The 71871-nt window shown below is 45.1% G+C and overlaps 1 protein-coding gene across 1 annotated transcript; it reads left to right on the top strand.

The window, feature by feature from the left end:
• Window positions 1-17579: 17579 nt before the first annotated feature.
• LIPG (lipase G, endothelial type) lies at window positions 17580-49668 on the top strand. Its single transcript, XM_029580217.1, has 10 exons — window positions 17580-17925; window positions 24203-24399; window positions 25733-25912; window positions 30755-30866; window positions 32310-32534; window positions 34498-34740; window positions 37418-37538; window positions 39871-40092; window positions 46799-46906; window positions 47704-49668. Exons 1-10 carry the CDS (start codon window positions 17832-17834, stop codon window positions 47714-47716), a joined length of 1515 nt encoding a protein of 504 aa, XP_029436077.1. The 5' UTR covers window positions 17580-17831; the 3' UTR covers window positions 47717-49668.
• The last annotated feature ends 22203 nt before the right edge of the window (window positions 49669-71871 follow it).

Genomic DNA, 71871 nt, shown 5'->3' with positions numbered 1-71871 from the left:
CCTTTACATGCTGCAGGAATGCTCTCACCATCCCCATGGAAATATCATAATACTGTGCACACAGTGCTGACGTCCCCACCTTCATGGAAGAAGGTGACACTCTGGGTCCTCTGGGTTGGAGGACAGATGGCCTACTCTATAAGACTCAACTCCATGACAGAAACCTGGATGAGGTTTCTCAGGATCCTCCTCTGACTAGCTGACACTGTCACTAAATATCCAGGGCTTACTGGTAACCCGAGAAGTGCCCGGGTTACAAGTGTATGAGAAGAATATCAATCGTCAATATTGTATGAATCTCACTATATTTTCCATTTTCTTTATAGCAACCACTAACACACTCTCTCAACCCATCCACACACACATTCATCTTACACCTCCATACATTTGGGGGGTAATTTTCAAAGGAGTTACGCATGTAAATGTGACATACTATCGTAGCAATTTTCAAAAGCTATTTACTCGAGTAAAGTGCACTTACTTGAGTAAATCCTATGGACAATTCAATGGCATATATTGTAGCAATTTTGAAAAGCCCACTTACTTGAGTAAAGTGTATTTACTCGAGCAAAAACCAGTTTTGCTCGAGTAAATGCTTTTGAAAATCTGGCCCTAGAGGTATAGATCTCAGGATGTCCACAGTTTCCATTTAGATCAAACTCTGCATACATTTACTTAATTGAAAATATCGACTTTGTTTCAATAAAGACTTATGACCAAAAGGATCTTGTTGTTTCAATTTTTCCATCTTAGCATATTTTTGCATTTCTAATCTCCATGTATTAAAATTTGGTAATTCATCATTATGCCAACAAGCAAGGATGACCTTCTTAGCTATTGCCAACAATATGCTGAGCAATTTCACACTACCAGCTGACAGTGTGAAATACAAACATGAGATTTTACCATTCCAAGCTACTGCCCTAACAAGCAGTCAAATGCCTATAATTTGTGGCACTCTGTAAACATATGACAGATTTCCTCTACAGCAATTACATTTTAAGAAAAGATCTGAATCCCACAAGTGCATTTTCACCCCCCTGTGAACCAGTAACAAATTCAATGAAGGACCTTAAACTGTATTTCTCTCAAATTTGTCTGCTGGAGAAATCTATAAAGAGCAGAAAAATCTGCAAGAATATCCTTTTCATCAAGTTGTAAACCCAGATCTGCTCCCCATAAATTGGCCAATTTACCTACATCTATATTCAGCAATGCTTGCTTAATATGCATTGTGCATATACCAATTTTACTAAATTTGGGTACAGTTTCTTAAAACGTATCTTCATCTTCTATGAAAGTAATTGTCTTCAGATCTTCTTTTCTGATACATGAGCAATAATGCCTAGACTGAGTAAAATTACCAATTTCACTACAGAACATCTTTCCACCAACGTAAGAAGAAAACTTTTACTTACTATCAATAGCAAGGCAATATTACGTAAATACGTATCTTCCTCAGTGTGTGCTAACCAAATACTTTAGTACAGAAAGGTTCCAGCTTAATGGAAAAGATAATCCCCATCTATCTCTAAGTGATGCTGATAGAGGCAAAGCTTCAGATTTACTATCATTTATTTTAAGGCCTGGAAAGGATCCAAAAACTTTTATAGCCTGAAATACTATTTCTAGACAGGATATAGGGTTGCCAATAAACAATAACATACCGATGGCAAAAAGACTGATTTTTATCATTTTTTCCTATGATGCTTCCCTGAAAGGCCTCCGTACTATGAAGTTTGACTGCCAAAGATTCTAAAAGTCAGCACATATAGTAGTGGGGACAAGGGACAGCCTTGCTGAGTCCCTCTTGACATTTTAAATTTATTGGACAATGTCCCATTAACTTGGATCTGTGCCCAAGGATCTGCATAAAGTAACTGTACCCAGCTCAAAAAATGATCTTTGAAGCCAAACCTTCTTAGCACCCATCACATATAAGCCCATTGTACCAACATGAGGCGCCGCAAGTTATAAAACTGGAGGTTGGTGCACGCAAGGGGGTGCACAATTGTGCACCTTGCGTGCCGAGCCAGCTCCGAGCCGCACTGCCTTCCCCCATTCCCTACCCCCCACCCCACCTTCCCTTCCCTTTCCTTTTCTTTCCTCCCCCGTCCTTTCTCCCCTACCTTTTTCTTTTTTTGAAAACCTACTTTAGCCCTGGGGCTGAAGTAAGTTGCGAGCGCCAGCCAACTGCCGGCGCGCGATCCCCCACACAGCAACAAATGGCCGCTCTGCCGGGAGCCTCTGACCCAGCCCCCGCCCGTTTAGTATAGTCCCGGGACTTAACGCGCGTCGCCGGGCCTTTTGAAAATAGGGCCTGGCGCACGTAAGCCCAGCTATGTGCGCAACCCTTTGAAAATCCGGCCCTAAGAGAGTAAAAGAATCCTGAAATTTTTAAGAAAATGTTAACTAGGTGACATTAATAGAAGGGTAATATACCACTTTTCAGGTGGAAAGTGTTTTTATAAAATGTGGTTTTCTGAAAGACATTAACAAAGGAAAGAATTTAAGAAAACACAGAATTCTTTAGGGGTTTCAATTGTTCAGATTTTCTGAAAAGTGGAAACCTGTAGAAAGAAAAGAAAGAAAAGTTAGATACTAATAATGTGTCATTAGAGGTGAAAAGGAAACATTCTCACCTGTTAAAAATCTTTTACATATTCCAGTAAAGAGAGATATTCATTTAAAAATTAAATGTTTTCTTATGATTAGTATAAAAAACAGTATAATCAATTATGCTTACTATTTAATAAGCTATTTCAATTTTAAATAAATTGTATTTATTTATTGTGATTATTTTACTTACCTTCAAATTTATTTTAAAGTTTTATTTTAATCAAAAACATGTGCTAGCCTTTCTCCCCTATCTCTGGAGAAACCATTATTGATTAATTGCTACATCATGAAGTGGTGACCCCACACCTTTAGATAAAATATTTGTTTTAGGGAAGTAAACTGTTTAAAAGGAAAAACTTGGCACCATGAGAGGAGAAACTAAACAATACCTGATTCTGTCATTAGAGCTGGGTAACAGTAACTCTTACTGCTAGGGTTAGACTCATGTGGTAGATTTTATAAACTTGCACGCGCTATCCGACGCACTACTCGGCGCGCATACATGGACGCCCAATTTTATAACATGCGCGTGCAGGTGTGCACGTTATAAAATCGTGGGTCGGCGCACGCAGGGGGTGCACCGACGCCTGCGGCCTTGCCCAGTTCCCTCCCAGTCCACTCCAATTTCGGAGCGGACTGGGAGGGAACTTCCCACCCCCTACACTAATCTCCCTTCCCCTTCCCCAACCTACCCCCCTAGCCCTAAGCTAGCCCCCCCCCCAAAAAAATTTTATTTTATCTGTTGCACCTGCCTCGGGGTAGGCGCAGGTTGCGAGCGCCGGCACGCGATTCCCCAGCACAATGGCAAATGGCCGCTGTGCCGGGGGCCTCTAGCCCCGCCCAGCCCCAGGACTTACACGCATCCTGGGGCTTTACGCGCGTAGCCGGGCCTTTGAAAATAGGCCCGGTGCTCGTAAGGCCACCTATGTGCGTAAATCCCCAGGCATTTGAAAATCCGGCCCATAGTGAAGAAGATCGTGCTTGTTGCCTAATTTTCGTGCTTACTGCAAGTGTTCTAGGAACCAGGAGCACTCCGCTGTGCCTTTTGGAGGAAGATGGTTCTGTTAATTATTCCAATTAGCGTATTGGTCCTGGCTTGGCAACTAAAGCTAAATGAAGAGGAAGGAGATTGTGCCCAGCTGATACATAATATTACTACTACTTAACATTTCTATAGCGCTACATGACATATGCAGCGCTGTACAAACATACACTAAGAGCTTACAGTCTAATAAGACAAACATTCAGGACAAGAGACTTGGGGTATTTCAAAAAGCAAGACAATGTTTAAAGAAAGAAAAGAACGTTAGTTAATGAGGCTAAAAGCAGACTATCAGTCCTAAGATTGAAAAGATGGGTCTTTAAATGGGATTTAAACTTGGCGAGAGAGGAAGCATGATGCACCAGTTCGGGAAGACTATTCCAAGCACGCGGCACAGCCAAGAGGAAAACATGGAATCAGGAATTAGCGGTAGAGGAGAAGAGGGACTTGTCCAATGAGCGGAGTGCACGAGGAGGGGTGTAGAGAGAGATAAGAGAAGAGAGGTAGTGAGGTGCCGCAGAGTGAAGGATTCTAGGTACAAGGGTTATTGCTGAAAGATATGAAACCCTTGCACAACAGCTACAAAACACCAAAATATATCATCCCCAAGTCTTGTGCTTTGCTCATCAGCAGTCTGGAGGAACTTGTATTGCACTGTCCATGCAGAAATAATTTCTGTTTCCCTTTGCTATCAAATAGCAACTTTCAAATGCACTAATTCCCTCAAAAGCATGAAACAAAAGGTGCATGCAAACCTTACATGACAGAGGGACTGTCAGTACACATCACAGAATAGGAAGGTTTCATTTGGAGGGTGAGCTCAGAATAAGCACTTGGTATACATGTCCACAGTTTTGAATTTACTGATGTCTGCTTCCACACTGTTTGTTAGGGATGTGAATCGTTTTAGGACGATTAAAATTATCGTCCGATAATTTTAATATCGTCTTAAACCGTTATGGAACACAATACAATAGAGATTCTAACGATTTATCGTTATAAATCGTTAGAATCGTGAGCCGGCACACTAAAACCCCCTAAAACCCACCCCCGACCCTTTAAATTAAATCCCCCACCCTCCCGAACCCCCCCCAAATGACTTAAATAACCTGCGGGTCCAGCGGCGGTCCGGAACGGCAGCGGTCCGGAACGGGCTCCTGCTCCTGAATCTTGTTGTCTTCAGCCGGCGCCATTTTCCAAAATGGCGCCGAAAAATGGCGGCGGCCATAGACGAACACGATTGGGCGGCAGGAGGTCCTTCCGGACCCCCGCTGGACTTTTGGCAAGTCTCGTGGGGGTCAGGAGGCCCCCCATAAGCTGGCCAAAAGTTCCTGGAGGTCCAGCGGGGGTCAGGGAGCGATTTCCCGCCGCGAATCGTTTTCGTACGGAAAATGGCGCCGGCAGGAGATCGACTGCAGGAGGTTGTTCAGCGAGGCGCCGGAACCCTCGCTGAACGACCTCCTGCAGTCGATCTCCTGCCGGCGCCATTTTCCGTACGAAAACGATTCGCGGCGGGAAATCGCTCCCTGACCCCCGCTGGACCTCCAGGAACTTTTGGCCAGCTTGTGGGGGGCCTCCTGACCCCCACGAGACTTGCCAAAAGTCCAGCGGGGGTCCGGAAGGACCTCCTGCCGTCCAATCGTGTTCGTCTATGGCCGCCGCCATTTTTCGGCGCCATTTTGGAAAATGGCGCCGGCTGACGACAACAAGATTCAGGAGCAGGAGCCCGTTCCGGACCGCTGCCGTTCCGGACCGCCGCTGGACCCGCAGGTTATTTAAGTCATTTGGGGGGGGTTCGGGAGGGTGGGGGATTTAATTTAAAGGGTCGGGGGTGGGTTTTAGGGGGTTTTAATGTGCCGGTTTTGCGATTTTTAGATTTTTAGATTTTTCACGATTTTTCACGATTTTTCACGATATTTTACCCCCCCAAACGGCAACAATACGATTCCCTCCCCCTCCCAGCCGAAATCGATCGTTAAGACGATCGAGGACACGATTCACATCCCTACTGTTTGTTTTAAGATACAGATGTATTACCCAGACTAGTGCATCAGTCACAGAAAATTAGGTAAGCATTTTAAGCAGTTTAACTAACTGTTGGGAAGGGCTAGGAGAGCGGTTCCACTTCCTAGGAGAATGCGTTCCTGTGGAGTCGGGCCACGGCTCGACCCCAGAGGAACTCCGAAGAGGTGCCGAGGCAGGCGAGGCACGCCCGAGCATGGGCAGGACAGGAGCAATGCTGCACTGAAGACAAGCGAGGGAATCCGGAACAGGAACCACGCTGGACCTGCACGCATAAGTGTGACCCAGCAACGCAATGCTGGTCATGAGAGTAGCCCTCCGGCCACTCGAAAGCCCTTTCGGACCCACCGCTTGAGGCCAGATGGAGGCTGAGGGCAGGAACATGAAGACTCAGACATAGACTCAGATACTCAGATGAAGACTCAGGAGAAGACATGAATTCTCAGATGAAGACTCAGGCGAGGATTCAGGTTAACCAGGAGTTCAAGCAAGGATTCGGGTTACTCAGGAGTTTCAAGCAAGGATTCAGAAGTCAGGTGAAAGCACTGAGTGAGAACTGTACCACAGCATGCCCTACACAGCTGCCCATGGCTGGTCGCGGACCACGCTGTACACGAAGCAGACTTCAGACGCAATAATGGAGATTGAGACTGGAACATGGCAAAGATTCAGTAGAGGCCTGCACCAGGGCACGCCCTACACAGCCACCTGTGGCTGGTCGCGGACCACGCTGAAGCGGAGCAGGTTCTGGCAGAGTCTTGGGCATGGATGGAAGCAGGCACAAGGGAACTCCATAGACTGGGAACAAGATATACAGGAACAAGGCTTTAAGACGGAAGTCTCCCAGAGGTTTGCACTGCAGATGAGAGGAAGGCCTTGTTCCACGAAGCGCCCTACACAGCCAACCCATGGGCTGGTCACGGACCATGACATGGCATACCAGGAAAGGTGGGCATAAGGAACCTTGGAGCTGGTCGCAGAAGAGAAGGCAAGGGCGTCAGGATGAAGTCGTCAGGAACACGGATCGTCTGGAACATCAGGACGTGGACCAACAGGACTACAGGAACGGAACCACAAAACAACGGGACATCTGGAACATCAAGGCTTTCAGGAACAAACTCGCAGGACAATGGGACATCTGGACATGGAACATCAGGATTTCCAGGAATGAAGGCTCAGACGAAGACAAATGAGCTCCAACGAGAAACACAGGACCTTGAAGAAGCGATGGACCTCAGAAGACTCCTGGACCGATGGAGTGGAGCATCCAGGAGCGACCTCACTCCTTGCGAAGGCAATGAGGGACTGGCAAAGGGCCCTTTTTATAGAGCTGAAGAAAAGCAGGTTGATGATGTCATCTCCAAGGGCCGTGGGGCTTTTTCCCGACGCTGGCTCTTTAAGAGCAGGAGAGAGGCGCACAAAGGAGAAGCTGGAGAGAGCAGGCACGTCGGCAGTGTCCCTGCCACATGGGAGGCCCGAAGAAAAGCGGCAACCTGCCGGGAAGATGAAGGGAAGAAGAAGGCGCTAGCAGGGACAGCTTCCCTGCCGCCTGAGGACCCCGGCAGCGACTCCAGCAGCAAAGATGGAGCAGGAGCGGCAGCGGTGGCCTCAGCAGCGAAGAAAGGCTCCCGACGGCTCAACCCTGCCGCGCAGGGCAGGAGACGAATGCAGCCTCCGGGCTGCAGAGGGCGGCGTCGGCCGCAGATTGCTGCGCTGAGCTGCAGCTGGGAGTGAGGTAGGGGACCGGCCTGCACCTGTCGCGGGCAGGTTCACACACTAACTGAGGAAAGGACTTTTTTTTTAAATTATTTGAGACCTGCTAAGAAATTATGTCACTGCCTGAATTTTCTGATTTGCTGACCAGGTGCATCTTTGCAGACTAACATGCTTTCCTCCCTCTCCAATTCTGATATTATAGCTCTGATCTGAAGGAGTTCAATGGATTGTAGCAGCATATGATATTATCTGTAAACCTGCTATGCAAATCAGTAGCTTAGTAACACCTTCCTCCTCTGAGGTCCTTAAAACACAAGTGCAATTCCTAAGATTGGATATTTTGATAGACAATACAAAGGGAAAGCATGTTCCTAACTCATGGAGTTTCAGCATTCTGTCATGATTGACCTACTAATTTTCATTGTATCAAAAAAAACCTCAAAACAACCCACAAGGAAGAAAGCTAAAATACAAAGGCTGAATAAGACTGGCTTTGCCTCCTGCAAGAAAGGGAAAAATAACCCATGCTGTAGTTACACAATGTTGGGTTCCATATTAGGAGCCACCACTCAGGCAAAAGATCTAGGCATCATAGTGGATAACACATTGAAATTGTCAGTACAGTGTGCTGCAGCAGTCAAAAAAGCAAACAGAATGTTGGGAATTATTAGGAAGGGAATGGTTAATAAAACAGAAAATGTCATAATGCCTCTATATCGCTCCATGGTGAGACCGCACCTGGAATACTGTGTACAATTCTGGTCGCCACATCTCAAAAAAGATATAATTGCGATGGAGAAGGTACAGAGAAGGGCGACCAAAATGATAAAGGGGATGGAACAACTGTCCTATGAGGAAAAGCTGAAGAGGTTAGGGCTGTTCAGTTTGGAGAAGAAACGGCTGAGGGGGGATATGATAGAGGTCTTTAACATCATGAGAGGTCTTGAATGAGTAGATGTGAATTGGTTATTTACACTTTCGGAAAATAGAAGGACTATGGGGCATTCCATGAAGTTAGCAAGTAGCACATTTAAGACTAATCGGAGAAAGTTCTTTTTCACTCAACGCACAATTAAGCTCTGGAATTTGTTGCCAGAGGATGTGGTTAGTGCAGTTAGTGTAGTTGGGTCTAAAAAAGGTTTGGATAAGTTCTTGGAGGAGAAGTCCATTAACTGCTATTTATCAAGTTGACTTAGGGAATAGCCACTGCTATTAATTGCATCAGTAGCTTGGGATCTACTTAGTGTTTGGGTAATTGCCAGGTTCTTGTGGCCTGGTTTGGCCACTGTTGGAAATAGGATGCTGGGCTTGATGGACCCTTGGTCTGACCCAGTATGGCAATTTCTTAGGTTCTTATGTAAGAGCCCCATTCATGTCCATCCTGGGAAGGATCCTGATTCCTCTCTGCTTTACATGCTTCATTTCTATTTTCTCTCTTCCCTCAAAACACCATACCGTTACACAGAAATGTACAATATCACAGAAGATCAAGATAGTAATATGTTCTCCCCCTTGTGGTACCAAAGAGGTCACTCTACCTCCATGTTTACCCTAACTTCCTCACAGCTAAGGATTCTCTGTGCTCAGCCGAGACCTTTCTTTGAATTCCAAAATAGTTTTTGCTCTTCCCAGGAAGACTGTTCAATTTATTCACTATCTGTGATGGGTAGTGGGACTGTGAGCCCTTTGTGCTATGGCGTAGTCGGCGCAGTCTTGTAAGCAAACCTATGAGGCCTATGCTGGCAGCTGGTGAACGCGCTGTTATTGTTTGGACCCTTGGACATTGTGGCAACTGACCACGCCCACGGGGGGAAGTCCCGTGAGGGGCCACAGGTCAGGCTCAGCTTTAGGACACACAACACAGAGTTATATCTTTTATTAGACAGAGTTGAGAAGCCACCAGAGGTGGCAGTAGTGAGTAGAGATGAAGCCCGGCTGGGCCAGGGTTCCTCAGGACACTGGAACAGCGATTCCCTCTATGGCTGTGCTGTAGTGGAGAAAACTGAGATAGTGAGTACAGTGGAGCATACACAGAGTTCTGGTATAGAGCCTCGTTGGTAAAGTTACTCACACAGCGGTTTCTCCTGGAAGGTGACACAGAAGATGGAATAGAGGCAGGCCCTCGAGGAGCGAGTACCTGGTTCCAGGGAACAGCTCTGAGGAAATAAAGTTGGTAACTCACTGATGATGTAGGCAGCGGTTTCTTCCAAGCAGAAGCGATAGGTTCAGTCAGCAAGTCAGGGAACATGGGTCCTCGAGGAGCGAGTACCGGTTCCTGATAGCGACCTGCAAGAAACGAGAGAGGCCCCCGAGGAGCGGCTACCCCGTTAGGATAAAGTCCAAAAATTGGAGAGGCAGAGTAGCTAGGTACGGAGAGCGAATCCCATCTGTAAGGAATTCCCGACTTTGCTAACTCGATTAGCTAGCAAAAAGTGTAGGTTTTTGTATCCAAAATGCGTGACGTCATCACAGGGAGACGCCCCTGAGGTTAGCACCAAAGAGAGAATAAGAAGCAGGGCCGCGCGGCGCACACGCGCCCTATGGTACCTGGACAACATGGCGGGGTGCAGCGCCCAAGCCGGACCGGGGAACCGGAGAGGACGGCAGGCAGACGCCGCGGCAGCCAGACGTCCATCAACCGTGGGAGGAGTCGCAAAAAAGGTAAGGTGGGCAGAGTGGAGACGTCGGGCAGTGACAGTCGTAACACCCGCCCTGTATCAGGACAGTCTGGAGCTTCACCTATACCAGCCGACTCCCCCGCAGGTTGAGCTCTTGGATTCTGGTGGCTGGCAAGGACTTAGGTGGATCCTTAGGGCGTTGAAGAGAGTCAGAGTCCAAAGGCACACTCGGGTCCGGACAGGCAGCAGACTAATGGAGTTGGAGACAGGCCAAGGTCAGGGCAGGTGACTAACACAGATGGTCAGATCCAGGCAAGAGGTCAGATCCAGGCTGCAGTCAATCGTGGTCAGGTCCAGGCAAGAGGCCAGATCTGCAAAGTCAGGCCAACGGTGGACAAAAGCACACAGAAGACACTGGACAAGAAGGACATGGCAAGGCTGGACATGGAAGGCCGGAGGGGCAAGGCCAGGAATCAGGAACACTGGAATACTGGGGCAGCACGTGCTGCTGCTAGGCAGGAGACTCGTTGCTGAGGCAACGAGAGGGGGGCGCAGGACACGCTTAAGCAGGGAAGTCCTGCTGACATCATCATCGGGTCCTGCGGTGCCTTCCCCGCCAAAGGACCTATCAACATAGGTGCGCACTGTGCGCATGCACCTGAGGGAAGGGCCCGGAGGAGCTGGAAGACGGTGGCGTCCAGCCACAGCATCGATGCGTGAGCTGCGCAAAGCGGCACAGGAGGCAGCGTCCCGGCCATGGAGGAGCTGGAAGACGGTGGCGTCCAGCCACAGCATCGATGCGTGAGCTGCGCAAAGCGGCACAGGAGGCAGCGTCCCAGCCATGGAGGAGCTGGAAGACGGTGGCGTCCAGCCACAGCATCGATGCGTGAGCTGCGCAAAGCGGCCCCAGGTCACGGGAGGCAGCGTCCCGGCCATGGAGGAGCTGGCGCTGCATCGGGAGTGAATGAAGTGGCTCACGGGGCCATCCCGTGAACCGCTGACTGTGACACCATCCTTTCTGTGAACAAATACTTCTCTCTGTTGATCCATCAACATGACCTCTTTGAGCTTCATACCGCATCGTTTTGTTCTAGATCTTCCTTCCTGCTGTAAAAGGCTTGCTTCTTGAGTATTAGTAAACCTTTAAGATTTTGTTTAAAGTTTTTATTTATCAGTTACAATATTGACAAAGCACAAGAACTTTGCACAGAAACACAGAGGGGTCGATTTAAAGACCCACGCGCCGATTATATAACATGCGCCCGTCGGTGGTGCTATTCCATGCACCTCTGCCACCTCGTACCCGCAAGCTACTGCTATTACCACTTCCTCAGAGCCCGCACTGCCATCACTGCTTTCCCCCAGAGCCCCCACTGCAGCCCCCTATTTAGAGGCTGCCCCCCCCCCATCCCTACTACAGCCTGACTACCTGGGACTGGGGATCCCCATCACTGCAGACTGCCTGGGAGCCATCGCGAGCCATCACCTCTCCTGCTGCTCCTGAAAACCAGGGAGTTTCCTCACCATCACTGCAGCTGGGGCCAGCCTGACTGGGAGCTGCTGCCTAACACTGCCACAGCTGCTGAAATTGAGGTCTCCTGTCTGCCTGCCTGGGAGCAACCCCTAACCACTGCTGAAGTCACTGCCCCCTCCTCCCCCCCCCCCCCGTCCCCCCATGCTTGGGAACTTCTGCCCCTGAGGGAGACAGCCACAGGTAAACATTTTTCTGTGTGCTGGGAGGTGTTGTACTGGGGCCTCCCGCCCTCCAGAAAGACACCATCACCGTTGATGGTGGTGATGGTGGGGGAGGTATTGTGTTGAGATGTTTGACTCCCCCCACCTTTCCTCCAAAACATCACCATTACTATTACTGGTGGCAAATTATAGAGGGCCGGGAGCTGTTGTGTTGGGGTCTCCTAAGCAGGGCCGGCGCAACCCACTGTCCAAGCCGTGCACTTGCACAGGGTGGTGGCCTGGTTGGGGCTGTGGCCTCGGGGCCGCAACCAAGCTGAGTCAGCGGCAGGCGCCGCTGCCCCGCAAAGAAAAGAAGGAGCCACAGGTCGCAGCGGTGAAGAGGAGGAACTTGCAAGGCCCTGTGGCGGTTCGCAATCCGCCACGCAGCAAAGATGAGAGATTTGCAGGGCTGCGCTGTGAAGCAGAGAAGGAGCTGTAGCGCCGCGTGGCGAAGAAGAGGAGTCCTAGGGCTGCTCAGTGGTTCCTCGATCTGCTGCGCGGCAAAGAAAAGAAGGAACCCTAGGGCCGCACGGTGATTCCCAACCTGCTGTGCGGCGAAGAAGAGCAGGGAGCCATAGAGCCGCGCGAAGGTTCCCAACCAGCCATGCGGCGAATAGTTACAGGGCTGTAAGGTCAGGATGAGCTGCAGGACCATGTGCTAAGCCACCAGGCAGCCCCCATCCTGCCCGCAAAAGAAGTGGAAGGCCAGGGCTGCTGGGAGAGGCCTTGCTTCTACATTGTATGTATGAGCAGGAGGAAACCTGTGTGTGGGTATCTGAGCATTAGTGGAGTGTGTGTGGGTATCTGAGCATGTATGTGTGTGTCTGAGCATTAGTGAAGTGTGTGTGGGTGTTGATATCTGAACATAAGTGGAGTGTGTGTGGTTGTGTCTGAGCATAAGTGGAGTGTGTGGGTATTTGAGCATGTATGTGTGTGTGTGTGTGTGTGTGTGTGTGTGTGTGTGTGTGTGTGTGTGTGTGTGAATGTCTGAGCATGTATGTGTGTGTATGTCTGAGCATTAGTGGCGTGTGTGTTGGTATCTGAGCATGTATGTGTGTGTGTATGTCTCAGCATTAGTGGAGTGTGTGTGAGTGTCTGAGCATGTATGTGTGTGTGTGTGTGTGAATGTCTGAGCATAAGTGGAGTGTGTGTGTGGGTATCTGAGCATGTATGTGTGTGTGTATGTCTCAGCATTAGTGGAGTGTGTGTGAGTGTCTGAGCATGTATGTGTGTGTGTGTGTGAATGTCTGTGCATAAGTGGAGTGTGTGTGGGTATCTGAGCATGTATGTGTGTGTGTATGTCTCAGCATTAGTGGAGTGTGTGTGTGTGTATGTCTCAGCATTAGTGGAGTGTGTGTGAGTGTCTGAGCATGAGTGTGTGTGTGTGAATGTCTGAGCATACGTGGAGTGTGTGTGGGTATCTGAGCATGTATGTGTGTGTGGATATCTGAGCATAAGTGGAATGTGTGTGGGTATCTGAGCATGTATGAGCATGTATGTGTGGGTTTATGTCTGAACATAAGTGGATTGTGTGTGGATACCTGAACATGTATGTATGTGTGTGTGTATATCTGAACATATGTAGAGTGTGTGTATATCTGAGCATAAGTGGGGTGTGTGTCGGTATCTGAGCATGTATGTGTGTGTGTGTGGATATCTGAACGTACATGGAGTGTATGTGGGTATCTGAGCATGTATGTGTGTGTGTTTGTGTCTGAGCATAAGTGGGGTGTGTGTGGATATCTAAGCATATGTGGCGTGTGTGTGGGTATCTGAGCATGTATGTGTGTGTGTTTGTGTCTGAGCATAAGTGGAGTGTGTGTGGGTATCTGAGCATGTATGTGTGTGTGTTTGTGTCTGAGCATAAGTGGAGTGTGTGTGGGTATCTGAGCATAAGTGGGGTGTGTGTGGGTATCTGAGCATGTATGTGTGTGTGTGTGTGTGTGTGTGTGTATCTGAACATAAGTGGAGTGTGTGTGGGTATCTGAGCATGTATGTGTGTGTGTGGATATCTGAGCATAAGTGGAGTGTGTGTGGGGTTCTGAGCATGCATGTGTGTGTGTGTTGATATCTGAACATAAGTGGAGTTTGTGTGGGTATCTGAGCATATATGTATGGTTGTGTCTGAGCATAAGTGGAGTGTGTTTGGGTGTCTGAGCATGTATGTGTGTGTCAGCATAAGTGGAGTGTGTGTGGGTATCTGAGCATGTATGTGTGTGTCAGCATAAGTGGAGTGTGTGTGGGTATCTGAGCATGTATGTGTGTGTGTTTGTGTCTGAGCATAAGTGGAGTGTGTGTGGGTATCTGAGCATGTATCTGTGTGTGTTTGTGTCTGAGCATAAGTGGAGTGTGTGTGGGTATCTGAGCTTGTATGGGTGTGTGTGTCTGAGCATAAGTGGGGTGTGTGTCAGCATAAGTGGAGTATGTGTGGGTATCTGAGCATATATGTGTGTGTGTGTTTGTGTCTGAGCATAAGTGGGGTGTGTGTGGGTATCTGAGCATGTATGTGTGTGTCAGCATAAGTGGAGTATGTGTGGGTATCTGAGCATATATGTGTGTGTGTTTGTGTCTGAGCATAAGTGGAGTGTGTGTGGGTATCTGAGCATGTATGTGTGTGTGGTTGTGTCTGAGCATAAGTGGAGTGTGTGTGGGAGTCTGAGCGTGTATGTGTGTGTGTCAGCATAAGTGGAGTATGTGTGGGTATCTGAGCACGTATGTGTGTGTGGTTGTGTCTGAGCATAAGTGGAGTGTGTGTGGGAGTCTGAGCATGTATGTGTGTGTGTGTGTGTCTGAGCATAAGTGGAGTATGTGTGGGTATCTGAGCACGTATGTGTGTGTGGTTGTGTCTGAGCATAAGTGGAGTGTGTGTGGGAGTCTGAGCATATATGTGTGTGTGTATGTGTCAGCATAAGTGGAGTGTGTGTGGGTATCTGAGCATGTATGTGTGTGTGTGTGTGTCTGAGCATAAGTGGAGTGTGTGTGGGTATCTAAGCATGTGTATATGTGAGAGAGAGAGACAGAGAGAGAGAGCACTGAGACAGATGCAAGCTCTAAGGATGATGGAATAAAAGGACTAAATAGTAGTAAGTTCTTTTTGAGCAGTAAATTCTTCAGTTTATATCAGGAAAGGTTGAGGTATTGAAGCATAGAGTGTTCTCTTCGTGTGTGTCTGTGCATATGGTCATTTGTGAGCATGTGTGTGTTTCTGAGCATGTATATGTGAGAAAGAGAGGGATCTTGTGGGTGTATATGTAAATGTAAGAGGGAACATGTGTGTGTGTGTGAACATGTATATGTAGGAAGGAGCATATGTGAGCATGTGTGTGAAAGGAAGCATGTGCATGTGAGCGTGTGTATGTAAGGGGGAACATGTGCGTGTATGAGGAAGAGAGCATATGTATGTATGTGTATGTACAGATGTATATCTATGAGAGAGAGGAGAAAGTTTATTCATCTCTCTCATTAATCCACAACAATCTGAGAGACTAGTAAACAAAAGTTTCCAGGTATGGAGAGTGTGAATTATTTTATCCTTATTAGTTATGTGTTTTGAAATATTTTATTGGTGTTTGAGAAATTTAAAACAAATTGTCTGAGTTTTTAATTATTGGATCTTCACCAACTGTTTTGAAAAATTATTTTTATTAATATGTTTTTATTAATATGATTAACATATTTATTATATTTCTTGATTTTACTGATTAATAGCTGAGGATTGAGTTTTACTTGTTATGGTTTTCCTATTCAGTTTTTGCCTGCATGTTTCTTTTTATATTTTATGGTTTCTTTTTCCTATATTAGGTGAGGGTCTGCCTGTGTTCTGCAAGTGTGATGTGGAGGAGTATTCTGCTAGCAGGTAGGGATCTATAGCAGCTTGGTTTCTTCTGTTTTCCTAATCGGAGGTGTATTGGTGTTTTAGGGCCTCCTGTAGAGTTGTTACTTTTTAAAGTGCTGGCATTTAGTGCTGTTTTAGTGTGGGAGGTTTATTATATTGTAATTATAATTTACTCAAGGCTTTCTGAGGTTCAAACCCATACCTAACATGTATTACAGTAGCCCTAATGACATATGGTTCCAAGAGTTGGTTGTTTTTTTTTTTTGGTAGGATTTTCTGGTTGGCACCAAAGAACTGCATGCAAATACTTACTTTTTTTTTTTTTTTTTTTAAATCTCAGAAGACTGTCCTTTGAATATTCTTTTTCATGCAAAATCTATTATAAATAGGCAGGGGTGCAAGGATATAAGATTTGCTAAGAGCACCTAATACTCTTGCACAAGCAGTGGGTTCCAGGGGAAGGGGGTGAAGACCCGGAGGGTAGAGGGTGACAGTTTTTAAAGTTTAGGTTTGCTGGAAGGAGCTGGGCTGTGTGTCGGGGGGTTGCAGCACAATAATTGTTCGCACAGGACAGCCAAAAAGCTAGCACCGGCCCTGCTCCTACGCTAACTGCAGTGCATTATGCAAGGGACGTGCACAATGAAAATGGGTCCCTATATTCTTGTTTTGAATGGGTTAGATGGGTGGGGGAGGCTCATAGTCACTAAAACCGCCCCTTGCACCGGACACTGTTTTATGCCCTCCTGAAACCAGTATTTGATTCTCTCTTCTAGGCTTTGAAGGTGGCCTGATTCGCAGCACAACTCACACTTCGCCACGACTTCAGTCCTGGGAGGCGTCCCCCGCCCGGGGCGAGGTTACTCGGGGGTTACAATCCCCTCCCCCTTCCTCTAAGCTGTCCTCGATGAAGCCCAAGCCGCATGGCAGCCCTGCTGGAAATGCTCGCTTTCTATTTCTGTCAGATCGCATTATAAAACGCGCTTCTGACCCGAGGGAAACCCGCCAGCCAGAACTAAAATAAGATTATCCATTCCTGGGGAGGCAGGGGGGGGCTTATAGAAAAATAGTGCCTCGGTTCTTTCATCGCACAATTAAAAAAAAAAAAAAGCGAACAGGCCCACAATTCCAGGACAAATCGAACCCCGAAATCGGGAATTTGGTCACAACCTGCAGCCCTTCGCTCGGTCAGAGAATGGGCACAAACGCTTTCAGCTTTTTTTTTGTTGTTGTTGCATTAAGTCAAAACCGGGCCGTGAGAGAAAGTGGGGGAGGAAGAGAAATCAACCCGGAGAGCGCCTCCTCCTCCTCGGCGCGAGGCTGCCCAAATAAGCTCGCGCCTCGGCCCGCGTGGGCAAAGAGCGGGAGGAAACCGCCGTGCTCGGTCCGCTCCGTGCTCCGGAGAGCGCTTGCACGATCGGCAGCTCCTTCTCCGGACTAACACGCAGACTGCTTATTTAGGTTAAATGTAAGAGGTTGTACATTCTTATGTAGATTAAATGCAAGAGCTTGTATATTTTGTTTTTCGATATTTTAATTCTAATTTTAGAGGATTTATCTTTTGGCGACCATCGCTTGGCGCTGATTTAGAAATGTCAAAAAAAAAAAAAAAGTCATGTATAAATGTAATGAAAGGAAACGCGGGCTGGGAAACGGGCGATCGGGCTGTTGAGGCGCGGGGGGCGTTTTACAGCCCCAGCAGCGATACCTGAGCCCAGGAATAAAATGAATCCGATTCTCTCTGTTAACCCCCCCCCCCAACAATTTAGCACAAAAGCCCGAAAACTGCTCTCTCCCCCGCCCGTCTTTGAGAGGGCGAGCGGGGTTAAGCTCTCCATTCAAACATTCTGGCGTGCCCCCCGAGTACGTCAGCGGGAGGTGTGACCAATGGCAGCCCGCGAGACGGAATAAATTAGTCAAATAGTGATCTGCCGATGGATCACGTGACGGCTAAGTAGCACTACTATTTAAACTACAACTTTCTGCTATTCTGCGCTTTGCTGTCCCCCTCCCGAGGAGTGCCCTTTAAGAATCACTGACTACTGGCAATTTTTCTTCCCCCTCTCAACTTTCTTCACTTTTGATTTTTTTTTTTTTTTTTTTTTTTTTTTTTGGTGGGCTTGGGTGTTTTTGACATTTCTACAGGAATTAAAATTAAAAAAACAACAACAACAACAACAACAACAAAAAACCCTCAAAAGAAATAAAATAAAAGCAAAGTTGGTGATCCTTGTTAAGCATCTGAGAAATGCAAATCTTTGTCCTGCTGCTGTGGCTTGGCTTTGTCTACTGCCTCCCGGGAGGGGATTCCTCTCAACTTGACAAAGAAGGACTTCTCAAAGGTGAGGGTCGGTGTGCACCTGCTCCCGTCGCTTTTTTTTTTAGGGAGGTGCTGGCACCAGTCGCTTGGATTCTGCCGAGCAAGAAAAACTATTGGCAAGGCGTGTGAATGACTTTCTTACTAATACAGTACAGCTAACATGCGCTTTCTGCGCAAGCAGCCGGGGTAAAGGGGCTTGCGCTTCCTTTCATCTGTCGGAGTCTTACGCTTATTTCTATTCAGGTATTTCTCTGCTGCCTTTATGTTCCTGATGTTTTAAGGATTTCGATTGTGTTTAAGCGTTGCTTCTGTCACTCTATGTGCTCGGTTATTCCTTACGACGCTGGTTGGGTTATTCCAGGCAAGGCAGCTTATTTTAGAGCTGGGGGTGCATTTTGGGGGTCGAGTGCTGGCGCCCGGAAATGGGGTGGGGGCGTCTTTTAAAACTAAGTATTCCGTGGCACCAAGGCTCCGTCCTTGATAAGGTGGTGGTGGTAGTATTGAGCGCCTCCTGATAAGACACTGCTAGCACATTGCCACGCCAGGGTTCTTCTGCACAATACAAGTATTAGGAGGAGTCCTGGCAGTACACTTGAGAGATTAAGGGGAACCCTAACCTGAGCGAGAGATTTCGGGTGGCTGCGCCACCTTCCAGCAGAGTATAGTATAGGGATAGGACTATTTTCCAACCCTCTCTTGACAGCACACCCGTATCCAGTCAAGTTTTCATGATTGCCACAGTGACTAGACATGAGAGCGTAGCATATACTGGGTCTCCAATGTATGCAAATCTGTTTCATGCATATTCATTACGGACATCCTGAAAACCGGACCGGTTAGGTGTGCCTCCCAGTGAGTGTTGGGAATTACTGGTATGGGACCACTTTAGGATTACAGGCTGTGTCTCATTTCACAGCCTGGTCCGAAGAAGCTGCTGTTGGGGTTTGGACTGCTCAAAGCAGAATAGTTCTGGCCAAGGTTTATTGTCGAGTGGTTAGAGTAAACCTGGGTTCTAATCCCGGCTTCTCCCTCGGTTACTCTGTGACCTTGAGCAAGTCCTTTTATTTCAGGGAGCCGCATATTTTGTAAGCTCTTTAGGGAAGGGGCTTATGGCAGTGTGGGGGAAAAAAAGTTCTAAATCACATTAACTTTCGACTAGAAATAAGTTTCGAAATATAAAAAAAACAACAAAAAAAACCGTACATTTTTGTATTACTTATCAAGAGTTTGGAGGTCGTTAGGTTTTTTTTTCCCAAACTTAGCTAAAGTGGCCGCCCGCCCTTGCGATCTGGGGAGTTGGCCGTTTAGAAAATGTGCAGCTTGTGAAACTTTGTGGCTGCAGATGCCAGGCCCCCGGCGGCCTGTAGAAGGCGTCTAATTACACCGCCAGCCTCCAGACGGCCGGGGCTTGCCTTTGATTTGTGCTGACTTAGCAGGCCGAGCACGTTTTCATGTGTACTCGCCGCTGGTTTGCACATCATCCCGAGCTCCTGGGCTCTGCTTTGATTTTGAAAGGGGCAACTTGCTTAAAGGTGACCGCTCCCGAGGCAATTCATGAAGTACACTTTTTTATGAAAATGGGAGTGACGCTGTGATAATTTGCTACATCTTGCACGGGATCTGCTTCTCAGCGTTGAAAGCTTTCGTCCCTTTTTTTTTTTTTTTAATCCGAGGGTTAGCGAAATAGGCAGCGCTAGCACGGGACGCCTTCTAGCAGGGTTCCCCACCGTCTCGTGCGGTTTTGCTGTTTACCCAGATCGGAGCTTCCTGTGAAGGTTTACAATATGAGATGTTAAGAAGAACTCCTCCCGGCTGAAGAAGCGTGCAGGAACCGAACCTGGTGGCTGTTGGTGCCAGAAAACGCCGATCCGACCCCTCTTCAGGCTTTCTTTTAAAGGTTGAGCTGCAATAGATTGATTAGGGGAGGAAGGGCAGGAGGTTCTCCGGAATGTAAAAACGGTTTTGGCATTTGAGACGATCTTCGCAGACTGATCAACTAGTGCTATGCTTAAACTCTTCTGTGTCAATCTGGTCTGCAGCATCTGCGTGTCTGTTTTGCATTAAAAACAATCCTATAATAGTACTGGGCATTAAACATCATCCAAACATCTTCAAAATGAGTTTAACGCTTTAGAAAGCCTGCTTAGAGTATCCTAGTCAGTAGCCACTTTTTTTTTTCTTTAATCTTAATCTCTTGGAAGCTTATTTGCAAGAAGTCCACAGTTTTCCAGCAGGTTTTAGCAGGCTCTTCTGAGTCTTGTGGTGCCATACAATCGGCAGGATTACAGTGCATTCAGAAAGTATTCAGATCCTTCACTTTTTCCACATTTTGTAAAGTTAACAACCTTATTCTAAAATGGATAAAATGCATTTTTCCCCTCCTCAATCTACATACAATACCCCATTAATAACAAAGTGAAATCAGGTTTGTAGAAATTTTGTGCAAATCAAAAAACAAACAAGCAAACCTGAAATATCACATTTATATAAGTATTCCGACTCTTTACTCAGTAGCTTGAAGCAAGTCTTCTTGGGTATGATGCTACAGACTTGGTACACCTGGATTTGGGGATGTTCTCCTATTCTCTGCAGACCCCCTCAAGCTCTCAGGTTGGATGGGAGTGTCAATGCATAGCTATTTTCAGGTCTCTTCAGAGATGTTTGGGTTCAAGTCAGGGCTGTGGCTGGGCTACTCAAGGATATTCACAGACTTGTCTGAGACAATCCTGCATCGTCTTGGCTGTGCGTTTAGAGCTGCCCTTTTGGAATATGAGTCGTCACCCCAGTCTGAGGTCCAGAGTGCTCTGGAGCAGATTTTCATCCAGGATCTCTCTGTACTTTGCTCCATTCATCTTTTCCTCTATCCTGACTAGTCTTCAGTTCTTGCAGCTGAAAAATATTCCCATAGCATAAGGCTGTCACTACCATGTTTCACAGTAGAGATGGTATTTATTAGGTGATGAGTGGTGCCTGGTTTCCTCCAGACATGACTCTTTGCATAAAGGCCAAAGAGTTCAATCTTGGTTTCATCAGATCAGAGAAGCTTGTTTCTCATGTTTTATTGGTTTATTGTATTTGTTTTTATTTTGTTGTTATTTTGATATATATCATGTCCACTTTATTTCAATTTGTCTGTAAAGCCTGTTGCTGAATTATTGTTTATTGTAAACCGAGGTGATGTTTTTAACGTGCCACGGTATATAAAAAATCACTAAATAAATAAATGAATGAATGAATGTTTTGAGAGTCCTTTAAGTGCCTTTTGGTAAACTCCAAGCGGAATGTCATGTGCCTTTTACTGAGGCATGGCTTCCCTCTGGCCACTGTACCATAAAGGTTTGATTGGAGTACAGCAGAAATGGTTGACCTTCTGGAAGTTTCTCCCATCTCCACAGCAGAATTCTGGAGTTCTGACAGAGTGACCATTGGAGTCTGTCACCTCCCTTCTCCACCAATTGCTCAGTTTGGCCAGGCAGCCAGCTCTAGAAAGAAATTTGGTGGCTTTGAACGTCTTACAGTTAATGATGGACACCATTATGTTCTTCATGACCTTCAATGCTGCAGCAGTTTTTTTTTTGTACCCTTCCCAGAACTGTCTCAAAACAATCCTGTCCTGGAGGTCTACAGACAATTCCTTCAACTTCATGGCTTTGATTTTGCTCTGACATGGACTGTCAACTGTGAGACCTTTTGTATAGAGAGGTGTGTGCCTTTCCAAATCATGTCCAATCAATTGACTTTTCCCACAGGTGGACTCCAAGTTGGAGAAGCATCTCAAGGATTATCAATGGAAACAGGATGCACCTAAGCTCAGCTTTGAGTGTCATAGTGAAGGGTCTGAATACTTATGTAAAATATGTGATATTTCAGCTTTTTCAGAAACTTCTTAAGGGGACGGGTCATGCGGCACAGATAGTACATGTGGATGGGCGCGTTCTTTCTCCTCAGGATATAGAACTTGGATTTGGAATGACCATGGGGCAGTGCCTTGCTTATAATCAGCTGCGACATTACTGGTGGTCCCTCTCCAGGGATGATCTCAAAGACGAGTTTAGGGTACAAGTTGAGGACGTCTTTCAAATTGGCGAATGTCAAAAAAATGGGTATATCTAGTTTCTACATGGCATTATCGAAACTTTGCAATTTGTCTTCACTTGGACCTCTGGATAAATGGAAAGTTGAGCTCCCGCTTCAAGTAGAGGAGAAGCAGTGGCGTTCAGTTTGGTAGGGTTCCTGGATTGATAGGGAATGCGAACTTAAGGGAATTGCCCTATAGCTTTTTAATGAGAGCGGACTGTTTAAAGCGGGGCTGTTAGTCTGACTTCTGCCCTAAATGCTCTCATGATAAAGGACCCTTGGGGGACTACTTTTGGTCCTGTCCGTTTGTTCAGGATTTCTGGGATAAAACGAAACTCTTATCTCCAAAGGATTTTTCAGTGCGCTCTCTCCTGCTCTCCGGAAGAAGTATTTGGCTGTATGGTGGTAAAGACGGGGGTGGGGAAAGGAGATCGCCTTTTGGAGAAAGACGTGGTTATTTGGGGGGGGGGGGGGGAGCTGTGTTTTGGGGTAGCTCGGATGCCTTCTATGTGTTAATGAAAATGGAAAACTTGGATACTACCAGATCTTTTAAAAGTAAATTACATTTTGTTCCTATCTGGGACAAGTATTTTCAATCTCTGTCTCCAAAGACTAGAAGTATGGTGCTTATTATCCCTGACGGGTATTAACAAACAAGGAATTGATTTTTGATGTACATTTTCTTTGTTTCTGTTTTGCTTTGTCGCTCAGTTGCTCTTTTGTACAGTGAAGGGTGGGGAGGATGTAAGTAACATTTGTAAGCTGTAATTCTTATATCCTAGTGTGCATAAGTGTCAGATGTGTGCCAGTTTTTGTTTGATGCACCTTGCTTACAATAACATGTTTTCAAACTAACACACAGTTCTACAAACCTCATTTTGCTTTGTCGTGGGGTATTGTGTGTAGATTGAGGAGGGGGGGGAAATGCATATTTTAGAATAAAGCTGTTAACTTTACAAAATGTGGAAAAAGTGAAGGTCTGAATGCATTGTATCTGCTGTTCATGAAATCAAGTTAAATATGTGCACTTTTCCAATTACAATTTTCGTATAACACGTTCTCGTGTTAAATTTAAATCTGGTGTCGTTCCTAGACTGTTCGTAGACGTGTTCGTCTGCACGGCTTCAGAGCCTTAAGCAGCAGGAAATCCTGATGGTACGTCACCAGAAAACTCAGGAGAAAGCCACAGGTGGTGCTGACCAGCCCCCTTTTTTTTTTTTTTTTTTTTACAAAAAAGAAAGCTAAAATTGTAGAATTTAAACAATTTCCCAGTCATTGTATACCAGTGCCATTTAATAGTCAGGATGCACATGTCCTGTGCTGCAAAGGAAGCATGGTCTCTGGCACCCAAGGCTGGCTGTAGGTTAACTTTCACTCTCTATGAAAACAAATTGGCATACCCCTTCCCCCTCTAAAATAGAAGCTCTGGTGGCTTCAGCATAGCGCTCCCTCCGTTTAGCAGCAGCAGCAGCTTTTCCCGCCCAGCAGGGAAAAGCCTCCCTTCTACCTGTGCTGGTTCTGACCCTGTGCTGTGCTGGTTCTGACTCCGGTCACTCTGGAGTGGGCGGTCCAGCTGGCCTTCCATGTGGTGCTTCTGCAGTAGGTGCTACGGTAGTTGGGGGTCAGCAGCACTTCGGTACATGTTCTTGGGTGAAACGGATGCATCCGGCCATCACTGGCCACCTCGACGGCCATCCTACACGATACATCTGCTCCAGAGTCTCGTTTGCGAGCCTGAAAATCTGGCCCTGGTGCCACCTGGACTAAGGATTTACTGTAACAGCTGAGTTAGGTGGAAGAGGGGAGTGTTGCGTGGGGGTTTGTTTTTTTTTGTTTATTTTTTTAAAATAAAGTCCTAGGTCTTTGCAGCCCTAGCAGGGCCTGGTTTTGATGGATTCTGGTCCAGAGGCATTTGGGAACAGTGGGTTTCCAACAGAGTGCACTTGAGCTGGTCTAGGTCACACTGACCCAGCCCCAGCCTTGCTTCTGATGTACTGTACTTCAGTGAGCTATTAAATGGGAACATCGGATTGATGTACCATTTCCCTCCTCTGCTGATACTTAAAGATAATGAAATGCCTTTTCAAAAATAAAAACCAGTCCTGGCTAGTGTAAATAAGGATTGCTTCCAAACGGCACTTTTTTTTTTTTTTTTTTTAAACTACTTTTCATCAGTAAAAACAATATGAAGAGTGACAAAATATGTATTCTCTTGTGAACAGATGATACCATTACTGAGCTGCTGAAGGAGGAAAACGAACCCGTAGTCACCAGAAAGCATCCCGTGAAATTTAATGCTCGCTTCTCTCTGGACCTGGATGCCGAGGGCTGCTTCCTCTCTGCAGGCCAGGATAAAAGCATAGAGGACTGCAAATTCAACTTGACAGCTAAAACCTTTTTTATAATCCATGGATGGACAGTAAGTATGGCCACCCCAGCTGGCTAGGGACTCTTCTCTTTTTGCTAATGAGAAGATCTTTCTTTTGTCCTTTCACAGTGCCATTTGCATAATGCTGCTTTTCTATTTACTTAGAATGGAGTAACAATAGCTCATTAAGTATGACTGAAATCAGTTTTAATAGTGGGGAAAAACCTTTTAATTCCAGCCATCTGCGACTTCTCAGCATCCATAAGTGCTCTAGGCCCCCGATGTAAAAAGATGTGCATATGGTAACACTTGGTTGCGAGGAACATTTTTGTGATAAAACTATCCTCTATTCTAACAAGGAGTTTAGTGCACAAAAACTGTGGATGCAAATGAGCACGCTCATATAAATCAAGGTATTAGCTAGTTTCCAATGCAGAGCGACATGTAGACTTTAGTTCTGTTTCATAATGCTGGTAATTTTAACTTTGTCAGTAGTGGAATAAAGTTTCTGGGGTCAGTATTAGTCTGTGAGGCTGAACCTGGAGTTTGTAGTGCGCTCTTAAATCATTTTATACGCAGAGAGCAAGTATTGAGTGCAATTTTGCTGTGCACAAAAACATCTTAAGGAGCACAAATCCTAGGTTTTCTGCACACAGCAATGTACCTGACACGTGTTTTGTGAGTACCAAGAATATATTTGGATTAGTATGCTGAAGGGCATGTGAGTTAAGAAAATCCATGCTGAAGTTAGCACACTTTAACATCTTATTACATCAGGGCCACAGTAGGTATCTGCAGATATGGACTATTTAGCCTGCTCAGCTTTATCTGCCTACATTCATCTCTAGTCAGTGCCATTCCTATGCTGAATATTTGTGAGATGCATTTTCCTGTACCACTTCCATTGCATGGAAATGCAGCTCATGCATATTCTTTGTGGATAGCCTTAAGACCTGCTCTGGGCACTCTAGGACTGGCGTTGCCTCACCTTGTCTATAGAATGCTTTCGTTTGAGATACCAGAAATTTTATCAAACTGTACGGTGTGATGCATGCTCTTCTGAACAGTGAAGCTTGGCTATAAGGGAGTTTGTTCTCTACTCCTGGTTTGATATCCAGGACCAGTCAGAATACTGTAAATGGCCAAACACCGTTCTTCACTGAAGAGAGTCTGGAAGCTTTAATTCATACACGGCTGACTCTTCACCAGTTTTGAGAAAATGTTTCAGCTCAGAGGATGGCTGTGTTTTTAGCCCTTTGTGAAATGGTACCTAGTCCAATATTTCATTAGAGAAGAAATATGCTGCTTGCTTGAGTATTTAAAACAAAAAAAGCCCCCTTGGAGAATAGCAATGTTAGCCTGTTCTTTTTTTAAATTTTTGTAGCTGAGCGGCATGTTTGAAAGTTGGCTGCAGAAACTTGTGCAAGCCCTGCAGGAGAGAGAGCAGGATGCCAACGTGGTGGTGGTGGACTGGCTTTCTCTGGCCCATCAAATCTATCCCGATGCTGTAAATAATACTAAGGCAGTTGGAAAGGACATAGCAAAACTGCTGGACTGGCTACAGGTAAATGCTATGGTTTGCTCCAACTCTTTAAAATTTGTAAAGACCATGAGCATGCAAAAGAAAGGAATTAAAATGTGGGCTGATCAGTTATTACCCAACTGAAGGTCAGCTCTGGTCCTTGAGTGCTGCAATTTTACATAATTCAATCATTTTAATTTAGTCTGTTCAGTCTTTCACAGCAAATAACTGGTTGAAGGTGGATTTCAAAAAAGTTTGAAAAGAAATATAAAAAAAAAAAAAAAAAAAAGCACAGTCTGACCCCTGCTTTGCAGTAAATTAAACTTAAATATCATTGCCAATAACAAATATAACATAATAAATAGCAGATGCTAAACCCAAATGGTCTATATAGCATAACATTAAAAAAAAAATCCCTCATTTCCCCCACCAAAGTAAATATATATGATTTTAGTCCTTTTCAGCACACTACAACAGACTTAAAACAGAATAAAAAAGTAAATATGGCTAGAGACACTTTATTGAATAAGGCCCAGACCTGAATTCAGCCTTCCAAACTGCCATGTTTTGCAAGTGCGCACGCATAGGACTAGAAAGGTACGGTATGTCCTGTCATCTCTAATGGGCACTGGTAGAATCCCACCCGTAAAGCGAGTACCAGTTTCTTAAAAGGGACACTCCTTAGTCCCGTCTTTGCATATTGTTTTAACGGAAAGCACATCTAAAACATTTTTCCTAGCAGGAGCACGGTGCTCTTAGGCACATGGCGCGTCACTTTGCCAAATAACTCTGCCCAAGCCCAGGAAGAGCATGAAAAACCAAGGGAAGAATCTTCAACTGTATACAACATGCCGCTGGCAGCCAAATGACGGGTCATCTGCTGTGGTGAGGCTCACTCGCTCCCAGCGGCTGCTGCCTGCTATCCCGGCACCGGCATTTTGCAATATCTACACAGTCTGCCAACTGTCCTCTTAGGGAGACCGGCATAGATGGAATCCGACCACAGCCTACTTGCATCACTGTTCTCAAATTCTGAGATTGAAGAAAAGACTGAAGCTGTTTTAATAGTTAGCGGCTAAAGGTTGTCTTGCTCTCCATGCTGACCTGACTTCCCATGGAAAGTCTAGACCCGAGGATTCTCTCTAAACTTTTAACCTCTAAAGAATTAGTGTAGTTAACATAGGTTGGTTCTCTTTGATAACCAGGGTCATTTGCAGCTCTTAAGGACCAGACTTGTATGTACCTGATCTCATCAAATTAAATCAATCTGTTCATGACGTCATTCTGCTTGGTGTTAGAGAGGTAGCCATGTGGCACAATCAATAACAGAACTTGGCACTGCCAGATTCTCGCAGTAATCTCATGCACACCAATGCCACCTAGTGGTGACCCTCTGTATAGCACGACTATCTCAAAACATTTCCTACACTGGTGCCCTACTTGCTCTCTTCCCCCGCACCCTTTCTCACAATCTTGTCTGGCTGTAGCTGGTACACACGTACATGGACCCTCTGTGCACAGGCACCATGAAGCTTAGGAAAATGGACACCAGATTCCAACCATAAAAAGATCACAAAAGTAGAGGTAAGAGGAGGTGAGAGCAGAAAAGAGGGTGCTAGGATTCCAGAATATTTCTAGGAGGTGGAAAAAACAAATAAGATGCCTTGCAGGAAGGAAAGCAGTATATTCTCTTCGTCCTCAGAGTAAACCCCAGGGAATGCATGACCGCGCTGGTGGCATGCCTAGAATGCAGGATATCAGCCCTTCACATGCTCTGGGGTCTCAGGGGAAAAGAAGTGGGGGAACTTGGACATAAGGGAGAAACATTGCTTAATGTTAAGCAGTATGAACAAAAAATACAAAGGTGGGATGCATAGAGACCTATGTAGCCTCTGTGTTCCATGGTCCTGAAGATGGCTGAGAACTTGCAGTACCTTTTGGTCTAACAGCTGATGTAGTAGACCTAGCAACCTTTGTTTCTGTTTTTCCTGGGAATTTCAATGTTATAATAGTCACTTTTTTTTTTCACTGATTATAATGCACAGGAGAAAAATCAGTGGAAAATGAATTTCCACTGCTTTTTTAAAAAAATTTATTCCAACATTGAAAGTCCCAGGAAAAAATAAAATAACTGAAAGCGAAGGTCCCTAAGTAGACCACAAGTCGCAATGAAGGATAAATTACACAATCTACAGACCACCAAGTTGCTGTGTTCCCATCTTGGCTGCTTTATTGACAAAATCCATTAAACACAATATAAACAGTGTACAGCACGTTAAGCATTATTCATGCAGGAATTCCATTCAAACGCGGCAGCCAAAACCTGCAGAGAGACTTCTGGTATAAATTAACATCTGCATTGCAAAGGTACCTCGGTTTTTTTACAGCTGCACTCCTTCCCCCACCGTTGTCTCTTGCTCCCTTGCCAGCTGCTGCCTCGTTCTAGGTCAGAGCTGTCTTGTCTCCAAACCTTGGGGCCAAGAGGTTTCTCTCTGGCTCTGCCTTGGTTGCCCTCCGTGGCCCGGTCTTCCTCCTCCTCGCTTGGGGCATTTCTGCTTCAGTCAGCGTTCCTGTCCATGTTACCCGGGATAACAAAGTCTGCTGCCTCCCAGTGGGCAAAGAAGGTGACCTATTCCGTATCCTGTAGTGCCTCCTAAATTCAAGCCTTGCCCACAGCCCCTCCTAATATTCGAGCTGCCAAGGGAGAGCAGTGAGGTGCCCAGCGTTGCATGCCAGCACAGCCTCCTGCCATCCTTCCAGTACAATACTCTATTCACAGCTGCAGAAGCCACCCTGCTAGGCATTCAGGTCTTCACCAAACTTAAAACAAATTTTCAGACCTTCGGGTCTGTAGTCTTATCTCTATCCTCTCTTGCTTTTGGTCATCTTAGTTTTTCTTTGCCTCCTCATTCCTTAACGTTTTTTTTTTTTTAAAAAAAACATCCTCAAGACTTTTTTTTTTCTTGCACGTTTCTTTCCATTCACAACGGGTCTCTCAACAGCTTGTTTTGTTTATTTAAAATATTTATATACCGTTTTTATAATAAAAAAATTGGTCAAAGCAGTTTTCAATAAAATAAAACAATAGTCTCATCTCCTAATTTCACCCTCTCTACTCTCATTTCCTCTTCCTTCCTTCTCAGCTTACCCTCTCCTCTCCCAGTCTTGCATAGCTTCCTTCCCAGATCCTCTCCTCATGGCACATGGTCTCCCCCTCTCAGCCTGTGCCCCCCTCCTCTCCTATCCCTCTCACCTTCACAGCCTGTGTTCACTCGAGGCCTCTCTCTTATTCACTCCCATATTTATCAGCTTCTCTCCCCCTTGCCCCTGGCACCACGGGGGACATGAAAAGCAGGAGGCCTGTCTCCTGCGTTACTGCTGCTTCCCTTCGCCCTACAGCCCGTTGGTCAGCTATTCCTTTCCCAGGCAATAGGCTGCAGGTGGCAGAGGAAGGCACGAGTTCTTCCTCCTGCTTTCTCCCTCTCCTCAATGGCTATGCTGTCTGCTCCCCTGTACAGTGAAGGAGTTTTTCTCAATATTGGGAGTGTTTGAGCTCCCGGGGAGCCGATGCCTATAAAAAAAAACACTACTCGGGGACACAGAAGCAGCGCTTTGCTTTCTACGGCATGTAATGGAAGACTGTGCAGAAAGGAGAATGCCACAGTACCCACAAGCACAGCAGAGGAATGGGAGGGAGTAGGTACTCGAAAGTTGGACCAAATGACACACACACACACACAGTGCCACATCAGCAAGCCAGGCAGGCGCCACATGACACTTGCAGATGTGCCTGAATCCACGATGGGTAATGATAGACTTGTACAGCAAAAATATTAATAGGTTGGATCAACTCCATCAGCTGAGCTTGGTCCTAGCCTCCTGATGACCACTTTTTATATAGAGGGACAAATGCATGTGACTTGTTTTATGCAAGTTTTTCTCCCATTCTGTGTCTGGGAAGAAAGCTTAGTAAATTAGGTCTCTAATGTGCTGTATCATGTTTTCCTCCTTCATTAAAGACCAGCATCTATTTTATAATAGATATATAGAGGCCAGCTTCTATTAGAGGGCCAAAAATAATGCCGTACAGCAGGACCTGAGAGAGAATAGTTGGGTGGATTGTGTGATCTTAAACTGCACCAGCTTTGTGGCTGGTTTAGACTAACAGGTCAATACAGTATGGTGCGCTTGGCCAAGCGCATTGTTTAGCACCCGTTTGGCCGTGTGTTTTCGATGTGCTCTTATTACCCATTATACTTTAAGGGGTAATAGCACGTCGAAAACATGTGGTCAAGCCCCGAAAACTAATAGTGCTCATCACATGCAAATGGTGAGCCTATTAGTCGCCCGGGATACTGAAAGTGAAATGTGTGGCCAAGCCATACATTTTACACTCAGAAATTATCTAAACAACCTGGAAAAGTGTACAGAAAACAGAAAAAAATGCTTTTCTATACACCCTCCGACTTAATATCCTAACGATGAGGAACCTAAAATAAAAAAATAAAATAAAATCTGCCTGCCGGTCAGCGGGTTCGAAAACAGACGCCGGTAAAATAGAGCGTCGGTTGTCAGACCCACTGACAGCCAGCTCTACTGCTAATAAGGCACTAGGGACACGCTATTGTCCCTAGCGCCTCCTTATTAGCGAGCAACCTCATTTAAACAGAGAATCACGTGTCGGGAGAGCGGGTGCTGTCCCGCGATTTTTTTTTTTACAGTAGCGGCCTGTAAATCTCTTACAAAGACCTGATCCAGGATAGTGCATTTAGTTTGCTTTCAGGAATCATACACCAAAGTACATAACTTACCCCCAGGGACATTTAGTAGATCTCCAGTCTCTTGCGAGGTATGAGGTGCATTGATGCTTTCTGCTCTTTGCAGGAGAGGCTGCATTTGTCGCTGGAGAACGTTCATTTGATCGGCTACAGTCTTGGTGCCCATGTGGCTGGCTATGCTGGTAGCTATGTGAATGGAACAATTGGACGAATTACAGGTAGGTCTGGCTCCTTCTCCATTATCTGATCACTTTATTCTTCCTTCTTTCTGCCTGAGATCTACAGAGAACAATTTATTGACTTCTGCATTTTTGGGCAAGAGATTTAGTTTTGCTTGCATTGAAGCATGGGAATTAGGATCATTCAAATAGATTTTTGAATTGCTGAAGATGGTAAGGCCCAGCTGTTTGGGTTTTTTTTTTTGTGTGTGACGGTTAATTCACGTATCTAATCTATATAATCTGGTCTGATCATTCTACCCGAAAGTGGGGTAGGACATCTTTATTTAAAAAAAAAATAAAAATTGAGGCTCTGTATGCTCCAGGGCTGTTAAACTTATTTTGAAGATCTTTTAACTTCCACCTTCTCAACTCTATAGCAGGCCAAGTTCAGTAAAGGAATATGCCACCCTTCAGATGGGCCTGATCAAGAACTTTACTCACTCTGCAAGGCAGAATTGGCCCTGCCCATAGTCCTGATACACACTTTGTGGCGCTGAATAACTTTTTTTTTTTTTTCTCCATTGTTGTCACTTTGTAGTTATACCCTAAACCCTTTAGTGAATTTCAAATGGCTTGTATTTAGCTACGCTGAACAGTTTGGGCTTTTCAGCAATGCCCTGCCTCCGCTGCTAGAAGAATGTCGCCATGCTGCCTACAATGTGCAGCCTTGGAGCATTTAAGTAAAATATTAGTGACTGTTGGTGCATGATTGTGGCAAACAAATGCACGGTTCTGACCGACCCACGCTCTTCGCACGAGATTAATATTGAGAAAGCAGCTCCAGCCTGCAGCACTCGGCAGGTCACGAGCCAGCAAGGTCTCCCCGGCTTCTGTTCACGTGCTGTCCTGGGAATAACATGCCTGTTCTGGGCTTGCTTCCTCTCAGACTTTGATTCTGGCTCTACTTTCTATTTTTCATAGGTTTTTATATTTTATTTTTTTTTATGAAAAGTGCACTTTTTTTTTAAATAATGCCCACGCTTCCTGCTATTAAGAATCTCTTCTCAGAGTTCACGCCTTATACTTCTGTATTCCTCCTGGCATAACCTCTCTGTGTACCTAGGCCTATAATGGCAGGAGGAACTTCTTCAAAGCCTTCACTTTTGTACTAAAAGTGAAACTGACACTTTTTTTTAAAGTAGAGGTGGTAGATTTGTAAGTGATAGAAACCCTGCACCAGCTGAGGGGTCATCCTCTGGTTTATTGGCAGCCCCATTCCCCACAGTGGTAAGGGTGCACCACAGACGCCACAGGTTTTGTCTTTTAGTCGGTTAAGATTTAATCTGATGTGGCCCATAAAGCCAAAGCAGTTTCTGCAAACGTCTGCCTGGTGCAGATTGTGTGTGTGTGTGTGAGCCCCGATATTTTCATTATAAATTCTGCTCTTAAAAATGAAATGGCTAGTGCCTTAGTTGACGATATTGCTGTTGTGTCCTGTAGGTTTGGATCCAGCCGGGCCCATGTTTGAAGGGGTGGCTCCTCACAAGCGCCTGTCCCCCGATGACGCAGGCTTTGTGGATGTGCTTCACACGTATACACGGGAGACTTTGGGGGTCAGCATCGGGATCCAGATGCCTGTGGGGCATATTGATATCTATCCCAACGGGGGAGACTATCAACCGGGCTGTGGACTAAGTGATATTCTGGGAGCCATAGCATATGGAAGTAAGTTCTTGAAATGGATAATACATTGCTCATGTGATTCTCACCTGCTTCCCCTCCCTCCTTTCTTTAAAATGGACCTGACCCAAATAACTTACAGGTTTTATTAAAATATTTATAATTCACCTATAACAGTCATGCTTGGTGAAGTCCAGTAAATAAAACAAATAAATATAAACCAAAAAATTCAATAAAATCCATAACCCCCCCTTTTTTTTTTTTTTAAATTATCAAGGAGAAATAAGGCCTTTTCATCCATAGCAATTAGATGGGAAGTGTTTTTAAGACAATCTGATACTAACTCTGAACAAGGAATAAAACTTGGAAATAGTTTTAGGGACAAGTTACATGCGTAGTTATTACCACTTAATTTTATTTACTTTCAGACTTGCATGATATAAGAGACAATCTTAACATACAAGCTAAAATAACGAACACCTTCCTGGGCAGACTGGCTAGACCACATTGGTCTTAACTATTCCCCATCTTTCATCAGCACAGCATTTTCTTCCACTGACATTCAGAAATATAATAAAACTTGATAGTTTGTCCTCGCTGTAATAAAGGGTACAAACAATATATTTTGTGATAATCTAAAAACGGAACAGCAATAGCATAGTAATACAACCACAACAAATAAACCTCAAGTTAAACATTCCTGAAAAAAAATATTTTGTAGACTGGAGCTTAGGGAAGCTTTTGTTCAGCATTTGCTTTTCCCCTTTAAAAAAGGCCGGTATAGCTCCCTGTGAATGGTGTTCTCATTACACAGCAGAGTGGGGTCCATTCTGGCTCAGACTTTTGCATTCTCCCTGTGGGACTGGGGGTTGCTGCAGGAGGAGGGAGTCGGTCATCTCACAATGTTCATACCCAGTAGATGGATTTAGGGCCCATGATTATTGTAGGGTTTCAGCTGAGGACTCTTAACAGAAAGATGGGAAGAGGTAGGGAAAAAGTGAATGAAGGCCAGATTCCTGCGCGGTTTCCAATTTTAAGCTACAAGCCCAGAAGAGCAGGAAGAAACAGATTTAAAAATTAAAAAAAATATATGTTTTATACCGAATAGGGCAAGGCTCTTCTCGGTGCTGCAGGGTTAGTGCTGGTTTTACTGCTCAACTTAATGAGTGGGTATTCCCTGCTCGGAGCATCCAGAGTGCAGATAATCCCTAGCACACTCCAATCTGTCAAACTGTGCAAGTTGCTACTCTGATGGCATGGTTTGCTATTGTATGGTTGGAGAGTCTTCTGGCATTGGTGTAAAGTCCTAAAGAATGAGGGTACTTTGATAACAGGAGAGGCTAGAGGGGCTTGTCTTGTTAGGAAAGCAGGTTTGACTGCCACGAGATGCCTACTAAACTGCTGCCAGGCTTGTCAAAAACTTTTTTTGTGATGGTTCAATCATTTCTTGCTTCCTGTCGGGGCTGGATTCAGGGACAGGCGACAGTCTCATGCCTAGGCCACTCAGTTGTGAAGGTATCCAGAAATCAGGAAGCACCCCCTGCTGCTTTTTGATTTTTCAGGGGTGAAATCTTCTGCTCCCAGTCCACTGCCTAAGGGCACCCTTAAATCTAGCTCTGTACTTCTGGAGCAAGTAGTTCATTTTTTTTTTTTTAAATAAACTGGCTTTCATATAAGAGGAAACATTATAAACATGAATGTGTTCATTTTAATATTCTAAGTTTCTTTTCTTTAATTTTATTATGATATAAATTTGTATCTTGATTGTATGTTTTTGTATTCCACTTAGCACTTATGTTATAAGCAGACAACTTAACTTTATTATTTTATTAAAATATTTGTCTCTCTGCTGCTGTTAGGGGGGGGAAAATGCTCACGAGCCACCATTTTTCTTTTTTCTTTTAAACATACTTTTAATTTGGTTCTCTGCGCTCCACCCTTTGAACCGCTGGTTGTGGATAAAAAGCTTTTCCCCTCCCCCTCTCTAACAACCTTTCCCTCTTCACAGCTATCGGGGAGGCGGTGAGGTGCGAGCACGAGCGCGCCGTGCACCTCTTCGTGGACTCCCTGGTGAACAGGGACAAGGAGAGCTTTGCCTTCCGCTGCGCCAGCTCGCATCGCTTCAAGAAGGGCATCTGCCTGAGCTGCCGCAAGAACCGCTGCAACGCCATTGGCTACAACGCCAGGAAGTCCAGGAGCCAGCGCAGCAGCAAGATGTACCTGATGACCAGGGCGGATATGCCGTTCAAAGGTGAGGCGGGAGAGCGGAATAACGCGCCTTCCAGCAGACGTGAGGGCCGAATAGGTGCTGAAGCTGGAGAGTTCTCGCTTGGCGATTTTTTCCCTTTGGGACTGTAGACATTTTAAATTACTGTGATAGTTATAACCCTCTAGGTGGTATCAGCTGGGATTGTGTGAGCTATGCATGGATTTTTTTTTTTTAGCAGGAAACAACCGTTATGACAGTCGTACTACAGTCTCTCAAAAAAAAAAAATCATTTTTCTTTGGCAAGGATCTCTATCGCTCCGGAGGAATCAGAGTGCAGGCTAACTGCGGTTTTCTCCTACCCTTTCTAATTGTAGCCTTTGGCCTGGTCGGCACTCGGGCACAGGAACACATGGGGAATGTCACGGAGCACGCAAGGCCTCATGACGTACCTCCCACTTTTTTTTTTTTTTTCCAAGGTCTTTGTGGCTTTCTTCGCTCTGGGTCACTTCTGCCCTTGTTCAGCCAGGCTGAAGCTCCGATCTGTTCAAAAACTTGTCACCTGCTCATACCAGCAGTAAAAACAAGGTCCCAGAAACAGCTCACAAAAAAACAAGCTTGTTATCCTTCCATACGCTGCCCAGGAACTCCAAAGAAGCAAGCTCTTCTGGCTAGGCACCCTTCCTCCCTGGGTGTCGTCCCCCTCTGTACCTTGCTGGTGGAGCAGGTAGTCTTGCATATCTTTCTCTGCTCCCTCTTCTCATGTTCCATGTGAAGCTTCTGGTTGATCTTTTTCTCAGTTGGGTACACTTGCAGGACCCTTCCTCAGTGCAGGAGTTTATTGTCCCTGAGAACATAGTCTTACTCTTCTGAATACATGCTGGAAATCCAGGCGCCCCTCCTCTCCTGGACACCTTCCTCCCAGCAAGGCCTGGCCGACACCCCCCCCCCCCCCCCCCCCTTCCCTGGGTGACAGCCACCTTCTCCTGGTCCTGCAGATGGAGAGCGCCACTGGATCGGGGTTTCCCCAAACTTGTCCTGGGGATCCCACAGCCAGGCAGCTTTTCAGGATATCCAGGAGGAATATGCAGGAAATCAGATGTGTGTATACACAGTCTCTCCACTGTATGCAAACCTATCTCATGCAATATTCATTGTGGCTATCCTGACAGGCTCCCAGGACGGGTTTGGGAAGCCCTGCGCTGATGCCCTCCACAAGGAGAGAGACGCTAGCTACCTTAGCTCCGTTCAAAGCCTGACAGACTCTCCCGTCTCACCCAGGCACAGGAGTTCTGCTGAAACTCGAAGCCCTTCCAATGGGGGAACATTGCATCTTGGAAACGGATGCTGCCATTTGGCGAGAAGCCGGTCCATCTGAGGAATCTCACAGATGCGACAGCCAGAGCTGGCCTGTCAATGTCTTATTTGGGGATGAAGCCATGGTTCAGATGATTTTGCAGGTTAAAACACAGAGTCCGGATTTTTAATTCCCATGGGCTTCACAGTGCTGTTTCTTCACACAAAAAGCAACAAATACCAGTGTATTTTTTTTTTTTGGGGGGGGGAGGGGGAAGAGGGAAGCATCAGCTCACATCTGGATAAAAGTATGGGCCTCATGTGAGGCTTTTTTTTTTTCCCGTCCCTCACTTGCAGCTGCAGCTACCAAAGCTGTAATTGGGCGAGGCACAATTCTGTAGCAGATCCCTGCCCCAGCTGTATAATTATGCCTGCTGGACTGCTGTACTTAGACCTTGCTAAGCCTGTGCCAGCACATGTCCAATACGTGCTATGCTGTTTGCTGTAAAGAATGCAGCTAATTGCAACTCCAGAATGTGGGCCTGGGTCAGCAAGAAGTAAAGGACCTCTGGCAGGGCCATATGAGGTTCCACTACAAAGGAGAACAGACTGATAAGAGATGATCTATGTCCTTCTACAAAGTATTGCAGGGAGATGAAGAAATAGCATGGAAAGTGGGACCTATAAGCAAGAAGGAGAACAGACGGGTGCAGGTGGGTTTAGGGGAGGATAAGTCAGGTCAGAATGACACATTTAGAAATGATCAATACTTGGCAAAGGTAACTAGAAAAAATGTATACAAGCCTTGTAAGATTGTTACACAGGCAAGGAGGGGTCTTATGCATGCCTCCTTCCCAGACACACATACTGTGGCAATTATTCACTTCCTATAATCGTATTACTAAATTTTCTGTGAGTCTTGTGTCTGGTATAAGAACATAAGAACATGCCATACTGGGTCAGACCAAGGGTCCATCAAGCCCAGCATCCTGTTTCCAACAGTGGCCAATCCAGGCCATAAGAACCATAAAACCTTACACACACACCCATTACCAGTACCAAGTGTGCAGTAGCTCTGGATCCTTGCAGGAGTGTCAGAGGATCATTCTTGGATCACAAACCTCTTGCAATAGCTCTGAATAGCTTCTGCTTTGCATAATTCTGAAGTTGCTCTACAAAGGAACAAAACAGCAGGTTTAAGTTCCAGGACACGGCAGTGCTGGAGGGAAGAGACTTTGTATTTATTTATTTATATATATATATATTTCTCAAATTCATGGCAGGAAAGTGGAATACTTCGTGCTCTGGGCTGAAAGGCAGACTCTGGCATTCTCTTCCAGCTATAATTTTGCACTTCCTGTGTTTACCATGGAATTAACTGGCAGTGTCCTCAAACCGTTTGGGTTTTTGTGTGTTCCTCTTCCAGTTTACCATTACCAGATGAAAATGCACATCTTCAGTTACAAAGACCTGGGAGATAATGAGCCCACATTTTCGGTTACCCTCTATGGCACAAACAATGATTCTCGCCCACTTTCTCTGGAAATGTAAGTTACCCTGTCAACAATTCTTTTTTTTAAAGCTTCTTTTTAGCTTTTATTGCAGTAGATTCAGGGTCTTCACATCTAGCCGTACTGAATACATGAAGCACCTTCCAGCCAGGACTCTCTATTGCTATGAAGCTGCAGAGCAGGCACTAGAAACTTTATTTCTGGGTCTTGCATCTCTGTGTAGGAGCTGAAAAAAGCCCTAACTGGAGAATTTTATTGATGGCACAGGTGGTAGGTAATCGATGGCTAAAATAAAGAACAAGTAGTGAATGCTTTTTTTTTTTTTTTTTGAAACAGAGGGGCAGCTTGAGTTTTGGGTGGAAATAAGATTCAGTCCGTAAAACTTTATTAACATGCAGTACATAGCAAGAAAAAAATGGGGCTGCTCTCCTAACGGGGGGGGGGGGGGGGGGGGGGCAAACTGTCCTGTCTTTGCAAAGTTTCACATTTTAAAGACTTCACCTCCCAGATCTTGAGATAAATTGGAAGAAATAAAAAGCCAACAGCCTGTAACTCAGTCTGTGCACTTGTGAAAAAGCATCTCTCTTCTGGCAAGTGCTGTAAAGGCAAATATATATGCATGCGAAAACCTTTGAAATGTAGCATGGTTCTGATACAGTCTGTACAACCACTGTATGCAGTGGGGTCCCTAAACCTTAAGCATAGGGCTCCGTTCTGCATTCAGACTGCAGAGAGGGCTGGGGGAGGCGGGGCTGTCCCTTGGAGTCCCGCCTACTCGGTGACTTTGAAATACTCTGGAAGGTTCTGATAGAAGTAGGGCAGTCAGGAGAAACATTTCTAGGAAGCTGGCAGCCCTGCCACACCCTCGGGAACCCCAGCACCTTCCTCTCCTCTCCCCCCCTCCCAGGAAGGGGTGGGGGGGGGGGAGAGTGAGGAAGGGTGATGCGTTTGGGTCCCACTCACATCCCCCTGCCATACTCTCTCTCCTGTGCTCTACTTCCATCCATTTTTCCCCATCCCCTCCACACTCCCTTCTGCTTCACTCTCATTCCCCTCCCCCCCCCCCCCCCATCATAAACTGGTATAGCCTGTGCCCTTCACCAGTGCTGGTCCAGTGGCTCTTCTGCTGGCTAGCCCTCACCTCCCCACCAGTAGCTCATTCTTGGGCTCAGGTCTGGTGGCTCTTTGGGCCTGGGAAACCCTACCAGCCTTGCTGCTGTGTTTTAAAAAAAATAAATAATAATTTCACAAGTTGAATTTAGTCATATGAAGGAAAAGCATGGTTGTCCACAGAAACAAGCTCGGCGGGCTTTACTTTAGGGGACCCCTGATGTACAGTCTCTAAAGTACTAGATAAAAATTTCAAATCATGTGAAGCAGCCCCCAGTAGGTAACTTACATCAGCTGCATTGGTCTTTGAATGGTTGGGTTGATAACATCTGCAGAGTGAGGAAACTAGTGCATGCGAACATTCTCGTGCATGTGATACGTGGTTTGTGTAGCAGTTAGCGTAACAGAAGTAGTAACCTTACAGTGGGGCCTCTGTTACTGAACCACTTAATGGCACTCAGGTGACTGATCCCAAGGTCTTGTGACTAATCTAAACCCTCTTTGAGCGACCTACCTCAAACGGTTGGGGAGCTGTTTGGCATGGGGAAACTAATTCAGGAAACTAGAGAGCTACTTAAATGTGAAGGCAATCTGGAAGCCATGCCTGGATTCAGGGTTGAAAAGCAGTGATTTGTTAATGCAAACAATTCCCCAGATTTGAGATTTTAAGTTAAAATAGTACAAATAGGATTTATTTTTATAGCATGGTTTTGTTTTGTTTTTTTTTGCTCCTTTCTGCTCTAGATGAGGCTCAAACGGGTGTGGTTATTTTAGACTTATAATTGAAGTGAATCTCTTGAATTTTACTTATGGAGTTTTCTAATGACTAATTTTTCTCATTTTGCAAGATGTATAAAGCAATCCCATCAATTAGAAAAATGTTATTAGTAGTTTACAACTCTATGAAACATCTGTACTCTTGTGTCTCAGTTTTGATGGTAATGTTTGTTACTTTTTGTTAAAGATTAAAGAGAGGAAGAGAAATTTTGGTTCCAATATATGAACTTCAGAACACAGAGCAGTATAGCCCACAGGTTTTTAGCTTTACCTCTAATATTGAAGCAGATGATCAGTGCTGTGGGTGTGATCTGAAGGGACTGTGGTTTGGCTTTTGGCTGGGCTGGCATTCCTGACCTTGTCACCAGTTTTCCATGGATACCCATCAGCCAACAGTAGGAAGCAGGAATGTGGCATTGGGACTTCTCCCTTTTGAGGACAGGAGCTGTCAATCAATAATGTGGCTCTGTTTAACCTGCAGACCTGAACAGATCGGCTTCAACGTCACCAACACCTTTCTGGTGCACACTGAGGAGGACGTTGGTGACCTTCTAAAAATCAAACTCTCCTGGGAGGGATCGAGTCAGACCTGGTACACTCTGTGGAAAGAGCTGAAGAGCTACTACTGGTCAAAGAATGACGTTGCGAACAAAGAGCTCCACGTCCGACGCATACGGATCAAGTCTGGTGAAACGCAACAGAAGTAAGTAGATGTGCAAGGCCGACTCTCTTTCCTCTGTGTTTGAGAACAGCTGAGGCTTTTGGTGTTAATTTAGCTTTCACTGATTTTTATCTGAGCTCTGCTGATTGATCTAGGTCAGGCATGAACGCCAGTCCTCACGTGTCGCAAATGGGCCTGGTTTGCAGGGTAGCCACTGTGTAAATCTACTGCTCTAACATTACATTTCTCAAAAGGGAAACCTTGATAAAATGAGGAAAACTAGTAAGAAAAAAACTGAAAGGTGCAACTGCACCTAAGTGTACAACAGGCATGGACATTGTTTAAAAATACAATCCTAGACGCGCAGTCCAGATGTATTCCACACATTAAGAAATGTGGAAGGAAAGCAAAACTATTACCGGCATGAATAAAAGGTGAGGTGAAAGGCTATCTTAGCTAAAAAAAAAAAAAAAAATTCTTCAAAAATTGGGAAAAGAATCCATCTGAAGAAAATAGGAAAAAGCACAGGCATTGTCAAGTTAATTGTAAAACATTGATAAGACAGGCTAAGAACTTGAAATGAAGTTGGCCATAGATGCAAAATCTCAACTTTTTAAAAAATATATATTCAAAGCAGGAAAACTGAGGGAGTTGGTTGGACCATTAGATGACTGAGGGGTTAAAGGGGCTCTTAGAAGCAAAGAATTTAGTCCTTTTGCAATGGCCTTATCTTCCCTGTGTTTATTAATGAGGATGTTGGAGAAATACCGATTCTGGAGATGGTTTTCAAGAGTGACGTGTCAGATGAACTGAACCAAATATGCATAAGAACATAAGTTGCCATACTGGGTCAGGCTTGGCATCCTGTTTCCAACAGTGGCCAATCTGGCAAGTACCCAAACATTAAGTAGATCCCATGCTACTGATGCTAGCATTAGCAATGGCTATTCCCTAAGTCAGCTTGATTAATAGAGGTTAATGGATTTCTCCTCCAAGAACTTATACAAACCTTTTTTTCAAACCCAGCTACACTAACTGCACTAACCACATTGTCTGGCAACAAATTCCAGAGCTGAATTGTGCAGTGAGTGAGAATTTTCTCTGACTTGTTTTAAATGTGCTACTTGCTAACTTCATGGCGTGCCCCCTAGTCCTTCTATTATCCGAAAGAGTAAATAACCGATTCATATTTACCCATTCTAGACCTCTTATGACTTTAAAGACCTCTATCATATCCCCCCTCAGCCATCTCTTCGCCAAGCTGAACAACCCTAACCTCTTTAGCCATTCCGTCCCCTTTATCATTTTGGTCACCCTTCTCTGTACCTTCCCCAGTGCAACTCTCTTTTGAGATGTGGTGACCAGAATTGTATACTATACTTAAGATGCGGTCTCACCATGGAGAGATAGAGGCATTATGACACTTTGGGGCAGATTTTAAAACCCCTGCGCGCGCCGGCTCGCCTATTTTGCATAGGCCGGCGTGCGTAAAGCCCCAGGACACGCGTAAATCCCGGGGCTTTCGAAATGGGGAGGGAGGAGGTGTGGCCGGGGGCGGGCCGCGGCGTTTCGGGGGCGGGCCCAGGGGCGTGATGCCGGCCCGGGGGCGTGGTCGAGGCCTCCGGACCACGCCCCCGGGACCGGAGGACGGAGCGGGGCTGCCGGCGACACGCGCAAATTTACGCCTGCTTTCAGCAGGCGTAACTTTGCCAACAAAGGTAAGGGGGGGTTTAGATAGGGCCGGGGGGGTGGGTTAGGTAGGGGAAGGGAGGGGAAGGTGGGGGGAGGGCGAATAAAAGTTCCCTCCGAGGCCGCTCCGAAATCGGAGCGGCCTCGGAGGGAACAGGCAGGCCGCGCTGGGCTCAGCGCGCACAGATTGCACAAATGTGCACCCCCTTGCGCGCGCCGACCCCGGATTTTATAAGATAGGCGCGGCTATGCGCCTATCTTATAAAATCTGGTGTACTTTTGTTCGCGCCGGTGGCGTGAACAAAAGTACCAGCACGCATATTGTTTTAAAATCCACCCCTACCTGTTCTATTCATCATTCCCTTCCTAATAATTCCTAATATTCTGTTTGCTTTTTTGACTGCCGAAGCTCACTGAGCCAAGAATTTCAATGCATTATCCATTGTGATGCTTAGATCTTTTTCCTGTGTGGTAGCTCCTAATGTGGAACCTAACATTGTGTAACTACAGCATGGATTAGTTTTCCCTATATGCATCACCTTCTACTTGTCCACATTAAAATTCTTCTGCCATTTAGATGCCCAATCTTCCAGTCTCGCAAGGTGGTCCTGCAATTTATTACATTCAGCTTGTGATTTAACTTCTCTGAATAATTTTGTATCTGGAAATTTGTTTATTTCACTCATCATATTCGTTTCCATTTATAAATATATTGAAAAGCACTGGTCCAAGTACAGATCTGAGGCACTCCACTGTTTACCCTTTTCCACTGAGAATTGACCATTTAACTTACTGTTTCCTGTCTTTTAACCAGTTTGTAATCCATGAAAGGACATCGCCTCCCCTCCCATGATTTTAGTTTTCTTAGAAGCCTCTCATGAGGGACTTTGTCAGACACCTTCTGAGAATCCAAATACACCACATCTACCAGTTCACCTTTATCCACGTTTAACCCCTTCAAAAAAAAAAAAAATGAAGCAGATTTGTGAGCCAAGACTTGCCTTGGATAGATCCATGCTGACTGTGTTCCATTAAATCAAGTCTTTCTATATGCTCTGATTTTGATCTTTAGAATAGATTCCATTTTTCCCGGCACTGAAGCCAGGCTCACCGGTCTATAGTTTACCAGATCACCATTGGAGCATAAGAACTTGCCATACTGGGTCAGACCAAGGGTCCATCAAGTCCAGCATCCTGTTTCCAACAGTGGCCAATCCAGGCCACAAGAACCTGGCAAGTACCCAATATTAGTTACACTGGCCGCCTCCAGTCTTCAGGTAGAATGGATGATTTTAATGATAGGTTACACATTTTAACTAATATGTCTGAGTTCCTTCAGATCCCTGGGGTGCATACCTTCCGGTCCAGATGATTTGCTACTATTTGTCAAGCTGGCCTAGGGAATAGCCACTGCTATTACTAACAGTAGCATGGGATCTACTAACGTTTGGGTTCTTGCCGGATACTGACCCAGTATGGCAACTACTTGTGTTCTTATCTTATGTTCTCATGCATATTTGTTGTGGCTATCCTGAAAATCAGGTCTCTTTATGGTGCTCCAGGTCCAGTTGCCTACCCCTTAAGTCATGGGCTGTAGTGCTTTTTAATTAAAGCATAGACTGCACTGTTTTAATTTGATCTGTCAGTTTTTTAAATTCACTTTATTTTGTTGTATTTTAATTGGGGGTTTGTCTGTGACTATGAATGGGCCCTGTTACCCACGTTGAGCATAATTTAACGAGCAGGCAAGCTATAAAACTATAGCTGGGAGGGAGGAGTGGATGATCCTGCTCTTCATGACAAGGGTTGCAGACTTCAGCCATTGTGGAAGTGCCCAACTCCCTGCAGGAGACAGGATTGCTCCCGGGGGGGGGGGGGGGGGGTCAGCATCTGGCCGTGCATAGGTGTGCACAGTTGTGCGTCTCACACTCATCTTCTCCTGTTCAGCGATTCCTCAGCAGTGAGAGGAGAGCTGGCCTGCCTTAGTTACCAGAGAATGAGGATGCGGGCCAGAACCTGCCTGGGTATTATGTGCATGGTTAAAAGCCTGAATTGGGTCCCATGTGGCCCGAGATGCTCCTCTTCCTCTACCTGTGGTTGGGAGGAAGGAGTGGGAATCCTGCCCTGTGCTTTCCTCCCTCCCTTCCCTGCACCTATCATCTTTCTCTCACCCCCAAAAATGAACAAAATAATCTTAGATAAGAAATAATAAGTGAGGTCTGGATAAGATAAAGGTCATTTTGATGGCTCAGCCTTAGCTGTGGGATAGTTTCCCTTTTTAGAAATTTGCCAAGGAGAAAACTGTTCCTCTTTTTTATAATAGGAAAGTGAAAGCATAGCTTTCTCGTTTAATCTGGACGTAAGCTTTATTTTTCCCCTTTCATTTAGAAATGATATTAAGCCTTGAGCCTTGTTTGGGTCAACTGAGGTTTGGTCTTAATAATGTGCAGGGGGTTGGTGACGGTTAAATCTGTGTGGGATGGTGGGTTGCTTGGCTAAAGCTTGGTTTAAATATAGTGAGTGGAGGACTTGGTGGGGGTTTTGATGTTCAGCTGCATCTGGAGTAGTTTATAAAAAAACCCCCAAAACTCTGAACACCACTTTGAACAGTTTTTCTTGTGTTAAAAGCCGGAAAGGCACTCTAAACGTTTTTAATAGAGGTTGAGAAAATGACTTTTATTTTCATAAAGAAAAATAAACGTATTTATCATGGAAACTCGCCACAGAATCTACCCCCGAACTGGTGCAGAAAACTGAAGGCTGTGACTGTGTAGTTTGAACAGTAACAAACTAAGGGCCTCGTTTACTAAGCATTTAGCCCTAACGTTTTATACAGACTGTGGAGGGAAGGGGAATACCCACTGTAGCTCTGGAGGGCTAGGGCTGAGCCAGCTCGGTTTTAACTCCTGACCAAAGCATTCTGGAGGTTAGCAGTTTTCTTGTTGGTAACCCAGCTCAGGAACTGTCTGTCACCACTCGCCTGGGGCCATGTAAGCACATCTCAGAAATCCTGAGTGCTTATTCAGCAGCAGGGCTTCAGAATCTCTTCCCTCTGACCCCCATGCTTCGTAATGACATTTGCAACACTGTACTCATGGCTTGGATCCCTGCCTCAAGTGAAAGGGAATTTTTTTTTTTTTAAGCTTGTGCAAGAAGTACTGCCCAGACAAGCCTCTCAGCCTTTACCCTGAAGTGAAGCAGCAGCCCCGGTTAGGACATTACAGTAGACGGTGAAGGATTGCAGCTGGGCTTCCCACCTCTGGCTCTTCTACTTGGAGTGCTCTGCTTCAGAAACTTTATTTTCAGAATTAAAAAAAAAAATTCATAACTGTGCCACCAAACCCCCAACTTTCCTAGGGAAAAAAAAAATCCCTAGCTGTTATAAGCTAACCAGTCAGCATTTGGCTATATGAAACCAAAAACTAGGAGTGGTAATGGTTTTCTTGCCAGGTCACACCAACTCGCTGATCTGGAACCATTTTGAAATCTGGCAGATGGCTTCCTTATTTTTAACTTTGCAGCCAGAATGGGAATAAGGAGGTCACCCTGGGGCTGAACCTGGTAATTCTTTCTTTTCTTTAAAAAACCAAACAAAACCCCTCTGTTAATCAGAATGCATGTGTCAAGCGGGACAGTGCGGTGCTGCTCGTCGTCCGGGCCCTGACGCAGGGGTAGAGCGTGAGCAGCTGCGGGTGCCATCTCAAGACAGTCTTGTTTTTCAATGGGCTTCTGGGAAGGAGGAGTAAGGGGCATGGTGTCCGAGACACCATGCCCCTTACTCCTCTTAATATGGTTGCACGCGTGCACTGTAGCTATAACGATGTGCACTTTTTTCTCTAGAAAATTAAAAAAAACAAAACAGAGCAAAAACTAGTGGGCCTTGGAGAGTCTTTAAAAATGTTTGCTCGTCTTCTAAGCCGAAGTAATGCCATGGCTCGAAAGATCAGGTTTAAGGGTTTCATATACAAGACAATTTACAAACCATTTTTGTGGGCACTTCTAGGTGGCACAGTTGGCATCTGTTTTTAGAAGGGAGTAGGCACATACGCCAAGCTTGTCAGTGTAGCAAGGTACCTGCCGGCGTTTGTGCCTACCTTTTTTTTTTTTATCATGGAAAGAATATATTAGTTGAAAATGCAAGTTGTTTCATCTTCCTCCCTTGTGACTTAAACGTCCCCCTGGAAATGTTGCTGCTTTTAATATCCATGAACTTCCAGCTGCAGGGAGGAAGGGCAATGTTCAAACAGATGAGTGCATGTGAACCCGCTCCACTCCCCAATAAGTCACTTTGACATTTTTTTCCTTTTTTTTACGTATCAGATTACAAAACAGTTTTTTCTGCAATTACTTGTAAAATGCAAGGCTTGTGCAAGGAATCCTACAACTTATTTTGACAAAAATAGCCACAAATGGAACTGAAGCTCTAGGAGATTGCTTGCAGTATTTTTTTTTTTATTATTGGCCTGATTTCAGTTTTCTGAATTTGGCACGCGTTTGTCTTTTGTAAACCCGGTCTCCTCATTTGCAAGATTTCATAAAGCCTGAAGAAGGTGGTCTCATTTTTAGGCAGGCAGCAGTGAAGGGGTGGACTGCTTCTTCCTTCCTGAACACCTTTCTTTTTTTTTTTATTCAGTGTGCGTTTGTTTTCCTGTAGCTATAGTGTTCTGGAGGCGGCTATGCATACAGAGTTATCTTTATTTTTAAGATACATAAAAACTCTTCCAAGTATATTTTGGAACCATTTGGTTGAGGAGAGGCAATATGGGGTTAGTAGGAGCTTGTAATCTGATGTGAAAATCTGATTAAAGAATGGAGCCCCTTAATCAGCTGAAAAGTCTGGGAACAAAACAAGCCAAACTAGAAAGAGGTGGGCTGCAGCGTGGTGGGATTGCTGGAGTTTGATTCCCCCCCCCAGCAGTGTAGCATCCGCTTTTCCCTCAGACTCCCCTGAGTTGGTGGGCTCCTGGCACAGTACCCCAGCCAGCAATGCTATCTCCCTGCTGTCCTATACCTGGGCTTGATGCACCCTTGTTACTGATCTTTATGTTCACTCCTGCAGGTTTACTTTTTGCGCTGAAGACGATCTCCAGAACACCAAGATCACGCCCGGTAAAGACCTCTATTTTCTGAAGTGTCGAGATGGCTGGGAAGTCAAAAATAGAAAAAGGTAGATGGGGCTTTTTTTTTTCCCTTCACGTCTTTGACATGCTGACCTGCTCCAGCATCTGCCCTGAGCATGCAGAACTGGTGGTCTCATAAGCTTATATTTTCTTCCCAGGTTACAAGGAAAATAGGGTAAAGCCATATTTCTAGTGGCCTGTCATGTTCTGGTGCCGAGTTTGCAGTTGAGTTAACTCGTTTTGTCTGCAGAAACTCTGGTCTTGGCCATGGGAGACATGGCTTGGCCCCACTCGACCCAAACAGCCTGCTGGGAGTAGCTTTACTGTTTAGGCTGGACAGGTTGAGCATTGCCTACTGCGCCTAACCTTCCTGCCTGATGCCCGTTTTAGCTGACACTGCTGTTACACTTTTTGTAGCAGTACTATTTATTTTATTTTAATTTATATTCTATATACTAGGATTCACCTGGTCAAAACCTCCCCAAAAAAACTTAATTCCTGGATTTCTTTTTTTCCCCTGCCCCTCTCTCATCTGCCTTGCATAGTTTCTCAGCCTTCCTGTTTTGATCTGAATCGAGCCCTCTTCTCACCTCCAGTCCTGCCCTGACATAAAACAGTCACTTTGTTTATATGGTGGGGGCAACAGTATGCAACTTTATTCTTTCACAGGGCAGTTCAAAGTTTAAAAAAAAAACCAAAAACCCCAAAAAGTGACCATGCTAACCTGTTCCTATTTTGAACACCAGTACGAATGTTGCTGGCAGAACTCGCTGAACTTTTTTTTTGTTTTCTTTTTGTTTTCTTCCCTTTCTCACCTCCCCCACCATTCCCTTCCACTTTTCAGAATCCATTCATAAGAGCGTACGGGGACCGTTTCGAGAAGACTTTCACCAGGAGAAGGCACGCTGCCAGAATCCCAGACATCTTATCTGCTTGTGGTGAGGAGCTGTAATGCAGCACCAGCAGAACGAAGCAATGAAATCGCAAGACTAAACTTGGGCACCGAAGGCCGCTTAGCTGTGCACCTGGAGCCAGCACGGACCTGCTGGTGCGCGTCGGCCTGAACTAGGACGCTTCAGGGCGCTGCACTCGGCTTCTAGACTAGAGCGCCCTTTGTAATCTAAGAAACCATGGCATCCTCTCAGGTCCAGCCTTGCCCTGAACCGCGTGTTCTGGCGCAACTGTATATTCCACCCCTTGCTTTTCCCACAACAAGCTCTGTGTAAAGATCCCCTCATTTGTGCAGCCCCTCAACCTGTTTAATATAAAATAACCAATTAAAAAAAAACAACGCACTGGTCTGAAGTGCCTACCAATGACCTTTAAAACATGGAAGTAAAAATGAGGGGAAAAGACCTTTCCCCCTCTATTTTAAAGATGCACTTAAAAAAAATAAGCAAAAAAAACCCCAAATGTGAAAGTTTGATATTGAAATGAAGGTGTGTGTATAAGTTCTCACCCCCCTGAGTTCTTCAGAAGTTTCACCCTCTGTGGCAGGCTTGGTACAGGCTTGCTTTTTTGCTTTTTCATGCATACTAGCAGAATTCAGTTCTCTCTACACGAAGAACTGAAGAGGATCCAGATGTGCACTGCTGTTGCTCTTTTTCTTATGCAGCTGCTATGTAGTTGTGGTGGTGCCTTCTGGTAATTATTCCACCTATTCAGTATATCTTTTTTTTTTGTTCTTGTTTTTGTTTTGTTTCAAACCAAGGCTGTCCAAACCTTTCTCTGGCTTCCTCTTATTCAGTCAGACTATTGTGGCAGTGGTTTTCAGGTCAAACAAGGTAGGGAGAGCTGCAGCTCAGCTACTGGGGGGGGACATAATTTTCAAAAGTCCTCTCCTTCCCAAACGTTGTCTGAGGGGAGGGTGCATGACTTGTGAGATTCTGGCCTCCAAATAGGGGGAGAGCAAAGCTATGGTGGTTACCCCTCCCCCCTTCCCCCTTGATTCCACAGAGAACTTTGTATGGATTTTGTGTGTGCAATGGAACCTTTCCTTACACTTAACTTACAAGTGAGATTTTGTTTTGCACTTGAAATATTGTTGGGATGTTAGATGCTACTATATGTAGTTGCCATCTTTATCTTTTTAAGAAATAGATCCCAACCATTTAAGATTTTTTTTTTTCTGGTGATCTACAGCAAGACCAAAGCGTGAGAATCTATCTGGGTTTTTGCTAAGCAAAAGTAAAATTATGCCCAACTTGCTAAAATGGCATTTATCTGCATCCATCAACATATCCATTATCCACAAAAGATGTGCCAGTTGATCTATTTGTATGTCTTGCATATAAGAACAGCCAAACAATGTTACTTACATAAGCAGAAGCCCTGAATCTGTCAGTCTGGAGTTCAGGCAAATGTAAGTTGCCCTTAGGTGGTGCAATTAAGTTATTGCTTTATTGGGCTCTAAAAATCTTTTGCTTAAGCTGTAGTGAACCTCAATGTGCTCCCTCTCCCAATATTCCTGGGTCCTCTCCAGTCTTATTGCATAAGGCCTAAGCATGTTCCATTTGTCAGGATGCTATAATCCGGTTCTAAGTGAAGTAAGAGCGCCATATGTATGTAATGAATACTGTGATTCTTTATTATTGGGGTGTATATCTTCATTAACTGAAGACAGACTTGTATTTTCATGTTGATATGCCAATATATTTATACTGTTGAAGCCATGTATGTATATAATGTCTTTTGTATGCTTTCTATTTATTTGGCACATGTGTGTGTATATATATTATTTTTTTGTGAATAGACATTTTGCTTATGAATTAAAGTTTTTATTATAAACTTGGGCAGAAAATAAATTCTTTAAAATATTGCCTTGCAAGCTTATTTAATTGTATTTTGATTACCTGCCTTCTACAAAGCGCACAGTCCAAAAATAAACACAAAATCATACGTATAAATAGCAACAAAAGGAAAAACTAAAATTATAATTAATATCAAAATCTGGAACACAACTTAACAAAACATAAACAGGCCTGCAAAAAATTGGCCAGAATCACAGCATTCAAATTCTTGGAGGAGAAGTCCATTACCTGCTATTAATTAAGTTGACTTAGATAATAACCACTGCTATTACTAGCAACGGTAACATGAGATAGACTTAGTTTTTGGGTACTTGCCAGATTCTTATGGCCTGGATTGGTCTCTGTTGGAAACAGGATGCTGGGCTTGATGGACCCTTGGTCTGACCCAGTATGGCAGGTTCTTATGTTCTTAATTCTGAACAAAAATAGTTTATGCAAGTTTCTAAAGAGCCAAATGTATGTACCTCGGCCTGCAAGCACTAACCAAATTATTTTATTAAAGAACTGATTCTCTAGGTGAGCTTCTATTTGACTTATATTCTGCTTTTTGGCACATCAGCGTGGATTACATTCAGGTACTGTATCTCTCTATTCCCCAGAGGGCTCACAATCTTACCTTGCACCTGAGGCAATGGAGGCTGAAGTGACACAAGAAGCAGCAGTGGGGATCTGAATGCTGGGTTTGTAGTCCACACTGCTCTAACCGCTCCTTGTAAAGGAATCAAATTCCAAACAGCTGCATGCTCTGTGCCTAGCTGCTGTTTTGCTTGTTCCATTATCTTGCAGAGCTCTCGAAACAACTGTTCATAAAGTTTCCAGCATTTAGGTGTTGCAGCCTGGTATGGGGAGGGAGGGAAGATGATGGTACAGGGCTGGTTAGTGGCCTATAGGCTTAAAGTGAAGCCTCTGAAAACAGAGGCCCTTTGGATATCTAGAAGAGACCTTCGCACCACTTACTGATAGTTGAAGGGGTTCAGATTGTCCTAATTAATGTATATGTACCCTGGGGGGGGGGGGGGGGGGTTTCTACTGGATGACAAACTATGCCCAAGCAAATCTCTGGTGTAGTGAAATGGTCAATCTTTCATTTGCATGTCATTCACCAGTTATTGCCATTGATATCATGACAAGATGCCTCAGCTTTCATTTGCACTTTGTTGATGAGCCACATTGACTATTGCTCCTTGCTTTATAGAGGGGTATTTGTGGCAAATTTGCTTTATAGAGGGGTATTTGTGGCAAATTTGAAACACCTACAACTTATCCAGAATACAGCAGCTCATTTTCTTTAACTGGTAAAAAGTGATGAGATCATGTTACCCCTGTTTTAGAAGAATTACACTGGCTACCAATTTAATTCAGTATGAAGTTTTAGGACCTGGGTAACAGTGCACAAGGGTCTGCAATATTTGCAGAATGTCTTACTTCGGCATCAACCTCCACGTACACCAAGTTGATCTTTCCAGTTGCTGTTCTCTACCTGCTCGAGTTTGGCTAGGCTCTGTGACACCCAAGACAGCGTTTCCTTGTTATGCCACAGAAATTTGGCATGGGGGGTCCCATGTGAAATTCACGGAAGACTTTTAACTACTTGAAATTTAGGAAGATGACAAAGGCATGGCTGTCTTATTTTAGCCTTTGCTTTGAATTAGAACTAGGTGGGTTGAAAAGGTGGTCTGAGATGGCTGAGGGGCCCTGATAGGGTTGTGTTTGCAAGGCTGAGGGTTGGCAGGAGAGGGAAGGGGAGAGTGTAATTTTTTTTTTTATAGTATTAGTAATTTTATTGTAATCCACTCTTACAGTTGGGTATGAAGAAGCGTGTGCGAAGGGTTATATGAGCAGCTAAGAAGGGGAGGGGTGAGTTTATTGGTATCCAATCATTCTGTTTAAACTGGCTCCTGATTTTGCTAAGTGTTTAAATCTCAAGTTTTGTCTGTGCTAGACTGTCTTGGGTTATTTTTATTGCTTGGGTGTTGGATTTGGATGCTGGTTTTATTTGGGCATTCCAATTCCCGTAATGTGGGAACTGGGTATTTATGGTCTTCCTAAATCCAGCATTAATGGGTGGAAATGGTTAGAATGCTCTTACAGGTGGACTGCATGCCACCTTTGGCCTCAGATTTGACTTACAGTTCTTTCTGTGTATCTCAATAATGGTCAAGCCATTCATCGTAAAATTCTGGTTTTAGTGGACTTATTAAAGGACTTTTCTGATATTTTGTGCCTTACCGAGACGTGGCATTCACCCATCAAATGTAACCTTATTGAATGTGCTTCGCCTCCCTGGTTATGTGGGGTTTTTTTCTAAGCCTTGTGGGAGAGGGTGGATTTAATTGTAATAAAATCCCTGTGGCTCCTCTTTAATTGTTTCATGTTTTATTCAGAATTGGGATTTGTTTTACTATCCACTTCTATACAACATCAACTACTTTGGCTGCTAGTAAGCTATATGTTTTGGGTGACTATAACGTATATAGAGATGTCTTTCCACACTCCACGAGTTGATTCTTTATCTTTTGTGTGTGCTATGGGATGGGCTGGGCTTGTCCACACACCTACACATAGATTTGGCCATACTTCAGCTCTAGTTCTTGTTGGGAGTGGTTGGACGGCAGGTGATTCTATTTTTCCAGTTATCTGTCCCAGGCTCTTGCTCTGATTATTTATTTCGTTGTGTGTTAAATTCATACTCGAGCCTCAAAGTCAGTACCTGTTTCTTTCTAGAATCCATCACAGTCCCCATCTTGAGGTGGACCAATTGTGACCTGGTTGCCTACCCAATCTTATCTTACCAGGAAGTTGAGTTTGGTTAATAGCTGGCAAGAGATTTTACATTCAGCTTTAGATTCTTTAGCTCCTGTTAAATCTTCTTACTTTCAGTATTAAAAATATGCCCCATAGTTAGTTACTGCTAGTCTATAGATAGTTAACAGGGAGATTCCCAGAGCTGAAAGGTATTGGTGGAAACCAGGGGCAGAGGGTGACTGCTGAAGTTGGTAGTGTATCAGAACATCTTTTTCTTCCATGGGCTTAGCTCTCTGAGCTGCCTCCCCAGCTTGATGTCTCCTTTGACATGCACAACATAGAGCTGGTGGATGATGATGTTGATGTTAGGCTGTGGGAGATAGTTCAGAGTGGCTGCAGCCAAAAACAGGAAGAGAGCTTTATTTTAGTGGTAACTGGTGCCAGCAGTTAGGAAAGACTCAAGGCAATCTGTTGGCTGAGGCAAGGAATGAGATCACCCTCACCCCACTCCATCCATGCTAAGTTACTCAAAAAGATAATGCTCCAAAAGTCAGGCATTCGCCATACAAATAATAATAAAAAAAATAAATTCAAATTCATCTCAGGAACAGCTGCACAAACACCTATTACCAGAAACTTTGTGAAGTAACACAAAACCCTTCCAAAAAAGGCACTCAGAACCTATATAGAAAATCTGCCAAATCATAAACTCCCAGGACTCACACAGCAGCAACTGCCCAGATTCCTGAAGGTCCTAGAACAAACTGAAATGGAAACCCTGACAAGCCCAACTCTGCAGGCAGGACAATACCAGAGAAAAAGAAACAGAAATGCATTTCCTCCTGACCCGAGCAAAATGCAAATATATAAGAAATGCACATTTCTAAAGTAGACATATTTTGTGCCCTAAAAACTGAAAAATATTTGTCTATCTTTTGTCTGAGCATTTTATTTTTGTGATTGAGCTAATCCTGGTCTTTCACTTCATTCCACTTTCCATTTCTTCTCTCCTGTCATCTTCTCTTCCTCCCAACATGTCTGACACATCTTTCCCTTTCATCTTTTTTTTTTTCATTTCTCTCTTTGACTTTCTATTCACTCATGATTAAAATTTACCCCTCTGTAATCCTCCAGTCCTGTCTCTCTTTTCACAAATCCACATCTACCAGTTTTCCATCCACTAGCCCAGCCCCTCTCTAGCCCTCCCATTCCCCCTTTCTCTCTCACCTTTTCCTATTCCCCTTTGTCTTTCACCCATTCCCACCATCCTCTGTACTCACACTATTCTCACCTACCTTCCTGTGCCTCATATTCCCTCATCAGCTTCTGCTCCTTCTCTCACTCATTCCTTCCCTGGTCTCCAAACCATTCTTCTGCCTATTCCTCCATACCCTCTTTCACCATATACCCAGCCCCATTTCCACCCTGTATCACCCCCTTCACAGACCCCAATCCTTTTCCACTGCCTTTCACACTGACTCTAGTCCTCAAGGGCATTCACACCATCTCTCAGTCCTTCCCCACCCTTCAGCCTTTCTCTTACCCCCGATTCACACTCTCACTCATACTCCCCCTAGCCAATCTCATTCCCCATTAGTACCTACTCAATTGCCAAGACCCCACTGCTCTCCAACTCTTGAGTTCCAGCTCTTACCCCTGCCCCCAATACCCTGCTCTCTCCGAGTCCCTGTTCTTTCCTCGTTCTCTACCCCCAGTACCGGCGGAGTTCCCAAATCACATTCTTCCCTCAGTCCCTGCCCCCAGTCTTCCTCTGCACCCCAATCCCTGATTCCCATTCTTTTATTGCCCCCCCCCCCCAGTACCTGTTTCCTGTTTTCCCCTGTGCTCTCCCTCAGTTCCATTCTTCCTCTGCACGGTTCCTTCTCTCCCCAGCACCTCTAAGTCATCATGCTACAGTTTAAATTCGGGCGGCTCCTCCTTCCTGCAGCCCCACAATGAAAATATTCTGTTTGAACCACAGGGCTCTGTATCTATGGAGGCTTACATGGTTCAAACATCTGCTCTTAGAACTGCATGGGGACACACGGTTCCAAAAGCAGATGTTTGAACCATGTTGGCTCCCATAGACGTAGAGCCCTGCAGTTCGAACAGGGGGAGAGAGGGCCAGAGATGGGGTTTGCTGCTCCTCCATGTGGATGCTTGCGATGGAACGGTCCTGTTTATACTGAGAGATCACCATTTTACCCTTCTGATCCCTTTTGCTTTTGAGGAGACAGCATGTCTTGTGTTGAGCTCCACTTAAACCTACATGGATGAGAGTTTCTTTCCACCTTCTGTCCACTCTTCGATCTTTGATCAAGCATTTGAGTTTGGAGTGTCGAATCATTTTGGACTCAGTTAATCTTATTTAACTGTGCTCTTTAATTCAATGGGAGAGGTTTCCTTCCTGCAGGAAGAAGCTGAGAGGATGACTTCCAGCCTTCTTGTGTGAAAGGAAGAAGGAGAAAGGGCAGAAAAGGAAAAGAGATGGGCCATGAATATCTACTGAAGATTGGGAGATGAAAGAGAGAAAGCGAACACCCTCAATACTACAAAAGGAGGTATTAACTGTTACGGTGTGGCGGTTACTACCCTTAACCTATAAGCCTTCATACTGTTGATGCAACTCCATCATTGCTCTCTGCTTCAACGGCAAGGGAATAATTGGAAAAGGGGAATTAGATTCACACAGCAAACAATAAGAACATTGAATTTTGCCGTCAGGGAAAACAAGCATGGGGGTAACTTACTGTTGCAGCTGTTACTGCCCTTAACCAATAAGCCTGAAACTCTTGATGCAACTCCAACATTGCTCTCTGCTTCAATGGCAGGAGGTAACGGGGAATTGGACTCAAACAGCAACCAATGAAGGCCCTGACTTTGAAGGTCTGGGAAACTATGAGGGTGACTTGGATGGCGCAGCAGAAACTACCATAAGCTTGCTGGGCAGACTGGATGGACTATTGGTCCTTTTCTGCCATTATTTTTATGTTTCTATATTTTCCTGAACAGGAACTGAACCAGAACCAACATTTGAACATCTCTGTTTAACCCAAGCTGGAACCAAACTAGAATAAAAAAAATACTGGTTACTGATTCAGAACAAGGGTTCAGAAGAAAGTCAGCTGGTGGGGACCACTGCAGAAACGGAGTGCATCTCGGGAAGGAAGGGGACCAGTCTAGTGGTGGAGTACATCCTCCATCAGCAGGGGGCGCTGCTGCTAATGCTGCGCAGTTGCAGAGGGAGAGGGATGCTTCCGGACCAATGGTGTAGCGAGGGAAGGGGATGGGAGGGGTCCAAGGCACCGGGCTGTAGGGGACGCCCAGAGTCCTTTCTGTATTTTTTTTCAGCCACACGCAGGTAGAAAGTGAAAAGATGGCGTTATTTGAAATGTCTGCTGTTTCTACAGAGAGGGTGGTGGTGGTGGGAAGGGGGGGGGGGCATGGGAGAGGAAATGCAAATGCATTGGCCCCCAGATGCTGGAGACCCTTACTACTCCACTGTTCCTGACACTTGTTGATCTTCTGCTTCTGTCACCACTTCTGCTGCCTGACATCCTGGGCCCTGGGGCAGGCGGAGGAAGGTGACCGAACTAAAGTTCACGTGAGCAGGGGACCTGGGAGGAGCTGGGAACACTGGGAGGGAGATGGCAGCAGGGGATTTACTTCAGTGAATCTGAGGAAGAAGCAATCAGCCCACAGAGGATATTTGGGAGGAAGACAGCAGAAGAGGCTTTGTGACAGGAAGCTCTTGGAGGGAGACAGGGAGTCTGGAAGATTCTGAGGGGACATTTCAAGAGCTTTAAAGGAAATGGCATTTAAGAGGCAACACAGAAAGAACGAATTACCATGAGCCAGGGAAGAAAGTGAAACCCCAGATCAAATGATGAAACCATCCAGAGGCTCACGGTATTTCCCTGAGGTCTTCTGGGGGGGCTGCCCCCAAAACAAGCTGCCAGCAGGCCCCTCCAAAAGAAAAGCACCTGGAGCCTCAACCCCCTCCCCCTCCCCCCAAAAAAAAAAAAAAGTTACTGGGGCACGAGACCCCTCTGACCCCCACTTCCATAAAGGCACTGGGGAATGGAAAGCACTTCAGCCCCCCCGCTTATTCCATCCTTAGGGGGAGGGGGGGTCCTGTGCAGTAAAAGGGGCAGCAGGGGTAACCACTCCCCACCTGCCCTGGGCCATCTCCTTTCAAATGGCACTGGTAAAAGCCCTGAGACCGGTGCCATGGTGACTTCAAAATGGCGCTCGTCTCCGGGCTAGCCAGTGCCATTTTGTTGTATTGCCGTGCAAACATACGGCCTTACAGTAAAAAGATGCTACCAAGCCGGCCCTCAGACCATTCTGACGTCGCCGCAGTACCAGTATCAGGGCTGACCAGTACCGTTTTAAAGGGCACGAGCAACCCTCTTGCCTTTTTGTGCTGCACAGGACCCCCATGGGTCGGGCAGGAGGAGGAATGGGGGGGGGGGGGAGAGGCCCTGTTGTTGTTGTTGTTTTGGGGGAGGTTAATGTTCATTTTGTTTTGGCGAAGGAACCGAAATGAAATAAACATTAGACAAAACTATAGCCGGAAACTCCCGCCTACTTCTCCTAGGGAGCAGGGAGCTCTTTTTGAAGCTGTGAGGTGTGTGTGAGGCTTTCATTACACCAACAGCTGATGTGTTGGGAAATGGATGCCACAGATAGGACTGCTCTGGAACCTTTTAAAGGAATATTGTCAGAGTGGCACTTTAGCTAATACTCCCGAGCCAAAAACAAGAAGATGGGAGTTTTATCCCTAAAACCTCTATGTAGTATATATTTGGACTGTTTTTTTTCTGTCGGCCACTGCCTGTTTTATCTTGCCATTTTTTTTGTTGAAATTGTAAACTGGTGTATTTGGAAGAGACATTTCTAAACTCATTTTTGTTTTGCTTTGCATAACAAAACAGTGCAATGTTCAGTCTCGCTGTTCATTCTGAACTGGAACTGAACCAGAGCAAAGTAATTCTGCTTGCTGGTTACCACATTTGATTTGACCTTAACTGGAACTGAACAAGAATCACTGGTAAAGCTCAAACCAAACTGAACTGAGCCAAAATATTTTAAGGATTGATACTCTGGCAACCAATATCCAGTTGGTCTCGCCCAGGAATAAGTGGTGTTTTTCCCCAAGTCTGCCTGGCTAATAACTGTCAGGGATGTGCATTGGTTTGAAACAAAATAAGTAATGTCAACACCATTTCCTCTTTTATTTCATGTCGTTTCAAAACAGAGTGAATGAAAAAACAATGAGATTTAATTCGTTTTACTATTGTTTTGTTTTGAAAAAAAAAAAAGGAAAAAGCTGAGGCCTAAACCTGGCGCTGGGGCACAACTCGAAGCCTGGTCCTGGTGCCTGGTCCTCGAGGCCTGGTCCTGGTGCCAAGGCCTAGGCCCAAACCTCAGGCCTTGGCACCTCATTGGCACCAATGTCCGGTCTCAGCACTGAGGCCTAGGCCTAACACCAGGGCCCAGCCTAAGGCCCAATCCCAGTGCCAAGGCCTAAGTTTGGCCTGAGACCTAGGATCAGGCCCCTAAAGTATTCTCTATTCTCCTTTTCTTCAAAAAATAATATGTCTGCTTTAAGGATGCACTGAAGTAATGTCACTCCAGCATGTCCTTAAAGCAGATGCATAATTTTTTGAAGACAAGAAGAATAAAGATAATGTCGGAGGCCTGATTACAGGCCTTGGCATTGGAGCCAGGTCTTGGGTTGGGCCCCAGTGTTGGGTCTAGGTGTAGACCTTGGCACCAGGAAGTGGTCTCGGGCAGGGCCCTGGCATTGGGCCTAGGCCTTGGTGCCAGGATCGGGCATCAGGTCTAGGGCTTGACGTTGGGACTGAGCATTGGGCCTATGTCTTGTCAGCAGAACTAGGCATTGGGCCTGGGCCTCGGTGCTTGGATCGGGTGTCTGGCTGGGCCCTGACATCAGGCATAGTCCTAGATATTGGTGCCAGCACTGAGCCTAGGCCTTGGCACCAGGACAAGACCTTATGTCATAACTTGGTTTTACCATTTCCCTTTCACTTCGCTGCACAGTGAAAGTAGCTGAATGAAAGTGCTGAAGGTGTGTTTTTTCAGCTTGTGTTGTCATCAGATAATGGTCTGGTAATCGTTTGTTGAGAACAAATTTAAAAAATAGGGCACAACAGAAAAAAATCTGATTTATTGAGGCATCTCACCTCCAGTCATTTTCTCTTTGTTCTATGTATAATCCTTAAGATATTTTAATTGGAGCATTCAAAATACCTCTTCTATCCCATGATGAGCTGTAATTTCTCTCTCTCTCACTTTTTTTTTTTTTGGAAGAGAAGTGTGTTATTCCTTTTTTAGAGGTTTTAGATGTTTCTTGGAGGCTATGAAGAATCCATTTCCCCTGAGCAGTAAATGAGAGGCTAAAAATGTTATGCTGATTAGTCATTGGATCCGAGCTGCCACACATAATGAAACCCAATCAAATTCATTCTCCCAAACTAGCTTTTAACAACATACACACATCGTCATTTAGTGAAAGATGGCATTACTTTGAACCATATGATGACCCAGTTTTGATCCAGTGATGAACAAACAGGCAAAAAGTGGGTTGATCTGTCAGTGTCGTTAATAGAGAATGGCGCTATGGAACGAGCCGTCTTTGGCAGAACTGCTGACGTCCATTACAGAAATGAGCTTAGGTTGAGTCATTCAACTTTCCCCTGTAGTTTTGTAATTTTAGTAAACAAACAATAAGATGAAAGCAAAGCATCTAGCCTTTCTGTCAAGCTATGTCTGGTGTATTTCTGTTCCCCAAAACATCTGTGTTTGTCTCTAGAAAAATGCAGCGCTGGACTGGCCTCACACGCAAAAAAATTACTCCATAATAAATGAGAACCAAATGAGCAATTATTTGAGCCTTTAGAAACTGCAAAGTGGAACCAAGCTGAGCACAAAGGAGGACACAGAAGTATCAAGAAGAGCATGGAGAGATCAGCTTGGTGAGGCTGACTCCTGCTAAGGTAGTGAATCCAATTTCAAGCAGCTGGGTGTTACAAAACAAGAAGCTACATAGCTGGAAAAGAAAAGAAAAGTAGAGGGCAATGGCAACATAGCAACAGTTTTTACACTGAATAATGACATATCTTAAACTATGTTCAGTGTTTCAGATACCCATATCCTACTTTAAAGTGATCCGGCGAGTAAGAAATTTAAATGTAAAGGTCCTTTGCCCTTACCAAAGTTTAAACACATTTTTTAACACACAGACTGGAATGACCCTGTAGTGTACACCTACTGGGTGTGCAGCCAGAGGTTTCTAATGTTAGAGGGAGTACAGCGGCTCCTGTAGGACTATTTGCATTCCAAATCTTTCCCAGAGAGAGAGAGAGTGAAAGATTAAAGAGGTTAGGCCTGTTCAGCATGGAGAACAGGCAGTTGAGGTGGGATATGATAGAAGTCTATAAAATCATGAGAGGATTAGAATGGGTAAATATGAATCGGTTATTTACTCTTTCGGATAATAGAAGGACTAGGGGGAACTCCATGAAGTTAGCAACTAGAACATTTAAAACAAATTGGAGAAAATTCTTTTTCACTCAACATACAATTAAGCTTTGGAATTTGTTGCCAGGTTAAGTTCTTGGAGGGGAAGTCCATAAATTGCTTTTAGTCAAGTTGACTTAGGGAATAACCACTGCTTATTACTGGCATTAGTAGCATGGGATCTATTTACTGTTTAGATACTTGCCAGGTACTTGTATCCTGGATTGGCTGCTGTTGGAAACAGGATGCTGGGCTTGATGGACCCTCAGTCTGACCCAATATGACAACTCTAACCTCTTTAGTCTTTCCTTATAGGGAGCCATTCGATTCCCTTTTTCATTTTAGTCATCCTTTTCTGTACTTTCTCTAGTGCAACTATATCTTTTTTGAATTGCAGTAACCAGAACTGAACACAGTACTCAAGGTACAGTCTCACCATACAGCAAAACAGAAGCATTATGAGATTCTCTGTTTTATTCACCATTCCCTTCCTAATAATTCCCAATATTTTGTTTACTTTCTTGACTGCCGCAACACACTGAGCCGAAGATTTCAATGTATTTTCCATTATGATACCTACATGTTTTTCCTGGGTGGTAACTCCTAATATGAAACCTAACATTTTTAATGATAAGTTACATATTACTAGTAATACATTTTTTTATTTCTTTCAGAACCCTGGGGTATATCCCTTCTGGTCCAAGCTATTTGCTGCTCTTCAGTTTGTCAGTTTGGCCTACTACATCTTCCAGGTTCACTGTGATTTGGTTTAGTTCATCTGAACCATCACCCTTGAAAACCATCTCTGGAACAGGTATCTCCTCAACATCTTTATTTGTAAACACCGAAGCAAAGAATTCATTTATTCTTTCCGTGATGACCTTATCTTGTCTAAGTGCCCCTTTAACCCCTCAGTCATCTAATGGTCCAACTGTCACTCTAGCAAGCTTCCTGCTTCAGATATATTTTTAAAGGTTCTTATGAGTATTTGCCTTTATGACCAACTTCTCTTCAATTTCTCTCTTAGTCTGACTTATCAATGTTTTACATTTAACTTGCACTGCTTATGCTTTTTCCCATTTCTTTTTTCAGATGGATCCCTCTTTCAATTTTGAAGGAAGATTTTTTGGCTAAAATAGCCTCTTTCACTTGACTTTTAACCAAGATGGCATTTGTTTAACCTTACTTCCATCTTTCTTAATGCATGGAATACATCTGGTCTGTACTTCTAAGCTGGTATTTTTAAGCAACGTTGCACCTGTTGAACACTCTGAACCTTTGTAGCTGCATCTTTCAGTTTTTTCTAACTATCTTCCTTATTTTATCAAACTCTCCATTTTGAAAGTTTAGTGTTAGAGATCTAGAGTTACTTATTGTCCCTCTACCAGTCATTAATTAAAATGTGATCATGTTATGATTTCTATTGCCAAGTGGCCTCACCACTGTTACCTCTGAGGGGGGATATGATAGTTAAGTCTACAAAATCATGAAAGGACTTGAACAAGTTAATGTAAATCAGTTATTTACTCTCTCAGATAATAGGACCAGAGGGAACTCCTTGAAGTTAGCAAGTAGCTCATTTAAAACAAATCGAAGAAAATTCTTTTTCACTCAGCGCATAGTTAAGCCCTGGAATTCATTGCCAGAGGATGTGGTTGCAGCAGTTAGTGTAACTAGGTTTAAAAAAGGTTTGGATAAGTTCCTAGAGGAAAAATCCATAAACTGCTATTACGGTAATTAATAAGCAATAGTAGCTTGTGATTTATCTAATGTTTGGGTACTTTCCAGGTACTTGTGACTTGGATTGGCCACTGCTGGAAACAGGATATTGGGCTTAATGGACCCTTGGTCTGACCCAGTATGGAATATCTTATGTTCTTATAAATCCTGCATTCCACTAAGATTTAGATCTAAAATAGCTCCCTCTATTGTTGGTTCCTGAGCCAATTGCTCCATGAAGCAGTCATTTATTCCATCCAGGAACTTTACCTCTCCAGCAGGTCCTGATGTTATTTTATCAAATATCAAAAGAACACAGACCCAACCAAAAGCTTATTATGGGAAAGAGTATCAGAAACTGTTATGCTGGGGGGCAAGATGGCCGCCGCATAGCAGCACGTAGGCGCTGTAGCTCCTGAGTTGCTTACTTTAGTTATTTTCCTGAGCTTTTTTCTTGGCAATAATGCCGCACACAAAGCGAAAAGCTAAGATCCGTGAACTTACCTCGACTCCAACCGAAGCGGCAAGGCAACTCAGAATTGAAGACGCCTTCGGGAGATCCATGCTACCGTTGCCGGTGGGAGGGGCTGCAGGAGAAGCTAGCGGGGAGCAGCCGTGAGACTCCAGGCCAGCAGAAACATCCCTCAGCCCCGGACAACCAACAAAGCCGACTCCTCCAACAGACCCCCTCGGTGAATGGAGGGGTGAACAACTAAGGACAACGCTAATGGACCAGCAGACCCCAAGGACACCGACCATCAGGAGAGATACAGCTGGTGAGCTGAATATCTCCGCGAGCCCAGAAGATCAGGGGCCTGATGACCGGTATGAGGGAGAACTGCGTATGTCTGAGGAAAGGCATGCTCCCGAGAAAGGAAAGGAGGAATCCAAATTTGAAGTACTCCTGCCGACACATCTTGAAATGCCTGAGAAGGTAACATTAGAAGCTATATGGAAAGCTATTATGACATTAAATAAAGCTATTGCTGATCTTACAAAAATGGTTAGAGAGAATGTAACAAATGTCCAGAGTCAAGAGAAGAGGCTTTCCCAAATGGAAAAGAAAATTACAGAAATTGGGGTTGAAGTAACAAAAGTGAAAGAAGTGCAAACTGAATTGATTAAATCAGATTCCATAATGCGTCACAAAGTGAAAATGAAATGAGGAGGCCTAACTTAAGGTTCCTCAATTTTCCTAAAACAAAATGGATACCACACAAGGAACTTTTGAAAAGTAATTTTCTTAATATATTGGGATTTGCAGAAACATTGCTGCCTCTAAGAGGCAGCGATGTTTCTTGAAGGCAAATACAGATTGGGGTAGATTTTAAGAGGCGCGCGAACAGCCTACTTTTGCTTGCGCATCAGACTCAAGCAAAAGTACGCTGGATTTTAGTAGATACGCGCGGAGCCGCGCGTATCCACTAAAATCCTGGATCGGCGCGCGCAAGGCTATCGATTTTGTATAGCCTGCGCGCGCCGAGCCGCGCTGCCTCCCCCCGTTCCCTCCAAGGCCGCTCCGAAATCGGAGCGGCCTCGGAGGGAACTTTCCTTTGCCCTCCCCTCACCTTACCCTCCCTTCCCCTACCTAACCCACCCACCCCGGCCCTGTCTACACCCCCCCTTACCGTTGTCGGGGGATTTACGCCTCCCGGAGGGAGACGTAAATCCCCGCGCGCCAGCGGGCCTGCTGCGCGCCGGGCCGCGACCTGGGGGCGGGTACGGAGGGCGCGGCCACGCCCCCGGGCCGTAGCCACGCCCCGTACCCGCCCCCAAAACGCGGCCGACACGCCCCCGAAACGCCGCGTCGACCGGGCCCCGCCCCCCCGACACGCCCCCCGACACGCCCCCCTCCGAAAACCCCGGGACGTACGCGAGTCCCGGGGTCTGCGCGCGCCGGTAGGCCTATGTAAAATAGGCTTACCGGCGCGCAGGGCCCTGCTCGCCTAAATCCGCCCGGTTTTGGGCGGATTTAGGCGAGCAGGGCGCTGAAAATCCGCCCCATTCTGTATTTGCCTTCAAGAAGAGACGAGGAGAACCAAGAGGAAAAATCAGAAGATAATTTGTCAGATATAATTGAAAGATCCTATGAGACAATGATTGAGAAAAGAGCTATGCTCTTAGTAACTTTTTCATTGCTTTCGGATAGATAAGATAAGAGTTTTTCCTGACATAACAAGAGCAATGCAGCAGAAAAGGAAATTGTTTCTCCAGATGAGAAGTGAAGTGATTTCTAGAGAAGCAAAATATTTCTTAAGGTTTCCATGCTGCTGTATAATTGTTTATCAAGGGAATAGATATGTATTTAATGAAGTTGAGCAGTTGAGACAATATTTGGACTCCCATTCCTAAGTATTCTCAGGAGTAGTTGGTTAATAGAAAGAATGGAGCATGAGCTATTCTTAGTTACTTTATAAGTAAAAAATTTCCTGGAAATATTCTGCTTAAAAATATCTTACCCCTTCCATATTGCCTATAATGACTTGTTTAGATTTTGTTACAGATAGTTCTTGTTTCTCTTTAAGAATGTATTAATGTTCCTATTGAAATTTGATCCTTTTTTCTGTAGCAAAAGAATCTGTATGTATAATTTGAAAATTCTAATAAAAATTAAATAAAAAAAAAAAGAAACTATTATGCTCTCTCAAATATAATCTACAGTCTCTTGCCTGCAATGGACTGCAACCAGTATCAAACGAATGAGCACCTTATTTAACCTCATATACTTTTTCCCATTATTTTAAATCCCTTTCCTTGAATCCCATTATTGTACACCTAAAACTACCACCTATATAGATCTAATTTTTTTATTGTTTGTATTAATACCACCTACATTTTATTTACTAAACCGATCAAAGAATCGTTACACTGCTCTTTTTCAAGTTTATTAAAATTCATCATACATCAGCTTCACTTATTATTCAATGCTGTACCCCGAAGGGGGGGAGCTGGCAAATTATAATACTTCGTAGGCGGAGTTATCAATCTGTAGTGGGTCAGCTCCCCACAGAGTGACAGTCTGTTACAATGTAAGTTGGTGAATCCTTGGGCCGATGGCAGATGACAACGCCCCCAGGAGGATATCCTGAGAGGAACCACCGGCTAGGCTGGAGTATGGAGACAGACACAGACAGTTCTTTATTTAGACAGGTTAGTAGAACCACCAGAGGTGGCAGTAGTGAGCTGATGTACCCGGCAGGGCTGAAATCCCTCAGATATTGGAACTGCGATCTCTGGATTTGCTGAGCTGTAGAGAGAGACTATAGATAGTGAGTAGACAGGGTATGCTGGATACAACCAGTAGATGATACACTCACAATTGTATATATCTGTAATGGCTTCTATGCAACAGAGAGTCTTCAGTATATTCAGGATCCAGAGCCTAGAGGCGAGTACTGGTTCCTATGCAATCTGGAATAAAACTCATGATCTCTGTACCTGCGATAGCGTTTTAGACAGAAGAGAGTCTTCAGAGATTAGGAACATGGGCCCTCGTGGAGCGAGGACTGTGTTTGCTCATTTTTATTTTCTGATGTTATTTTCCCAGTCAATATTAGGGGAATGGAAATCTCCCATTATTACTGCACTGCCAAATTGGTTAGCTTCCCTGATTTCTGTTAGCATTTCATTGTCCGCTCATCATTTTGGCCAGGTGGAAGGTAGTATACTCCTATCACTATACTCTTACCCAACAAGGGATTTCTACTCATAAAGATTATATTGTGCATTTAGTCTCATGCAGGATCTTTATCCTGTTGGACTCTATGCCATCCCGACCATAAAGTGCCATCCTTCCCCAAGTTGATCCTCCCTATCATTGCAGTATAATTTGTACCCTGATTTAGCACTGTCCCATTGGTTATCTGCCTTCCACCAGGTCTCTGAGCTGCCAATTATATCTATCTCATCATTCACTGCTATGCACTCTAACTCTCCCATCTTACTTCTTAGACTTCTGGCATTGGCATACAGACATTTCAAAGTCCCTTTTTTTGTTTGTATTAACAACCTGCTTTTCAGTTGATAGGGATAATTTGGAATCCTTTAGCTCAGGTGATTCTTTACTTAGAGGCACATGGACTACTTTTGCTTTTATTGGAACCTCTCTGGATACTCTAGCTCTCCTGTTTTGTTAGTATCCTTCGAAGATACCTTCCTCCAAACCATGCGCCGCTGAGCCACAGTCAGCTTTCCCCCCTTGTTCTAGTTCAAAAGCTGCTGTATCATTTTTCTAAAGGCTAGCACCAGCATCATAGTCTTTGTTGACTGGAAAAAAATAAAGCTTAATAACAGGGGCTAGTACTGGTGGCAGCTTAACCAGAGATTACACCACCCCCTCACGCCTGATCATCAAATCCACGTGCGGTCAGTGCTGCAAGACAAGAGGGGAGAGCTCCTGAAGAGGGGAAGAAGAAAGAGAGGGAGGTGGAATAGGTAAAGGAGGAGGAGAAGGAGGAGGCAGCAGCAGAGAGGCTCCTCTCTTGCTGTTGGAAGGTTTCGTTCCCCCCTCTCAGATTCAGGAAACTTTACTGGCATGACACTTGCACTGTGTGCTGACAATGTTCTGTATGAAGAAATATAAAATATTCTTTCCTTCCTCCCTTTGCGTCTCACCCTTTCCAGCTCTTTCCCTCTCTCCCTCTTTTCTCTTTCTTTCCCTGTCTCTCGCTCTTTTTCTCTCTTTCTCCTGGCTCCCTTTTGCCTCTGCCGTTGCAGCCAGAGCACCCTAAGAGGCTCCAGATTAATGAACGAAGTCATCCCGTCAGGGGCTGGGCTTTGCTCCCTTCTGCAATCTGCGTTCAACACAATCTTCCAGGTGGGGCGAGCTTTCCCTGACTGAGATGTCGCACGGTAAACCCTGCACCGCTTATTGCATTTTAATACACAGGGATCAAATGCCTTAAACAGCTCATTTCCATTTCACGTGTCTGTAATGCCTCTGAGAGGAGGCTGGAAAAATGCTCTGAAGGGCAGAGAGGGCGCAAGCCGCTTGTCCCGGAGGGGCCCTCTTACAGGAGACTGGCATGTGAGGGTTGCGAGAGTAATAATAGCCCGCCTCGTACGAAACAAACAGAAATAGAGCGGCTGTCAGCACAGTGGGCAAGATGAGTGGAAGGATGGGGCGTGTGACCCAGAGCTTGTTCCTTATTTACGCTGTCTCATGCCTGTGCAGCCCCCGTTCCACGCTCCCGAAGTGAGCGATGAGAAAAGCAGAGACCCGACAGAATCATCAAGCGCAATCGGGCCCATGCAATATCGCTTTACACGCAATTGGGCTCGCGTTTTGGACGTGCTTCCAAGGCCCACGACGCAACACGGGGATTAGCACGTCCAAAACGCGCACCCAAACCACCGCCAAGCTCATCATCACATGTAAAGCACATGCAGATGAGGCTATTAGCTAATCCCCGCGATTCAAAAAATTTACCGCTCAGCCAACGCGCCCGTTGCAACGCAGAAATTTTACACCAGCCCGGGGCTGGCGTAAAGAGCTCATTGTAAAAAAACACAAAGATCCTGCTTTCTGTGATTCCTCCTCTTCGTATCATCGGGATACTAAGTAGGAGACACCACAGAAAGCAGATTACGGTAAAAAAAAAAAAAAATTCTTGGAAAAAAAAATTTCTGGGCACCCAATATACACACACAAGATAACCGGTCCAGGCCGAGTATTTTGTGCGTGTATATTGTGCTGGTAGCGGGAGAAAATGGACGCTCAACTTGAGCGTCCGCTCTCCTAACCCGCACTGACAGCCACCTCTCCTGTGTGCCCGATGCCAAGGAGGCATTAGGGGCACACAATTTCCCCCCAGCGCCTCCTTTTTTTATTGTGCGACCCCTTATTTAAATATTGGATTGCCAGGGGAGGTGGCCGGGCGTGCATTAGGAAAGTGGGCGCTCAGCATTGAGCGCCCGTTCTCCATGTACCCATATTGCATCGGCCTGAGTGACTACTGCAAAGAGTCTGCGTTCAGGCAATCTCCAGGAAAACCAGCTGGCATGCATACAGAAACCCCCCCAGACCTGATAAAGATCCTGCATGAGGCTAAATGCACAATAGAATCTTTATGGGTAGAAATCCCATGTTGGGTAAGAGTATAGTGATAGGGGTATACTACCATCCACCTGGCCAAAATGATGAGACGGACGATGAAATGCTAAGAGAAATCAGACCTGACTCCAAGACAGAGAGCCATTAAGATCCCCTGCCCCTCTAGAACCTTTCTTGCAGTCTGGGTGCCAGCAATGGGCTGCCAGGACAAACACCTTACAGATGGCGCTTGCACGCTCCTGGTGTACCAGGAAGGCAATTTTCAAAGGCATTTGGGGGGGGGGGGGGGGGGAGAGTAAAAGCATTTTACCTGCATGGATCACCTGTTTGGAAGTTCTCCTCTCTCAATGTAGATAAAAGTAATTTATGCTTTTAGCCACATTTAGGGGAGACGTTCATGGGGGGGGAGAGGGAGAGGTTGGGCGAGTTAGAAAATAAAGCGCATAGATTGCACTTTCAAATGTACAGAACGCGCGATATCTTCCATAAAAAAATCCACCCACACAAAATGCAGGTGCAAATGTCCACCACAGGAATTTTGTACCCAGGGCAGTTTTCTATGTGAAAGTATATGGGTACGTTCCTCACTGAAACTTGGACCAAAGCCCACAGGTTAAAAGTACCTAAGGACTCGGGCCCAATATGGACATTTGGAAAAATTGCTTTCCCCTCCAAATGTTAAAGTACATTGAGATCTTATTTAAATAGAAAAAAAAAAATTATAAATCCAAATGCTCTATTTTCTCTCTAATTTGCAGCCCTGGGTATTTTTTTTTTTTGGCTGTCTGCTTTAACAAGTGCCAGGGTGCACAGACCCTGCCAGGGCAGTTCACAGTGTAATGTAAGGTCTGCAATGTGAAGAGGCTTGCAGTGCACGCTCAGTGAACAACAGTTACACCGAAACCTGGCGTGCAAGAGCAGGCCATCGCAGCAACGCAGAATTTGAACGCTGCAGATTGTTCTTGAGTCCACCCCACCTGGAGCTCGGTGATGTAGACAAGTTAAGCCCTAACCCTGAATGTACTGGAATGTCTCTGATTTATCCAATGCAAAAACTTACCCAGACAAATCAGTGCTGGCCGGCGTGGTTGGCAATTCAAATCCCATAGGGCCCGATATAGTAAGCCGCGCTGAGCCTGCTGCAGTTTTTACTCTGCCTTTAGCCCAGGTTTTTTGGCACCATACTTACTCCAAGGTTTTATATAGGTTTAATGCCGAAAAAACTCACGCTACGAAACGTGCAGCATGCTTAGGGCAGGTGCAGGCAAATCGCATGTAAAAGAGGGTGCTAGCTATTATAGGGCAATGTAGAGAGCCGCATTAACAGGGAGTCATTTTAGCAGTAGGTTTTTTTTTAATGCAGGGAATGTAATGCCCGGGTCAGACCACGAGCAAAGCACGACTCACGTTTCTGGTGGTCAAGTTATACGACTGCAGTGCCCGGTGTGGTAGTGCCTACCTGCTTCTACCAGACTGGGAGCATCACAGGAACAGCTTTGGCCACTCTTCCTCGGACCCAGGCTCCTACTGCAGAGCACTGCACCGGCACTCGGGCTGATGCAATATCTGCCTGCCTAAAACAGGCACAGGTGACGGAGCGCTTGCTCGCCTTACACGCGTCAATCCGCCTCTCCCGGGAGCCCGGTTTAATATTTAAATGGGCTGCCGCGGTAAAGCCAGGCACTAGGGGAAATGTGTGCGTCCCTAGCTCCTCCCCGGCACTGGGTGCCCAGGAGAGGTGGCTGCCATTGTGGGTTAGGAAAACGGACACTGGTAAAACCGAATGTCCGTTTTCCTAACCTGACTGCTGCCAACATTTTTTTTTTTTTTTTTACGGTTCTTTTTTTGGTTCCTCCGACTTAACTTTAGGGCCTCCTCAAGAAGTAACACCTGCTCCAGGGCAGGCATTAATTTTTTAGAGTAAAAATGGGCGTATCGGGCACACATTTTTTCTTTTTTTTGCAAAAGTGGGTAATAGCTAATATCCTCATCAGCATGAATTTACATGTGATGAGGGCTATTAGCTATGCGCTGGTTTGGACATGCCTTTTGGATGCGCTAATCCACTTATTGCATAAGGGGTCTAGGGCATGCGTCCAATATGTGCGTCCAAGTGTGTGTAAAGCCATGCGGTCGGCTGAGAGCACTATATTGCACCAGCCTGACTGTGCATCCTGACCTTGCATGCTGTTTAACTATAAATGCCCACTCCAGGGAGCTTACACTTTTTTCAGCTAGGCGTAAGTACCCGGGCCATTTTAGTGAGAAATGGCAAATAAAATCGAAGCATAAGCTCTCATGGGAAGGTACCTCCAGCAAGCTTGACAAAGCATAAACACTCGGGGGGGGGGGGGGGGGGGGCATTTGTAGCTAAATAGGATGACAAAGTCAAATACATAGCACCAAAGTGCATCTTGTTCAGCTGAAAGTGCCTGCCCTGAGAGCTTATGCTTTGATTTTGCTTGCCATGCCTTGCCAAAATGGCATTGCATGTGAGATTGGTGCTGTGCATTCCAACTTGTAGGCGCATTCTGTGATTCAAGGCCATTTTAACAAGGAATGGCAAGTAAAATACAAGAATAAGCTCTCATGGGAAGGCACCTACAGCTAGATGAACAAAGCATAGGCTGTCTGGGTGGGCACCAACAGCTGAACAGTACACACTTTAGCACTGTGCGAATACTGCCCAGCACGATGTGCATACTGGAAAACAAAATCTGTGACTGGCGCCTGCCTAGAAACCTAACTCCTGGATCTGAGGTGGAGTAAATTCACATTTTTGGTGGCCAGTATTGTCTATTGCTGTGCCCTGGAGTACATTTCTTGGGTCTGAAATGTACTCCATTTCAGACCCAAGAAGGGCTTACATTTTCAACATAGGTTCCCTGGGGCGGGCACCCACAGTTGAACAATGTGCCAAAGTCAGGATGCTCAGCATACTAGTCAGCTGAAGGTGCCTGCCTCAGAGAGCTTATATGTTCTTCAGCTGTAGCTACAAGCCCCAGACAGCTTAAGCTGGAACTCCTTATTTGGTCTGATATGGAGTAAACTCACATTTCTGGTGGCCAACGTTATTCAATTGCTGTGCCCAGTGTGGTAGAAACATCTAGACACCACCACATGGACTCAGCAATAGAATATCATGGCCAACAGAAATGTGAGGTAACCTTTATTCCACTCCAGACCGAGGAGTTAACAAAACAGAGGAGTAAGGAGGTAAGTGCTTGAAGTTCAAAAGAGTATGACCAAAATGGCCTTGCATGCAAGAATGGCACTGGGCTTCCCAACTTGGGCACCATCTCACATGCAAGGTCATTTGGGCAAGGCATGCCAAGTGAAATCTCTGGAGCAGGCAACTACAGCCGTAAGAGATGCACAGCACCAAAATGCATACTGTTTGGCTGTAGTTGCCCTCCCTAGGAAGCTTATCCTTTGATTTCACTTGGCATGCCTTGCTCAAATGGTCTTGCATGTGAGATTGTGCCCAAGTCGGGATGCCCAATGCCAATCTTGCATGCAAGGTCATTTTGGTCACTTCAAGCACTTAGCTCCTTACTCCTGTTTTAAGGCACAACACACTTTTCTGCATTAATGCATATTTTGTTTTCAGTTTAGCTCACATTTTAGTGTGTTTATTTTATTCAGGGCACTTTTTTTTTTACTCCTGCTCGATTTGCATCATATTAGCTTATTGCATCTCACAGGGACCCCTGTTTTTAACATGCAAATTAAGTAAAACCCACGCTAAAATTTGACTCTGATTTTAGTGCAGGTTTTATTGCATTGGCCCCATGGTTTGTCCAGCCAAGTCCCGATCTTAAGCCAGACTTAACCTTTTGAACATGGACCTCTTATGAGGTTAAGCCTGTTCTTGGACTTCAAAGAATTTTTCCTCTAATGAATTCTCTGTCGAGCACTTTTGATCTTGTTATCTGGTGTGATATGTTTGTGATAACATAAAATGTTAGAGAAAACGTGAGCATACATGAAAGCTATGCTTGACTGGTTTGCCTTTTGTACCCACCTTGTAGCTGTTGCATCCAGATGAATCCTGCATCACACATGTGAGTTACATAACCTCTAGCTGATGGGGGTTTGTTTTTTTTTTCATTTAGAGGAGAAAGGGAGAGGCGAAGAACTG

The sequence above is a fragment of the Rhinatrema bivittatum genome, chromosome 1 (genome assembly GCF_901001135.1).
Source record: "Rhinatrema bivittatum chromosome 1, aRhiBiv1.1, whole genome shotgun sequence".
NCBI lineage: Eukaryota > Metazoa > Chordata > Amphibia > Gymnophiona > Rhinatrematidae > Rhinatrema > Rhinatrema bivittatum.
This window is presented reverse-complemented; position numbering and strand designations above follow the sequence as displayed.

Excerpts from the sequence above, each read along its gene's own strand:
- LIPG (XM_029580217.1), top strand. The coding sequence starts at position 17,832 with ATGCAAATCTTTGTCCTGCTGCTGTGGCTTGGCTTTGTCTACTGCCTC. Across the intron at positions 25,913-30,754 it reads AACTGCTGGACTGGCTACAG|GAGAGGCTGCATTTGTCGCT; the intron begins GTAAATGCTATG and ends TGCTCTTTGCAG. Across the intron at positions 37,539-39,870 it reads CGCCCACTTTCTCTGGAAAT|ACCTGAACAGATCGGCTTCA; the intron begins GTAAGTTACCCT and ends TTTAACCTGCAG.